The sequence below is a fragment of the Diadema antillarum genome, unplaced genomic scaffold (assembly GCF_040938485.1).
Source record: "Diadema antillarum isolate AM-2024a unplaced genomic scaffold, OU_Dant_1.0 scf00000078, whole genome shotgun sequence".
Lineage (NCBI taxonomy): Eukaryota > Metazoa > Echinodermata > Echinoidea > Diadematoida > Diadematidae > Diadema > Diadema antillarum.
In genome coordinates this window covers 1,612,546-1,681,315 of record NW_027270967.1, presented here as the reverse complement: position 1 = coordinate 1,681,315, position 68,770 = coordinate 1,612,546, and the positions used below count along the sequence as shown (strand labels likewise).

General features: G+C 38.9%; 1 protein-coding gene across 1 annotated transcript; it reads left to right on the top strand.

The window, feature by feature from the left end:
* Positions 1-14,183: 14,183 nt before the first annotated feature.
* LOC139717611 (uncharacterized) lies at positions 14,184-33,773 on the top strand. The gene is made up of 8 exons (XM_071629118.1): positions 14,184-14,324; positions 24,279-24,507; positions 26,622-26,708; positions 27,785-28,050; positions 29,456-29,518; positions 31,372-31,447; positions 32,079-32,334; positions 33,512-33,773. Exons 1-8 carry the CDS (start codon positions 14,184-14,186, stop codon positions 33,771-33,773), a joined length of 1,380 nt encoding a protein of 459 aa, XP_071485219.1.
* Positions 33,774-68,770: the final 34,997 nt, after the last annotated feature.

The window sequence follows — 68,770 nt, the reverse complement described above, 5'->3', positions numbered from 1 at the left end:
AGTAGGATTGAGAGAGGGAGGGAGAGAGAGAAGAGAGAGAAACTTGCAGAGTGCGAAGTAGGCAGTGTGCCAATATATCGCAATTTCATTTAATGGGTTGTGGTTATTCACGAGATATGTGTTTCGGCAAGGTCAGTCCACACTCTGGCTATACGGGGGTAGCAACTTCATCAGCCATGCAAGACTAATGAATAATGAACTAGGTTAAGCAATGACCTTGCTATACGGCGACATAAACTGTCAATGTTCTCACTACAGGCACAAGCGCTGCTGTATCATAGGGCTAGGGGTAATTTAAGTCACATTTTTGTGCCTGTGTAAGTTGCTGAACGAGTAATTTAGTTTACCATTATGGATCCCTCAATATTGCTTTTTCTTCAAGCAAAAACAAAACGAACAAAACAAAAGAAAACAAATATGAATCATCTGTCCTCTGAAAATTTAGAATGTAAGGAATTATACTTTATGCAATGTGTACGTGTTCATCTAGCTCATCTGATACATTTTGCCGAATCATTAAAATTCAGTTGCTATGGGAAACATTTTTGTGGTTTTTTTTTTAATGTTTGTAACTGAGAAACAATTGCAATGTTCTATACTTTAACAAATATAAAATATACATGTATAGAAATACATGAACCGCACAAAGAGTTATAGTCGTTTCCATGGCAACAGTCATGAACATTATTTGTGAACAGTTCGTTGAGTTTGCGACAAAACGATGAAATGAGAAATATGATATCTGAGCAAGCATGATGAAGCAGGTTGCAATCTTTCAATAAAATGTTACTGATATCTATCAAGCCGATAAGTCATTTAGGGTCAGATGTATCGTTTTCAGCATCAATATCCTCTTAAAGTGAGACACTCGAAGTCAGTGATGTGCAGTGGAGATAAACACCCAGACACAATGCTCTATCCAAGGCCCTTTTTGTACCTTCACGAAGATCTATTGACACTATCGATCACGTTTTGTTTGCGAATCGCCGGCGTTTTTTGTCCGCCGTGTTCAACATCACGCATTTTGTGTTACTTCGTATCGATTAAGATGTTCTCTTGGTAATACACCGCAGTGGGCGTGGAAATGAGAATGGTGTCTCTTCTCGAGAGTCAGCGCGTGTACTCTCCTGCGGTACCCGTCAGTTGAGATTGTGAGCGCAGTCTCGTATCGGACGCTTCAGTAGGTCGGGAAGCCGTTCTGCGCGAGTACCCGTCTTTTGTCATGTAAAACAGCAATCGGCTGCTGCTATGGACAACCCGAGAGCGTCTCTTATATTACCGGCATGAACACGAGGAATATCAAACAAGAGAAGATTCACCCAGAGCGCTCTCCCCGGAGGCAGATTTTGCTCTTCATTCAAGCTGATGCGCACGGGAGCCGTCCGGCTGAAAAACCCTAAAGCGGATTTGGTGGACCGAGCGAAATTTATAGCGCTCAAAATATTGTTTTCATATTCTCTTCTCCTTTCCTTTGAGAGAATTTAAAACAATATATGATTAAGGGAGCTTGAAAACGAAAATTTTCTGTTTCATCTATTTTTCGTTTGACTTGGCAAGAAATTTAATTCCACCATGTCGACGCAGACTTGGGGTGTTTTACCGGGACCTGTGTGCAGTTTCCGATCTAACAATCCTCATCCTAAGCCGGTAAGTTGCTAATTTAAAGTTTTTATCCTTGGCACTTTTTTTTAAACAAAAAAGGTATAGATGATGTCACTTTACAGGGAATTAATCATATTATTTCTTTATTAATTAGCAATTTCGACTGCGCTTTTTAAAATCGAGATGCGGCAAAGAATCTAAATGTTTTGAAACAATGACGAATCGGCAGTCATCATCATCCTGCCAAACAACATCATCGTTATCCTTATTTTTTTTCGTTTGCTACATCCTCCTCTTTCTCATGTACATAGAATTCATCATCGACTTGATTCCCATAGTTGTTGTCAATATCGTTGTCATTATATAAACGAACATCATCATCAATACCGCCACCACCACCCCACCCCCATCATCATCATCACTGTCGACATCATTTGAAGTGGTTGTGTAATGTTCCTTTGGTCTTCTGTTATTCCTTCATATTATTCTTCCACTGAAACACATCAACCCTACCAGCTTCTTATATGAAGACGCTTAATGCATGTATTATGCTTAAAAAAATAAATAAAGACGCTGTACCTACTAATCATAGTTTCATATATAAATGTATAAATCTCTTAGCAAGATTCTTAAGCTTGCTTTGTTCCGCTTTGCGCCTATATGAGAAATGCTACAATCCATTGCAACGTGCCAGTGGGATTCTTTTAAGACCAGAGATTGCGCAAAATATGCAGAAATCCAATAAGCATGTCAACATGATACAACAAATTGATGAGATTCAATTCGTTTCATTTACCGCCGAGATTTAAACAAAGATCATCAACTCCGCGTCTACTTGTTCATAATGTTGTCACAAAATGCTGATACCCAAAGGTCCAGAACTGATAATCGTTATGTTTTAGGGTGCTTTTCACTCTTATTTCCTTAAGGGAATTTGTAATACACCTTTTCTCCTCAAACCGCATAGTTTGCTAACAGACAAGTCCTTCCTCATATCATGCTTAAGAATATGTAACATTATTCAATTCCAGCGAGTAGATAAGAGCTTTATTCCGTCTGACTAAAGACAATATGTATTTTTTTAAATCCCTAAGTCAAAATAACACCTACTTTTTGTACTCCTTAATGCTCTTTTCATTAGTTTTAGAAATGTTCGCCGTGTACCTGATCTTCCGCGCAATGGGATATTAGACCTGAATAGCTGTCTGAGAAAAAAAAAAACCAAACATATGCTGTATATAACGGCATTATTGACATCTCTGCACATCATACTTGATATATTTTCACAACTGTTACATTACGCATGATCACGAATCAACGAAATCAACTCGGTTCGAAGCTTTTTCTGCACCTTATAGCTTAGGGCGTGAATTCCGGATGAACTGGGTTTGGTGCGCCAAACGTGAAATGCATAGCTTCCTTTGAAGGAGATGAGCCATCAATTCACAAATTTATACCAGTTGGACCAGGGTCATAAAAATGATATATATTTTTTGTCTCTTCAATTTGTTTTTCTAGCGTGTAAACGCATGATCGAACATCGGGGGACTAACAGCTTTCCTTAATGAGTTAATGTGTTCAGATCGATTATTGGATCTATGCCATGACTCGATTCATCAGTCGCATCTTACATCAGGCGTTGCAGATTGCCATGACAACGAGCCGACTTTTTCCCCTCACACCCTATAGCCTATTCCATCAAAGCTTCAGCTATGTATGTAACCTTTATATACAAGACTCAAAGGAATCTGACTATAATGTATACATTGTACCAAGATGCCAGCATTTCATCATTTTTCTTTGCTTCTTACTTACTACAATAGCTTATAAAACGCATGTTTAAATCCTGATGTATTCAGAAACACACAGGCTGAAACAGAATGATGTTAGTTTTCGTTTTAGATGTTGTTGTTGTTGTTTTTTGCAATTCTTCTTGCTAAGGCGGTTTTACGATTCGTTTCAAGCGGCTCATTTTCGATCTTTTCTTGTCAGCCCATCAAATACATAAGAAGCTTAAAGGCAACGACAAAAACAACAACAGCAACAACAATAATAATAATAAGAAGAATAAAATAGTAATAATAATGGTAATAATAATAATAATAATAATAATAATAATGATAATAATAATAATAATAATAATAATAATAATGATAATAATAATAATAATAATAATAATAATAATAATAATAATAATAATAATAACAGCAACAACAGCAGCAACTAACATACACCAAGCAGAAAATCTTCGAAGAAAGTCGGTCGCTAGTATCATTATGCAAACCTTTATTATATCATATTTTCAATTCGTTACTGTCTGCTCTGGTACGTCTAGCTCTTTAAGCTCACGTCAAGAAGAAAAGAAGAACAAGATTTTTGTAGATTTAGTATCCTGCATAGTATTGAGATAGAAGTGACGTCTACGCAAACACGTTTACTATTATCCTCCAAACGCACCCGTCAAACTGATCTAGTCATGTGCGCAGTTCCATGTAGCCAGAAACAATCAACATGTTCGAATCAATAGTTTCAATGACGGCTCAGGACATGTGTATCTTGATAAGCTATGTCCCGATTACAAACCAGACATTTCTTCGAGCAACAAACCACAAGCAAAGAACATTAATTTTACGATCTTGGGACCACGTCGCCCCGTTCTACTTCTCATGGCTACTACTTATGGAAAAAGATAACGTTTCCTCGCTGAGCTAAAACAAATTTTCTTTCACCTCAAGTTATGCATACAACTCACAGTATGTTGCAAAACGTATTGTTGTCGCTGTGTCAGCTACATTCATGCGTTCGATGTTCGACCTCCATTATGTTGCCCTTTTGTGATTGAGTTGAGCAGTGAAAGGAAATGTTCAATGAAATATATGTAGCATTGTTGTTGGGGACACTGTCATTGTGCCTGCCCCTCTCACTCATGTTGACTCCGTTCATGCGTTGATGAATGAATGAAGAAGCGTATCGAATAGTAACCACCATGTCAACAAAGTCTGTCCTCGCTACAACAGCATGGACTATAGACTGGACAAGATACTTTATTACACGATGTATATCTCACATTTTGTATGTCTTACGTTTTGGTAATCAACTTTTTTTTTTGACTGCTGTCAATCTGAAAGTAAACTGAACAAAGCTCTCACAGCATATCTCAGTTCGAATAGACCTCTCACCATTTCAAAATCGGTAATTTAGGTTCATTACAAATTTATACGTGAAATGTTGAAACGCGCTGACAAACTTTGTGATCTTTGAGGGAACTTTGTGATCTTTGATATGCAAAATCGAATGGAATGCTTCACATGATGACGTAGATACGGAGGGACGTCATTCCAGAGATAATTATGAGTGGGACAGGCAGTGTTAAGGGCTTTAACCCGGAAACTGGGCTCCGGTCATTTCACTTTGTTGGTCATCCCTGACAAGCACCTTCTGACAGCATGGTTGTACTTGACCGGCTTCGCGTATAGTGGTGGAGAATACCGTCAAGTGGAACTAATCCCTCGAGGGAACGACCTGGGATCAGCCCGCTCTTGAGAATCATTTTGAAGTGGCAGGGTATTATAGCTGATGTAAAGACTAATTAGCGCACGTTAATATTGAACAGAGTTCAAAGGCACGCTTGAAAAGAACGTGTCAATCTGTCTTTCAGAGCACCATGTATGACCGTCCTGTATTCATGTTGGTGGGGCCTTCAAGTTCCTAAGTAATCCATCTTTGACAATCGATACAACTCTGTCAAAGCATATCTTCACCCCTCTGCTTTAATAGTATCTTACGAATGGCTTCTTTCTTATATAGGAATACTGTAGCAGTTTAAAATAATAAGAACAAAGAAATGGCGGGAAAGGGAAGATGAAGTGAGGCCACTGGGAAGGAATGCAATCACTGAAAAGTGACGCTCAAAAGGAAACACGTCGCACATCACTTTACTTATTCATTTAGGAGGTAAAATGTTATAACAGATTGTTTCATTATACCCGACGAAACTCGAAGTGGGAGAGAATTTGGTGTCCATGAATATAGTACGCGTGCAGAGCGTGTAAGTTTTCTGCAGGTCAAGGCTTTCTTTGTCACGAAAGAATAATGGAATACACGAAACGAAAAATCGTTTTTAATCAGCTAGACATTAATGAGACCCTATCTATTTTTTTTTTTTTTGCGTTAAAGGGAGATAAGGTATGCATGTGATAATCTTGGGGGTATTGAAAGTGTCTCATTGCTCCACGTCCTGCGTTTTCACCAGGAATGAGTGGTGATTTGTCAGATTTGCATATTCGTTTGTTTGTCCGTTTGTTTGTCTGTTGCTCCTATGGATACTCTCCGTCTTTCAAGACTCTGATGCTTGAGTCACAGAAAAAGAAAGACTTTTGTTGGTTTTCGTGAGGGTAGGAAAAGACAACTTCTCTTCGGCTGACATCGGATTGAATCAGTGCGCGTTCTCTATATGCAACCCGGGATTGATATGATGTGTGCGTTCTTAAAATTGTTTGTGTAACCGTGTCACAGGCTGGTTAAAACTCACCCCCTTTTGACTGGTACTTACCACGTATCCAGCAGGGATAAAGACATTCTTATGCAGATTACAAAGTCCCAATTTGACTGTTTTTTTCTTCACTATTCCAAACGCATTTAGGCGCAATAATCAGAATTTACCTGAAGAGACGACGTGGACTATCTCAAGGCAAGGAATAGTACATACCTGCGAGTATTTACGCTTTGAAGTTTCTTCCTTCTTTTTCTTTTGCCTCATATGTAATTTTCTTTCCAGGCGCTAGATTCACTTGACTCTTTTTTTTTTAGATAAGTAAAAGTAAACTAAATGTAAGAGTAACAACAAGAAGGAAAACGGGAAGATATGACTATTGGTAGCGTGACAAAGAAAGTCCCACGCATAAAGGGGAGAAGTCTCACTGAAGCCCGACGGCAAATAAAATGGGACACTGATTAGGAACAAAGTCACTGACGTGCCTCAACTCAAGAATGACGGTAAACGAAAGACCCGGATTAGGAAACCGCAAGACTTGTCAAAGTCGACACGCTTTGGAGTCATTTTGGATGGTGGGAAACAAATTCAACACAATCTATTCGTTGACTTTTTTTTTTGTTTGCTTCGTGTTCCATCATTCAGAAAGTAAATTGTCGTTCTGACGTGTAACAGCCGGATTTCGACTTTCCAACGTCTTCATACTCGACTAGTTCCCAGTCTCTATCCATTATCCAAAAAACTCTCCGATAATAAAATCTAGCAAGTTTGAATTAAAACAGGATTCTAAAATGACGTCAGATTTATCGTCATCGCTTCTTCAATTGGCAAATGATTTCGTGGAAACGTGGAAAAAATTGGAACATCAAAGCGAGCGTCCCATAATTCAAGTGGGTTCACGCGCAACCCCTGCAAGGGTGAGCTCGGCCATGAGTAGGCCTGCGTCGTCGGCGAGTTCGGTCGCAAGTAGGCCGATGTCATCGGTGAGTTATTCGATCATATCGAGAGCGTCTTTGATATTGAACTCATACATTAAAACAGTGTTAATCGGGTTGGGAGTAAAAAGAAATATAAATGTGATTATTGCAGCAATATGGCTCATAATGAAATTTGCGACAATTCTATATAGCGGGTATTTGTTTCCTTTTTGTTAAGAGTTTTCAAACACTGATGTAAGCGTTTGGTCCTTATGTTATTATCTATCAGGAATTTTGGTCCCTGCAACGTGTGAACAGAGGCAAGAGTCATTGTGCATCTTTCAATAAATGAAGACCTTGCTTCCAAAAGGCGCTAATTCCATCATTTTCAACAGATTTAGCGCCTTTTGGAAGCAAGCTCTTCAAATGTAGTTACCACAGCAACAGAAATTCTCACGATATGACTTGTTGTTGCCTGGCTGTTACTATGGTGACTGCGGATATTGTGGGTGACTCTCACGAGGAAGAGTCCAACAAAACTGAACTCTATTTAATGTTTTAGAATACTAGTACATAGAAATTGCGCTAGAATTAATTCGCACGCTTTGGGCAAACTTCTTTAAACTTAATTTCGGGAATTTGAAAGACACAACAAAACTTGCAAGGTTAATTGATTTGGTATGTACTAGTAGTTGTAAACCCGAGTCACCAGAAAGTTCACGAATACCGAAATGAGAATCAAACGCTACTTTTATGAGGGGAAGCATAAGATAGGCGAGATCAGACAAACTTACCATCATGATAAGGGTATGTACATTAATTGGTTGATGATCGGCCAACATTCACACACTCTATAGTTTTGATTAGGTTGTCAGGGACAGAGTAACCTAGCAACGCGCGTAAGGATACGGCGCATGTGATCCGTGACGATCCACCTTGACTCGCTCGGCCCACTCTCCTGTGTGAAGGGTTTGTGGGGGCGCTTTACACGGTTGCATTAAGTTTTTCTCTTGCTTGTTCGGGCTCTTCTTTTTGTCCAGCGTATGAACAGGTGCAACGAAATGCACATAGGTTTGAGCAAACATTTACTTTCATAAAGAAGTCAAAACCCAAATAATTGGTGACGTGGCAATCGATGAATATAATGTTCGCTTCTCGTCCAGTTTGATTGACACTGTCATTGTTGTACATGATAGTGTTACAAGTCCTTACTGTTCGAAATTTGTAACTATTCCAAGTCAATACGAACCCCCCCCCCCCCTTGAAGCTCTGTATTGCTAGGAAAATGATCATTACTGTTTGTCAAAGAGTGTCTTTCTGTTCTTGCGTTTCTTTTTTTCTTTTTTTTTCTTTCGTAAGTGGAATTTCCTTTTAAGACCGATCTCCTGTGTTCAACTTCTTTTAAGTGACAGTTTCTATAGTCATCTTTTTATCTGTTCCTCTAAAGAAGATTGTCAATCCAACTCATAATCCATCCGTTTATGGCACATCTCCACAGCAGATTTGAACTTGATCGGGGTCCTACGTGTACACTTATGTATCTTCTCCCGGTATAACATTCCTCATTATGCCTGCCTCCCACTGTTTTTTTCTTACTGAAAAGCAAGTAAAGGCATTTCTCAGAAAGCATAATAAAAGCGGGTTTTTTTTATTGCGCAAAGAGAATATTGATCTTCAACATTTTTCCTGTTTTTAATTCCTTGTTTTCTTTTTAATTATATCTCTTATCAATGTTTAGTGCGGTTTCCATCAAATATAATTATACTCTTCGAGTGGTTTCAGACAAGGTTATTACCATGTTTAGCTGAATTTAAGCCCTTTTAGTTCGACGAAATGACTTCGCAATATGAATATATAAATGCAATATCGCTGGTTAGAAAGATTTGTATTCTTGTTGACCTGTTCGGGGAATATTTGCTCTGCCCAAACAATCCGCAAACAATTATGACTGTTATTGATATGACAAAACCATAACAGTAACTCGGACGGACCGTTCCTATAGATTATACAAACACACTATATGCCCGCACCCCTCTATAGGGCACTTGTTATCTCATAAAATGTAAATAGGTTTGAATGAATTTGAGAAGTTAGAGTTTGGTTGCTAGCAATATTATTCACCAGAATTATGCCAGGAAAAAAGACAGATTCCTGTTCTGCTTTTACAAGTATCGAAACCTACTACATCTGCACAATTAAAGTTGATAAGCAGGAAGAAATGAAGAAGAAGAAGAGCGAGAAAAGCAGACACAGGTACTTGAACAAGACTATTAAAACTGTAACCGGTTGAGAAATCGTTCTGCGTACTCCTATATAGAGCATTTTCCTATTCGACAGGACGAAGAATCAGCTGCAAACATTATCAAACATACCCGCAAAGTTAGATTTTCGGGGAAATATAACATCATATTTCTCATTGCGTCCATTTTTGTTTCCCATCTCTCTTCTTTTAACTTGTGAGCATAGTAGCTCTTCCACAATATCATCATTGCAAGTAAAGCGACAGTCAAGTCTATATAGCCATTCAGGCGCGTATCCGTCAATGAGAAAGGGAGAAAAATATGCGAGTTATGGGAGAGCGAAATCACTTTTTAGATATAGATTTCATTCAAGCCCAAATAATTTTATCTCTGGGCAATACAGTCGTGAATGTTGGAGTGTTGGGTGTCCTTTCCGCTGAATAATCTGTTCCTGATTATATGAAATGAAATAGCGGGCTGATGGTATATCTCATCCGTACCGCCAGTGTCTATAACACCGCTGCTCGGATAGCATTCCCCGTTGGAGAACTGGGGAAGAGGAGTGCTATGCGGAAGAGTAATGGTATCAAAGCATCCGGCTTAATGCCTTAACCTTTACAGGACCATTAACTGAAAATGTCAATCAGATACCACAGACGCAAGATACTGTGGTGCTCACTGAGTTTACTCATGTTTGCTGTGTTCCATTCTTCACGTTGTTAATCAGCGTTTGTGTGTGCGCGTGCATGATATTTGCGTGTTTGCCTGAGAGGCAATACTGACTCGAGTGGCAAAATGAATAATTCCTGTTCCGTTCGACGTCACCTGCCTAACTCTACGCCGAACTCATGAATCATTAAGAGCGGAGAAATTCACTCGTCCGTTTGTCGTAATAATTTCGCCGTAAAAAGAGAGGAAAGCGTTGCGAGAGCTCAAGTATGCCTCGACGTAAAGCAATATAAATTTCCTCGCTTTTGAGTGATAGCCTTTATTAACATAAAGACTGTGCCCTTCAGAACGATCCTAACGGTCGTTTCATCGTCTGCAAATAGACACTCATTCCCAACTCCGCTTACACAAGCAATCATCACTATTGTGGCACTAGTTCCCGGTGTTGAAGCTTTATCATTTTGTCAGTACCTTAAATTCCGATGCTAATACGGTTTGAAATTGATCAAAGCAAATTTTCTCCTATCGTATCGATCATATTATTACCAACGCCTGTAGACTGTACCACGTGTCAATAGCATTTGTGTGCCCCCGAATACACAGCAACAGCAACAGCAGCAGCAGCAACAACAACAACATCAAAGACAGGAACAGAAACAATAGTTTCTGTCGTGTGACATCGTCGATACCGGAATTGCCGGCTGGCGATAGTGGCAAGAGATCGATCGATGTACGATTTATTGCGGCTGCGTATACCTGTAATCGACATGTTCAATAATTCACTCTATATCAGATATCTACACCGCCCCACTGATCGGGAATGCCGTGGCGTTCAGCGGGCATCGCTTCCATTCTCAATCTAGACCCCTCGTCTTTAACAACACTATCCATGCATATTTCAGTCACATTTTGGAAATGCAATTCATCGCGTTGTCAATGGTCATTGGCTTCCACATATTCGTGACTTATATGGGATGAATTATTCATCGCCGGTCCTTTTAGAAATAGGCAGATTTCGTCACTCAACGTAATAGCCAATAAGACAACACAACGTAGAAAAAAATTCGATTCCAGTAATTCACATGCAATCATGCCTGTTCTGACGAATAAGTGATCTTAGGAAATATGAAACAAATAAACAAACAGCGATTCGTATTCACTGAGATAATGTGGGTTTTGACAATAAGCAGAAATTTATGTTGTAACTCTATCTGAAGAGTACCAGTGTAATACAGGCTACGCCGAGATGATATGGGGAGAAATAATTGTGATAAACAAAATAGTTTAATAAGACAGAAAATTAGGGTCTGCGTCTTTGATGTCAGAGAGAAGGAGGTAGGGAGATGGCAGGAAACGAAAATGAACAGAAAATACATCAACTCAGACACCCAACTAATAAATGAAAAAGGACTGAAGAAAGTTACATATAAACAAACAAAGAAACGAACAGATTGAGAGACAGATTTTTTTGGCAGTTTTCGCACATACTGTGCAATTCAACGATCCATCCATCACCACTATACAGATTACAGACTAAATCTCATCTTGAACGCTTATGATTGCAGGATATACTTGGATAATTGGCTATCTTGATGTGAATACAGTTACAGTGGCTTCTCAGTATGTCGTGTCATTATATCATTAGCATATTCCTGGTCCTGTTCAGTTTAGTGTTGAAAACTTTTTGTTAAATGGCCGTTGAAGAGTAGAAAGCCCCTGTACCTATTCTTTCGTCAGTTACATCGGCACGGACGTATAATGACAACTCACTGAGTATTTTGCACAGTTTACAAGAATAACTATCAAACAGACGGTCAGACAAACAAACACACAAACGCCATTCCGAGGACACCCATTATCATGGCTATCGGGAAAAGAGTATATGCAGACGAAGAGTTTTCGCTTATGTTCGCAATTTCACAATATTTCAGCGTATCAGTGTCACATCGTGTGTTAATGTCTGTATATGCGTTTATGTAATTATCATGCATATAATTATATTGTTGTTGACTTTTTTTTCCGGGTGAAGTGTCTTCTCAAAACTTATATGCTGTCATTGCACATGAGGTTTCGCGTGAAAAGACAGCTAAAATGATAGTGCTCCAGCTAAATAGACGGTCACAGCGAACTTACTGTATTAGATCTTTTTCAAGGTTGCCAAAGATGTCTCCCTGTCTCCTCTCTCTCTCTCTCTCTCTTTCTCCATTCCTCCCTCTCCACCTCTTCCTTCTCTCTCATCTATCTATCCCTTTTTACCTTTCTCTCTCTACCTCAATATAATTTATCTCTGAACACAATACAGACATATGGTGCTGGGTGACTGGATTTATTTTGATAATATTATGTATGTTATAATCCTGTATGGAGAACGTAACAAATACTGATGCTGTGCGCCAAATCGCTTGGAATTATGACGCCATTTACAATTCAATGTTGCACTCAACGAAATTAAAATTTCTGCGATGGAATTGGCCGTCAAAATGGCTTCAAGCAAAGCGGAAAACATGGTGGCCATTCCTGGAAAATAAACCATGATCAGAATGAAATCAATTTCGCAAAGTGCATGCAGTGAGTGGTCTACAAAACATCAACACATTTACGGTGTATAGTAGTAATAATAGAGTTGATGGCGGAGAAATGAAATGTCTCCTTAAAAAAAGAAAAAACTACTTTATCGCAGTTTTATCATCCGAGATGAACTTTTCTCTGGTTGAGCCGTGTCATGCATTATTGATAGCTATCACACCACTACCGTGGGATCACTATAATAGGCCCTAACAACACCGACTATGATCCACGAGGTTCATGGTTCGAATCCCCTGGTTGCAATTGCTATCCAGAAAGACAGGGCACTTCATCCTCACTGTATACTAAGTCCTCTAGAGGGAACTTACGACCGTTTGTCAAGTGGTTGCTTGCGTGTACAAGCAATCATCATCAAAAAATAGAAAGCAAAGAGTATACAATGAAAAAAGAAGAAGAACATAATAATAATTATGTCCTCGGGGTTGAATCCTTGCCGGTACTTGCACAAGTTGTTTACCTCTCCATGTCTCTCTCAACCAGGACTGATGAAGTGTTTTGGAATGCTGGAGTAATTATTGTTAATATAGGCCTCCATGAGAACGTTGCTAATGTCGATGAAGCTGTATACTCGTGATGATTGTATAAAACAACGACGTTATTATGATTTCATTCATTGCTTTAGAAAAGGGTAATGAATCCTTGCCCCTATTCCCTTATGCCTCATCTTAGATTTATTTGGACCATGATCGGGAAAAGTAATGGTATTATAGCTCGCTCATGGGAATGCATTCTGTACTCCATATTGTGACAATCTTCGGAGAGTTCTGGCAAAACAGTTCTGACTTCTTTGTTGTAAACACGACTTGAAGATTGTTTGGTCAAAGAGTCAATCCCACAAAAGCTCTGCTAACACTACAAGCCTCTCACATTTTAAGAAGGCTTACGGTTTCTTGTAATTGTTGCAAGAAAAACGAGTCCGTAGAAACGTAAAAACACGCCGGACTTAAGTTTTCTCATCTCCACCGCCCTCCCCCCCTCCATCTTTTGGGGTCAAAGTTCCACTTTCTCTCCTACTTCCAGTGTGCCAAGGAACACGTGAATATACCAACGGACGAAACATTGATTTCAGCAGTGCGTGGAGGGGTACAATAGATCCAACAGAGTGAGGGGTGGTTATTGTTAAACATTCCCCCCATTGTGAAAAAGCCTCAACAATGGGCGCTCCAAATGAGCACCTTGGCAACGGACGCGGTCTTAACGTGTGCGCGTGTTTAACACTCAGCCGCTATACACTGTCGCCGTCTCAGATTTCGCGGCGGCTCCGCACGGCGTACACCAAGCAACACCAAACAAGGGGAAGGGGAATCAGGGATCCTAATGATGATATATCCCTTCCCATGACCTTTGTCGTGATTCCAAGCTTCTCTTGGGAAACTACTGAACTTCGTGCCCTCCAAACCTAAATCCAGCTATGAAGAGAAGTGATCTTTCCATGGATATCGCGTGATATTTGCGACCAAACTCTCCCCTTTATTTAACTTGCCCGGGACGACTTCAGCTGATGACACACGGGTAAAACCCCTACCCAACTCGACGGGACCCCAGCATTGCACGCCGAACGGATAGTGAAAGTGATCATGACTGCTGCAACATAACGGAGCCAAGTGCAGTTATATTTGTTGTTGTTTGTAGTTTTTTGTTTGTTGTAGAATTATATAACTTTACGGGTTCTTCACAATGCCAATATTGGCCAAGAAGAAGATTTATACCACGCATTACTACGATGCCTTCAGTAAGTCGAAGAGACTCATGCGCCACAACGCCAACGGCATGCGGCCGACTTCGCCACATCGAAGAAACAACCCTCATCCACAATCGGTAACATTCTTCTTTCCTCTTTCATTTTTGTTTAGATTAAAAAAAAGAAGAAATTATGGTGCATTGACTCAAAAGATATAAATGCTTCTACGTATAATTCAAGATCAGTTCTCACATCTTTGTATACCATGGCCAACTATTTATCCTCTCGCACTGGTGGGGAAAAGAATCGAAATCATACAAACCGTATCCAGTCAAGTTGCTGGCAACAGCAGAGACATCCACGTCTTTAAACTGAGGAAATGAATTCCTTAAAAAAAAAGACAAATAACACTTTCCCTGCTACACGCATTGATGATATTACTGTAGAAATAAATTACATTTGAAATTGGTAGAGTTAAAGCCACTGTTTACCATTGGGAGCAGCGATTAAAAAAATCGAGATATCACATTTGATGCATATACAATATAGTTCAATTGTATCTCTGTAGCTATAGTTGAGTTGTATCACAAAAACATCCTACCATATAAAAACATGGCAATAAAGCCGCAATATTATAAAGGAGATATCACTAATTTTCTCAATGAACAATAACTGTAGATGGTTTATTCTAGAAACGAGTTTAATAAAACAGTCTTGTTTAATAGTTAACATTGATTATACTGATTTGCACTTTTACATTGTTTGTTTTTATCCCTAACTCACAGTTTAGAACTATTTCAGAGCACCAAAGCTGTTTTTTTCAATCTGCAAATGGGAGATATTGGCTTTAAAGTCAGCGCTTGATTGAAACAGGGATCGAGCGGTGAGAGACAGTTTCTCTCACACTTCCGTTTACGAAAAAGCTTGCGCTCGCTTTGGTTAATTTGTTCAATGATACCCGCCTGCGAGTCAGAAGATATCAAATGATAAGACTTCGTTTCCATCATGGGTAAAAGTTGCATGATGTTGGTTGTACACCACTAAAAATGATCTTTGAAGAAATCCCGAGTCTTAAGATGTTGGAACAGGGTAAGGGATGGAGTTGGAGTTAGGGCTTTGATAATAAATCTGGAAATAATAAAAAGTCTTAATATGTAGAGTTAGGGTTGGAGTTTGGGTATTACTCTCTTATTGGAAACATGATATGGAACTCCTTCACTTGTTTGTACATGGTTATTGTGAGTGGAAAAGTTAACCCCCTTTATATGGCGGTGAAACGTGGGAACGTCACCCCTCGTGTCCACTCATTTCTAGTAAAATTGTGCTGAAGCTAGCCTAACTGTTTTGTTTATCTCTCCACGTATCATGGCTAATGTTGCTCTTCGAGGAGTGAAAACATACAAAGTGTAGAATGAAGTCACTGAATATTTGGAGTCACATTATTATTTTGTTTATGCACGCGTCCTATACTGCTAGAATGTATAGAGATTTCCAATCGGCCTTTTTTTTTTGTCGAAAAGGATATTGACTTCAGGAGAATTCCAATTCAATTTGGTATTATTATGAATCATATTAAACTGCGTCTTTATGACAAAATGCCATTCTACATTGTTGGCTACCGTAAAAAGTGCACATGAATGGAACAATCATTATTTGTTCAAATAAGATTTGCTATATAAAAATATCAAACCAAAAGAAATGTTGAAGTTTGAATAAGATTCGGATATTGAATGAAAAAGCAATGGAATTCAAAGTGTAACATATTTTCAGGAAACGATATATGTCACAAATTGTTGCAAGTTACCGTAGAGGAGATCTCTCGGGTATGTAGAAGACAAACAAACAAACAAACCATAGACTTTGTTCTGGTTGACAATTGAATAAAAACAGCCACTTCCACTTCAAAGACATCATTGCCATCAGGTAAACATCTCTGCAACAATTGAAGCGATGGATAATCATTTATGATTTTATTAAATGTCATTAATATTTGAAAGAAAAATAGCGAAAGTAATTATGTGCGCCACGACAGAACTAGAATACCCAAAGATGTTGGAGGCGCGTCCCTCACTGATCAGAAGAATAGAGTTGATCGCACTTTAGACAATAAAACGATGGGGTTTCAATGCTCTCATCCAATGTTCACTCTTGTTAGAATCAGTGTGCAGGCCAGTTTACCTCGTACACCCCCTAAAAAAGAGGGGGGGGGGGGGAGAGAAATGTCTTTGCCCGACATAGCAACAATTCTACTGCCTGCAAACTGGGTTCCAAATATAAAGACGTAATATGTAACAGGAGCTGCTGCACTCAATAGCTTGTTACTAGGTATACTCGGGGAAAATAAATCCCATTAAGCCACGCATTGTAAAGTCGACCTATTGGTTGACAATGGTTATTGATACTGTCTACCCTTACGTGTACTCTGACATTAAAATGCGTGTCCCGATGAGACAACAGAAATAAGCTCCATTTTTAGCAAACGGAATATTGCTTTCTTTGTCTGCATTGATTGGCCTCCGAGGCTATACTCCAATGGACATAATCGGATATCTCTCACGAGACATTTGATATTACACGATTGTATGAAGTTGCTTTGTGAGCATGCAATATTATTATCGTCCTATACATACATTTTCGCTTCGCTCCCACTGCATGAGATGTGCGTTGAATCAATTTCGACTTTTGCTCTTATATCCTTATCAAGCCAGTAAAGACGATACCTTGATGACAATGCAATCAAAATGCCCGTGAATATCATTTTTTTCCTTTTTTTTTCGTCAGCCTAATTATATAAAGTATTCCTCCGCTGGGCAAAAAAAAAAAAAAAAAGAGCGACACCCATTCACGCGCATCAGAGGTCTTTCCATTATGAGTCTTTATATACGCCTGCTGGACGAAACAAAAGGATGTGAAGAGGGCATGATGTATTGCGCAGCGTGCAAACATCAATCAAAAAATGTTGTCATCGATTTCATGTTGGTACAGGAACTCTACACCGTGTATTTGCACTTAAAACATATTATACCAGTCACCACTATCAAGTGCTTATAATCCCTCTGAAAGAATATGTGTACGCATATGTAGTCTTTATACCTATATTGACAAGTAGGTGGTGTCTTTTTAATCCTCAACATTGTAAACTTAAAGAAAATTACTATTTCGCGTTAAGACTAGGAGAAGCCGTATCAATGTAACTGATGATTCCACTACAACAAGCCGTGATATTTGATGGAGGCCTATATATTATGTAACATGCACGCACACCTCGCTGGCAAATCGCCTGTACAGGTAGTGTCATCATGGTGCTCTTTGAAGCACAGGTTGCTATACAGCTCGATCGGGCGCCCCACCCCTCTCACACATCCGGACGCACTGTATGAACCTGACTTTCATTTTCAAGCCAATTCATACAGGCTGCTACAGCCTTGTATTTCACATGCCTCAGTAAAGGTACATAATTAACATCATAATCATGTTCATCCAGTGTGACGCTTCTTTGTGTACGTGTTATTTTGTTAATGAGGAAAGAAGGTCAACATCATACCACTTTCCCTTCTTGATGGAGATCAGATCTATTGGGTGAAAGGGGGGGGGGGGTGACGGTGGTGCTGAAAGTCATTTGAATAATTCTGAGGCTTAAAATAGATATAGTGTCATTCCTTCCATGATTGAAATATCATAAACCTTGAATGAGTGGGTCTGTTGCTACAGGAACAGAGTGAGAGAGATAGAGAGATGGAGAAGAGAGGGAAAGTAAAGAGGAAGGAAAAGTAGAAGACAAAGGTGTTCCCGAGGACTGTGATGATGAAGGTTTAAGAGAGATATAGGGGGGGGGGGATGAATTGAAGGGTTAAGAAGACGAAGGAGGAGAAAGATAAAAAGAGAAGCATATAGGCACAAGATGAGAAGAACAAAACGAGAAAACGGAGGAAGTATGGTCAAAATAATCATACAAGACAAGGTGAGAGGAAAGAGAGCCAGAGGCAGACCAAAGATGAGATGGGAAGACAACATACGAGACTAGACAGACCTAAGATTGAGAGAGGCACAAAAAGAATCAGAGGAGAGGGAGGGGTGGAGGAAACGGGCTGCGAAGTCTTCTGTGGCGCCCCAGTGGTCTCCTTGACAACGGGATATGTAAGATGAAAGATGTAGGATACTCCAACGGCAACGGAGATGAAGGAGCATATAAGAACAAGAGCTTGTATCATTCCCGATCTCCGTGATTGAGATTTGGTCAACGATATTGTTTGAGAATATTCTGTAGATTGCATAGAGGTTCCCTATAAACAGTATAGAATCATACACATTCAAGAAGGTATACTACATTGTACGTGCTGTAAACAATCGTTTCGGGCTCTGTATTGCCCCTGCGCTCTGTCAGTTAAATTGTGTAATCATTATGGGTGTTTTTCATATCTTTTCACATTCTTTTAATATTCGACTTCTTCAAAGAACCAGTCGTAATTGGGCTTATTTTAGACCCTTAAATCTTGACATGGCTGCGTGGTTTTTGAGTATGGAATGTTCCCTTTATGAGCAAGACGTGTCTTGAGCAAAACTGAAAATTCATGCTCGAGTAAAATGTTCTATTTTATTATGCCCATCGTAGGCGATGAAAGCAATGCACTTTAATAATGCACAATAATCAAGTGGTGTGTTTGCTTTTTCCAACCAAGTCTAAACCAGGAATTCACATCATAAACTGAATTGTTAGAATATAGCCAGTCACGATAATTGTTGTTACCATAACAACAGCTTGCGTGCTGGTAGCTGATTGGCCGTTGTCCAGATACCTATACTGCCATCGGAAACTGACGTATATTACTGCCAATTTGCAGAGCTTGTAAACTCCCCTATAAACTGGGACAAGAACATTTCAGCAATCAGGTTTCTCATACTGAATCTGGATCAAGTGAAAACACGACTTGTGTCAGTCGCATCTCTTCGTATCCATCAATCATTCTATGATCCAGTGATGAATTTGTATTCAAGCAAACGCGCACTAAAAAGAAATCAATAAATAAATGAATAAAATGAAATTCACGTATCGGAAGATTTGTTGTTTGAATCGCAAATACAGGGATTGTCAGATTTAGCATTCATGTCACGATTGATACCAAACCTTGATAGCAGAGGGGAAAAAAATGTAGTCCGATGGTTAAAGCCATCACTCCTCTATGGTGTAATATATGTGTGAATGATGATAGCAAACTTTGGCGGATACAAATCCGTTACAACCCAGCAAAGGGTGCGAACATTGGGAAATAATGCAAGTCTCGGCATTATTCACCCCCCTTTCAACCAGCAGCTGATAAAAGCTATTGGAAATGTATCCAGCAAGGCTGCCAATAACAATGGCAGTATTAATGATAGCAAAAAATAGATTAGAACGTGGGAGAGAGATGGAGGGGGAGGGGGGGGGGGATAGATGAATAGATACATTGCAGATGGAGATAATAGATGTATATATATATATATATATATATATATATATATATATATATATATATATAGAGAGAGAGAGAGAGAGAGACAGAGAGAGACAGAGAGAGAGACAGAGAGACAGAGAGACAGAGAGAGAGACAGAGAGAAGAGTAATATTGCCTCCAGACTCGCAGGCTTCGCTGCGCTAGGAAAATACAGAGAAATAGAAAAATGCGCGTGTGAGAGAAAGTATTTGCTATATAAATTCAAACAGAGAATGATTTTAATTCACGTTGGCAGCTACATTGAGTTCGTGTTCTTCATCATTCTTTTGTGAGTGTGTGTGTTTGTGCATGCTGCATTTTCATGTATGCATTCTTCAAGTTCACAATCAATATTCCCGTGGTCAGACCTCGAGCCAGACGCAGTCCCCCCCCCCCTCCAAAAAAAAAAGATATAAAAAGATATAAAAGAAATAACCACCCCATCTCAGTTCTTCCGTGCCATATATGGTTCGTGGTTTCATTTTCAGCCGATGTCAAACTGAAACGGCAAATATTGGAGGTAATTTGATTAATTACGGTGCATGATGATTGAGCAACGCAACAATTAAACGCAGAGGAGACTTGGATACTGCATACATACACACCAGGGAATGAATGTTTACTCATTAGACGCTTATAAATGAATCAGTCTGCATGTACCGCACAAAACAATGATGCCCGGATGCGAACGACATTAGACACGGGTGGAGGTCACGGCGAGGTGACTTTAATGAATATTAATGAAGGTTGTTGCAGACGTTCCCTACATGCGCGTATAATAACGATCAAAGTGATTTATGTGTGTGTGTGTGAACAACATCCACAGGAACATATGTCTGCAGGTACTGTATGTTAACACGTAATTATAAGTGTGTATTGCATATTCGCTGCACACCAAAAAACATAGATTATCTTTTATGTGTCATTATTAGAATTATCAATATGTTGATCTTTCAACCGAAGAATTTTTGTCCGTCGTATAACTAGACTACCAATGATCACTGAGATTCCCAAAATACTGTACATTATGCCTTTCAGCATACTATTACAATCACTTAAATAGTCATGCTGAAAAGTAGTCAAGTTATTTAATCAATTTGATTAATTTGATGTTAAACACGCAAATCATCCCGTATTAGGTAAACTTGCTCTTATTTTGTGACTTATTCATCTTGCAGATTCGGTGAAAACACTGCATTATTGACGATAGCGAGTTCGATGTTGCTGACATGCGAAAACACTATAAACGATGTTTTTTCCAGTGCCATTATCTTTAGTCGAATCTTTTCATTTTCCTTTGAAACAGTAGTTTACTAACAGGCATCGATATGGCTGGATATCCGTCTTGGAGTCCGTTTATTTGTTTGAGGAAAATTGACCCTTGCTCTCACTAATACAGCAAGAACCATATTAATTGTTTGTCTTTTTTGTGGGGGGGGGGGGTGGGTCTCTTTATAAAACCGATGACGTATTTTATCATCTCCGTTCAGCAGAGTCAGTTCTACAATAACTTTTGTTGTTGTTGACTCTGCCGGTAATTAGGATATCATGTATTGTGTGTTTCCATAGCAACGCGTCGGTAATAGCTTTCTCGATTGGTTGCCGACTGTTTGTCGTGCGTGCGTGTCGGATGTGACATGTCCTGCTTAATGTAAGATGACTACATGGATAAACAGATTCTTTGGACGCTGATAACTCAAAGCTATTACATACAGAATCACCATTTACTTCTTTTATGATGCTGTAAGTGGTTACATATAGAGTCTACACTCAGTTCATAAAAATGCCGTTGGTGTTTTTTGTTTTGTTCTTTCTTGTTTTTATTCTTGAGGCGGTGTCGCTCCGTAGCTAACGTTTGAGATTCTCCGTGACGAAAAGATGAGACTATTCAATTCATAATGTGACAGGTAACCACTGCATCACTTTGTCTCAGCTTTCGCGAGATATTCCATGTTCTTGTAAGGACAATAACCTTCTGTCCTGATGGTATAGTTGTCCATTGACTACATAAACCCAGGAACTAACTAATTTGAAATACTCGCCCAAGACATACGCGATAATTGGTATGTACATTAATCTTTCTTTCATCGTATATACAACTGTAGTTGGCGCTCAACATGCATATATTATGTTATACACCGCAAGCCTGTTCCTCCCAAAGTGATGACTCCAGGTCTGCTTGACCAATATTGGAGGCTGTTCAATGTCAACTTGGCAAGATTACTCCCTTTTACGCATCAAAGTAGTATTTGATATTGTTGTCCGTCACTTTTATTCGGTTTCAAGCTTTATTTGGGAATCGTACAGAGGTGATTATTGTTTCCAACAAATCGGGAAAGCTTATTGAACCACGTTCTTCTATCCCCCACCTTTAAAATTAGATTTCGTAAAAGCAAACTTCAGGCAGTCTACCATCTCCAACAGACATAATGCAACGCGAGATTATACGCAGGTGTTAAGCTAACTTGCATCCGTTCGCTCAAATTCTTCGACCTTAATTCTTAGTCTTTGTTGTTGAAGCAGGAGTGTCCAATAGATAGCATGAGTATAAAGTGTGATCTGAACAATACCAATGGTACACTAACAACCTCTCTTCTCACAGAAATACGTGATATCCGATTAGGCCAGTTTTAAACGGTTTTAAGGCTTTCAGCTTTCAGTAATCAGTATATGCAATAGCATTTCAAAAAAGAAACATTCTCGTCTTTGTGCTTCCCGTAATCTCCGCTCTGTCATGTCTGTTAGAAATCGGACTTATTATTGGCACTTAAAAAAAAGAAGAGATCCTCGAGTTTTACGAGATTAAGAGGGCCTAAGGGTCTTAAGCTCACCGTGTAAAAGGCCTCTTTTAGGCACGACATGATTTGAAGAACCTTTTTCCCCTTGCTGTGTATTACACACATTATTTACTGACTGCGCACAGAGGCCCATAGCAACAACATGACGCTTTCTTTGAACGGTAGAGAAAATCTCCCAAAGTTGTTATATGTCTTTTCTCATTCTGTCATCCTCTTCCCTCTTAAATTCTCAAGCTCTCTTTCTCCTTCTTCTCATCGAACGCGATATGGTATTACTGTAAAACAACTAATGGGAATTTGAAGAGTTATTCGGCCGGATCACACCCCCGAAGTAAGAGGCCACGTACATGACAACGTGTTGGATGATATCCGAATAATTATACATTGTGTTATGTCAAGGACAACACGCTTATGTCTTGTAATCCTACTATATACTAGTATGGCGATGTACTTTGTGCAACAGTGCATATTGCTTCAAATAACCTCAATTTGATTTAAAGACATTGTATGACTATTACTAATATCATACACTCACATACATGATTTTATATCATATGTTTATAGTGCAGACACACACACAGACAGACAGACAATGGAAATGTTTCAAGCGCACCCTATACTGTTACTGTATTGTATTGTATTGTATTGTATTTTTTTTTTTGCCAAACCGTTTCTCTTGAAGACAGGTGAGGTAAGCGTATCGTATTATGCTTAGGGTGACAAACGACACAATCAATTGGTATTAATCAAGCTAATCGAATTGCACTTTCCCCCGCTCACAGTTTCTCGCATCAATAGCTAATTAATCCCTTCAGGGTCGCATTCATACAGATCAGATCAACAAATATATATTTTACCCCCTCTCATCTGAGAGGCCCACGCGCAGTTAATCTGAATTGAGTGATCTCACAGGGAACTTGATCCGCAAGCACTTAGCTCGTGCACCATTGTCATTCATGTTTCGCAAAGGTCATCAATATTCGGTGTATTGACATGATATAGAATTTCTCGCAGTTTGAGGAGTAGAATGCATTGAAATGACGTGACGCGCGCGTATACTATAGCACGGCGTGGTACATTGCTTGCCATCAGGGTGTTCATGATAGGGGATTCGTCGTTTGGCAATTACTGCTGCCCTTGGGGACGACGCGCGTGAAGTCATGTGAATACATTTCAAGTCTAGCCTGCCTCTTTACTGACATAGATAGATACACAGTATACATATACACCAATTCTTATTGTTCCTGTATCCATTCATTGTGATAAATGGGATTACATGGGCCTCAATAACTCCTACGCCAAATGGATATTTATCCTGACGCAACCGCGCTCGTATGAGCTTGGGCGCTGTAATTGATTCCCACATATCCCTTTTTATACTGCAGGTGACAAAATGGAAATGAAGTGAATGGACGGGTAATAGAGAGAGAAGCCAGGATTTGATATGCCTTCCGTTGTTTGGATGAGGCCCGATCGAGTTGATAGATTAGTATAGCTCATAACAATGACAACACAATACATCAGGTATAACGTCAAGCAAAACAGACCTGCTATAAAAAAAAAGTACAGCGGTGTAGCGTCATGGACGTACCTACATGTCGGAGCCTGTATCGCTCCGAATGTGTTCAGAGTATTTTCGGCAATTTTTTCCCCTAACCATGCCATAGCTATCAATTAAAAAGATGGAGATTCAAACTTTATGTGTAGACCATACAGGTCCGCTTTCTCCCGTCCTCATAATAAACTGTACTGATTAATGATAAAGATGCATTCTTCAAAAGAGCAATTATCCATCATCTTTTTCCATTCTGTGTTTGACCAGGACTTCTTAGAGCCCAAGAACCTCAAGTTCCAGGATTCCCAGGTCGCCCTGCAGCACCGGGTCCAGAGGGCGGTCCAGGACTACGTACTGAAGTCTCTGGGAGAGGGCAACTACATTAACATGAAGCGGATCATGGAACACAGGGAGTACCCACAACTCACCCAGTCCCTCCCCGCCAACACTACCAGGGACCCGCCCGGCGTCAGCGTGCACCCCAACAGGGAAAGAGGTAATGAATCCGAGTTCATTCGAACTTACATCTTTTGTCATTCGACTTGACTTTGTTCAAGTACGAGAGCTTATAAGTGCCACCGAAAAGAAGAGATAATTCGTCGCCTTGTTGACCTTTTCTGGTTCGAGAAGGTGAGGACCGAGATCTCAACTTCTCGACGTCCCAGAAGACGAACATCGGTCAGATATGTCAGATCTCATCTTCTCAACTTCTCGGGTAGGAAAAGGCATGACGGTGTGATATCCAATCTCATCTTGCCCCTTTTCTGGTCCGAATTGTCGAGGAGGCAAGATCCCAGATCTCGTCGTCTAGACCTCCCGGATCAGAGAAGGCGAGATGTGACTATGAGATTTCGTCTCCTTGCCTTCTGGACTTCGAGAAGACAAGATATGACATCACGCCTCCTCGCCTCTTCGGACCCGAGAGCTCGAGGAGACGAGCTCTCACAGCTCGCCTCCTCGGTCCCGAGAAGTCGAGGAGACGAGCTCTCACAACTCGTCTCCTCGGACGCGAGAAGTCGAGGAGACGAGCTCTCACAACTCGTCTCTTCGGACCCGAGAAGTCGAGGAGATGAGTTCTCACAACTCGCCTCTTCGGACCCGAGAAGTCGAGGAGACGAGCTCTCACAACTCGCCTTCTTCGGACTCGAGAAGTTGAGGAGACGAGCTTTACAACTCACCTCCTTGGACCCGAGAGTCAAGGAGACGAACTCTTACAACTCGCCTCTTCGGACCCGAGAAGTCGAGGGGACGAGCTCTCACAACTCGTCTCCTCGGACGCGAGAAGTCGAGGAGACGAGTTCTCACAACTCGCCTCCTCAAACCTGAGAAGAAGTCGAGTTCTCACATCTCGCCTCTTCGGACCCGAGAAATCGAGATGACGAGCTCTCACAACTTGCCTCCTCGGACGCGAGAAGTCGAGGGGACGAGCTCTCACAACTCGTCTCCTCGGACGCGAGAAGTCGAGGAGACGAGTTCTCACAACTCGCCTCCTCAAACCTGAGAAGAAGTCGAGTTCTCACATCTCGCCTCTTCGGACCCGAGAAATCGAGATGACGAGCTCTCACAACTTGCCTCCTCGGACGCGAGAAGTCGAGGAGACGAGCTCTCACAACTCGCCTCCTCGGACCTGAGAAGTTAAGGAGAAGAGCTCTCACAACTCGCCTCCTTCGGACTCGAGAAGTTGAGGAGACAAGATCTCACAACTCGCCTTCTTCGGACTCGAGAAGTTGAGGAGACGAGCTTTACAACTCACCTCCTTGGACCCGAGAGTCAAGAAGACGAACTCTTACAACTCGCCTCTTCGGACTCGAGAAGTCGAGGGGACGAGCTCTCACAACTTGCCTCTTCGGACATGAGAAGTCGAGGAGACTAGCTCTCACAACTCGCCTCCGCTGACCCGAAACGGCGGAAGAGGCCAGGAACTACCTCGTCTCTTCGATGACACTTGTAGGCTTCTGTCTGAAAGGCCTGTAATATATAATTGCATGAGAAGCAAACAGAGGATCACATCATACGAGACGAAGGCAAGACAGCAGTGAGAGGCACGCCTATAGTGCTGACGGCTTCGGCAGTCTTCGCTCACTACTGTTGCCGACAACATAAGGGCTTTTGAAAAGGGATATCCCTCCACCGATAGAGCTGTTCTGGGCTCAGAATAATGTGCAAGCTTCAAAAATACTGATGAAGTAAAGTGTGTGTGCATGAAAGAGTTAGAAAATCAGGACGGGAATGATTTTGCAATTTTTCGAAACGTATTAGATTACTGTATCATCTAGTCAAACTAGAACAATCCCAGTATCATTTGCAAACCAAGTTAAGACTTTAATGTTTAATCCATGAAAACCTAAACTCGTGCCTGTATTTGCCCAGAAGATGATTGCTTAAGACTACTGAATGTGTACGTGCTGATGTTGCCATTCATTAAGACCTGTAGACATGAAGAAGTCAGTAACATTTTACCTTCACAGACAACACAGCAAAGCCATTCATCCAGAAATTTCCTGACAAATTGCCGAATAAAGATACAAAATAAAGATAGCTTCTACCACATGACGATTAGAATCATGTCGCTGACTGATCTCATGTTCAACTTCTGCATCTTTCTCTCAGGCGTGCCTGTAGACAACTTTATTTCGTCGTCCCTGCAACTTCTTGAGCGCACTCAGCAAAACGACCGCCAGGAAGGCAAGAGGGAGAGTGAGTACATTGATTCTTTTTGAAGGAAACTCGGTAGTACTTGGAGTTCACTTTGTGTGCAGGCGCTACATTCTTCATGTTTCTGCTAAGAATCTGATATGACGTCAAGTGAAATGAATACGGTGACGACATGACTCCCCTTTTACTCCTTCGTTCACACGTTTCCTCATTATACCTTCTCATCCTCCTCCTCCTCGTCCTCCTCCTTCTGCTTCTACTCCTCCTTCTCTTCCTCCTCCTCACTCGCCCCTAACTCCTCCCCTGTTTATCCTTACTTCATTATAATTGCCAATACATGTAGTAACATGTAGTAGGTATAGTAGTTTTAACAATTATAGTGGTCGTAGCAGTATGACTATGTTGGTGTCATCACTCTAAAGAGTTGTAGTAGTGTATCATGTAACAGAGTCTATACTGAAGCCTCTTACCAGTGTTAAAAGTCATCATTATCAGCAGAATTTTATTCAATCATCATCTGCAATTTACTATTGGAAAGGACTGTTTGATCCTCACTTCGTTGTAGATCTTAAAAGTGTGAATGTACAACTTGTCACTCATGATGCTATATAGGGTTATTAATGACTTTTTAGTGTCCTCCTTCGTGGATATAAGAGCGTCTAGTTTACAATAATCTAATAATGATAGTCACAATACATAGGCGTGTTGTCTTTGTCTATGCTAAGGATTCTTTTTTCCGGATTTGGTAATTTTCGTGAAAACACTTTGAAATTGTGATAATCATGAAATTCCCTTCAAAACAAAGTCTATTGCTTTTGTTGGGGCTGCCATGTTATCTTTACGATGAGCAGACAAATTACTGTGTACCTCGATTTGTGTAACAATTGATATGACTTCAGGGGCGGATCCAGGAATTCCGTAAAGGGGAGGCGCCTTTACAAAATGAAGGGGGGGGGCCCAATTTTTTCCTTTTATTTATTCTATTTTAATAAAAAATAAAGAGGGGCGCGTGCCCGATGCCCCCCCCCCCCTCCCCCTCCTTGGATCCGCGACTGTGACTGATGTAGAATTGAGACCCGTTTATTAGGCCTGGTCCATGCTTTTATACAATCATATAGGAGGGAACCACTACAAGGCAGCCGCTAAATCCTACGGTGAGGTGCCGGGAAAAAAGCCCAGCTCTCCGACAGTGCACTACCCGAGTCCCGTGCGCAAGCCCCTGGTGGACCTTAGCATGGACGCGTCGAACAAACCGAAGCGCACTCACACCCCGCCCACGCCCCCGGCCAATGCAAGGCGGTCCAAGTCGGTCGCTTATCAGGACCAGCTAGCCGGAATCGACGCGGCAAGGCCGTCTCTGAGATCCAGGACGGCCCCAGTGCGGGTAAGGCGGAGCACACGAACTCGTCAAGGACTAACATGCCATTTCATTCCCTCTTCTGCAGAACCATCTTTCGACTAACTCATTTCTATTATCTAAACGACATGTTTGTTTCCCTCCATCAGTTAGCAATAAAACAGCAGAAAGTCATAGATGAATATGTAATCAGTATTGACAGGTGCATCGTCTCAATTGAATATTAATTCGTCAGAATTCGACCCAAATCACAAATCAAACCTTATTTGGCCAATACTTGTCATCGCTCACTTCAGTTTGGATATTTTCCTGGTCACTACTATCATTTCTTTGAAAGAAAACAACTTTCCTTACTCAGTAAGCGCCGTTTGGTCGCTATGAAAAGGTGAAGGAAATTTGGAAGAAAAACACCCGCGCAATTCATTGCTCTTTGTTCAAACCACCGAAATAAGAAAGACAGAAAATAATCAACTCGAAGCTTAAAAGACCCCCGCCCTCCATCAGAAACAATCCAGTCGTTGTTTATTGAGTAGGTGTCTTTTTTCCAACCAAGACTGAAGAAAAAACCATCACGAAAAAATTTTGGTAATGAATGTCGTCCATCTTGCAACACTGACATTAATCACGTATCCGTAGATGATTATCATCATAACGTTGTTAAAAAAATCCCATCATCATGCACAGGATGCAGAACGACAAACAGGTCTCCGGTAAAAAGATAAAAAAGATTTAAACAGACAAGCAAACAACCAACCAACCAAACAAACAAACAGATAAAACTGTCTCACCTTGCCTCTCGAATTGCACAATTATTTTTCGAGAGAGACAATGGCAATTCAAATTCATTTTCACCCCTTATTGCAACACCCCGCTATAATTTTGAAGCTCCATCCCGCACAATGTTTCAATACAAGATCAGTTCATAATGCAACGCGAATTTCTGTGTACAACACTCACTCCCACCGTGATGGCTGATGAATTGCAAAGGTCAAAGTTCGATGCACACACACTGCATCCATCCATTCATTCACAGAAGAAGTCCTCCACTCTTCATCCATTGTATCAGACAGTTGTTGACTCAGTGCACATATTTTGCATTCATGCCGGTCGTGTATACTTTGTACATTCTTTCATCTTCCTTTCTGATCGCATCTTCATATCAAACCCTTTTTCTCTCCTAACTTCACCCAAACCAAGTTCCCACCCATCCTAACTAACGTAAGTAGGCTATAGAGCTAGAGAGAATGTTTTCTTGATGTGATGTATGTGTTGCGCACTAGATGTGACGGTGACTGGGATATTTTGTTGTCGTTGTTTTACTAAATGTGTTTAATTTTTTAATGTTAGTAATGGGGAAAATGGAAATGATAATGTGCACCCTCGTTGTGTGTGTTCGTGTGTTACCTTTTTCTTGTCCGGCACTTATTAACAGGATTGTTGGGGAGACGATGAGTTCCGAAAGGATGGTGGCATAGAAAGAGAAATGGTGACCAAGGTGAGTGGATCGAGGGGGGCGGGGAAGCAGGTGGGGGAGGCGGGGCTGGTATAAAGGAGGTGAATAGGGGATGCCATGTTCTGTAAAGTATGTCCTCATCAACTAGTACAGCATATCAATTCTATCTCGTTCGGGGTCCAGCCGTTCAGTTCCATGTAGTTTTGTTTTGTTGTGAAGAGTCTACGTCAATACAAATTTTTACGCGATTTTAATACTGCAGTAGTCAGAACAACGGAATCGCATCCTTTCCAAGGAACCCTCCTATGGAAAAAAAAAAATGTTTGCCCATTAATCAGGATTTGATTAGCATGAGCAGTCAACATTTACTACTTGTTGGTACACTCCAGTGTATAGTTCGATTATCCAACGACCGAGGCATTACTTCTGACAAGGGGAGCAAGAGAAACATGTTAAATGCCATTAATACATCGGATCTCAAATTCTGGCGATAGGAGATCATAATGAAGACGACACTTTACTTAACCAAATAATCAACAAACAGAAGATCTAACTCGCACTAACAAGCTGAATGAGTAAGCGTTATTTATATACAAGACATTTCCAGCATGTATCTTCCTGACAGAATACTCTTGAGTATGATAGGGAAAAAGATATTTTCTTCATCGAGTTATGGAAAAAAAAATGCATCTTGAGTTATCTTTTTTTTTTTTTTTTTTAACTGGGCGTATTCACAACGAACTAAGTAAAGGCCCGTTCTCTATTATGTTTGTGACAAGATGTGGGATTTATTATTTCGCAGATGGGTCGCAAAATATGTTTACTGTCTAAAAGAAATGTTTGTTTGGGTTTTTTCTTTTGGTTTTATTCGTTGATGTGGTAATTTATGGTTCCAGCGGGAGTTCAAATACCAGAGTATATCAACACCTGGTCATACAATATTTGTGGATTATCATTATGTCTCACAGGGTGCCAATTAAGTGTTTTGACATTTTTGAAAACAACGACAACGTGAGAAAGTCACCCCAACGTTTCTCCTGAGAGAAAGAGCGCACACACAATGAGTCTATTTTGGATACTATGCACACTCGTCTTTTTCCTGATATGTTGTCACGCAACAAATCTATTTCTGGTTACGCCGCACCTCGGTGTCTTGGTATTTTCTTGCATATTCTACCAAAATACACATCTTCGAGTGCACTCACTGGCTGCACAGGCAACACTATTTGGATGATACTTTTCTTTTCTGCAAATCTGGTTCATCAGAAGTTGATCTTGTTTGCTCCGATACTTTTGGTTAACGGGATATTGCCGAGATAATATCACGGTTTTGGAAACATTTTTTTTTTTTTTTTAAACACGGGGTCAGTTCGGTGCGATCATGTCTGCATGTTCTCTGTTTGTTATTTGCTAAGCTCAGTCGATTACATGGGATTTGTATGACTGTAGAATTACATCAAGAGAAGACTTTTTTGAAAAATTACGATTCCAAATGACACGATTTAGCTTGAGAGTAGATTATGATCGTTGCTCGTAAAGTTGCGTTGGTTTTTATGTAAAAGAATCGCACATTCTGCAGCATCCGATTGTGACAAGAAATATTTTTTTTTTTTGAAAATTGTCACTATTTCGTGCCATGTTCCCAATAGGTGTACTGTTACTAAAGAATAACAAAAGGCCTTTATGCCACGAGAACCAACGGCATGGTTGGCACTATTCAGTAACGCCGTGAGTTTCAACTATCAGCTAGAAAGGAGCGTCTGCATTTAGATATTGGCGTGTAGTATTCACCGTCTACAAGTTATTATTGAAGGCGGATCGTTTTAAGTTCATGAAGACGCCTGTTGTTCCATTTCACGAATGTCTTGTCACTATGTGCGCTTTCAAACCAACAGCTTGCGAAGCCAACCATTCCCTCCGAGCATCTGGGGACAAGAATGAAGTCGTGGATAGAGGGCGCTAATGACTTTGGTGAGATCATTTTTTTCCAAATCATTGTCCTTATTTTTCCGTAGTCAATAATCTTTTGTCCAAAACATAGGTATTTCTTCATTTACTAACTATAACAAAAGGCATAGGATGCCATTCCATCTACATTGCAAGAATGTCACGTATGTACTACTTCAATTTCTTTATTAGCTCGAATGCATATCCAAAAGTTTGTTTTAGGTAGGTGAACTGCACAATGAACATTGCAAGCGATAATCACGTAATGTTGATTTAAAACAAAGCGAACCCTAGTTATATCTGTCACAAGAAATGATTAAATATCATTGCTGCTCCTACTTCGATAGGACTGAATACTGTGTATTTCGTTGATTCGGCAGTAAAACATTCGTATACGATTGTCATAAACTCACTCGTTTTAGCCCAAAACAAAGGCAATTCGTATTTGAAGCAACATAGATCATTTATAATACGACCGCTATGTAGATTCATTCACGTGTACAAGTATATCATTGGCAATGAGCCCATTATAAAGAATCGGAGTGTGATTGGAAGCCTATACTATAGAAGTGGTGATACGCAGAGTGGAATGAGGTGTTTATGATAAAAACAGCTTCTTAACCGTTTGTCGATACGATCATCAACTTCTTTGCAGAAAAAGACGTGGCCTACAATATGCTCCAGACCCTACACGGCGGACCGAAGAAAGCGCCGCCCTTCTCTAAGGCCAAGCCATCCTCCGCAAATCTGACCAACATGCAGCTCCTCAAGGTTGGAGGGAAGGCCCCAGCGGCAACTCACATTTATGTCCCGCCGTCGCCGGCCCCGAGGCAACCCGTCCCCAACCGCGATGGCAAGAACGACGCCGAAGTGAAGGGGTGGATGAAAAATCTGCAAGAGAAGCTTGCTTTGTAAGTCTTCTTTTTGTCATTTCGAAGCCATATCTATAATTATAGTACACAAGGAAAACTAGAAAAGAACTCAGGAAGCGCAGACCTCCGCCAAGCAGCTTACTTCTACCCTTATCGTGATTCCACCTCATATGATAATCCTACATTCATATCATCTGCGTTATAAAATTAATAGTACCCTCACTTTCGACCAATCGTCGCTCTCTCTGCAGAACTTTCTGGCCACTGGCGCGATAATGTCTCGGAGGATCTCAATAGCAACTGCGCCATCTAGCGTTCATGATGACAACGATAGGGATTTATGTTAAAATTCGAACAAAGTTCTGGATGCAGACAGTCATCCTGATCACTATCAGCATTTAATCATCTGTTCCTTGAGTAGCTATCATTTTTTTTTTGAAAATTGTATTTTATCCATATTTGTTCGTAACTTGTTAAGGTATTTTGCAAACAAGCAAACAAACAAACGCCGGCAAAAACATAACCTCTTTGGCGGAGGCGTTAATGGTTACACGTCAGTGTGAATAATGAACTTGCCACTACCAGGCTTCTGTTTAATAAAGTGGGCGTACAAAAAAGAAGAGTCAGTTTAAAGATCCTTATTCAATGCAACCAGTACCACTGCACATCAATGACATCATCTAATCTAAGAGCAATTGAGGTTTGAATGGTACGGGCTCCTACATCCCAACGAAATTAAGGAGAAGCTGCTCTCTACAATTGGCTTCGACTTAAATTACTAGTATCCCATTGCAATGGTACCTTTCGAATTGATAAAGCAATATATTATACAAAAGGAGACACTACTGCTCTGACATTGTTATTGTGATTCGTTTCTCGGTGTGGAAATCACTTAGTATAACAAAATATTTACACAAAATTTCTGCAACACTCAAACTGTAGGCGATATGGAGATCAAAATGTTTTACGGTGTTGATCGAAAGGAATGACAAAGAGTAGAATCAAGTCTACTTACATAACTCACAATATTCTGCAATATTCTGTATGTATGTATGTATGTATGTATGTATGTATATGTCCCTATTTGTATGAATGCTAACAGAAAGAATTTCCTTTATAATAATTTGGTCTGGCTCTTGGTCCAAGTAGCGTACATTTTGCCAGATCAGCGCAAAGCAGTTAAAAGGGAAATTCTTGCCATCTTCTTCAAATACAGGCGTCAGCCAGGAGCCGAGGAGACCCAGCTGTACCAACTGAAGACGGTCGAAGGCCGACCGCAGCCACCACGGCGTAAGCGCCCGACGATGATCTCCGAAGAATATCGCCACGAGAACAGCCACTTCATGATGACGCAGCCAGCGTATCGCCGCCACTTCATCATCGCGCCGGACTGGGTGTCGGAGAGGCAGTCCCACCGCCGTCTGGCCAATCAAAGCTGGGCTAGGAAAAACAAGATGGCCGTCGGAGTCGGTTGCTAAGGAGGGCGATTGGGAAAATATAAAATGGCGGCTTTTCGGCAACTTGAATGATGGCTGTGGCGAACTGAAATCGCGCACAACTGGTGGATTTGTTTGTCATTGGCGTCGGTACTGGATTCTTAGAGATTTATAACTGCGCAAGCACAATTGTTGCTGTATCAAGTTTTAGCAAATACAGTGTGATGTGCTAAGCTGATGCGTTATTATCGTAAGTCACGGTGTTTTCCCGCTGAAAGAAATTCGAAGTGTACATCATTATCAAGCTATTTCACCCGTCAAGACAAGCTCTGTATTCCTAGCCATAATTGTTGAAATCCATAAACACTACCACCTTTTTTTTCCAGGGAACTTCAGAGTGAACGACACAAGCAAGTTTTTGAGCTTTTGCTAAAACATTTGCAATAATTCTGGCCACAACCAAATTCTTTTGAAAGCTTTCAACATAGTAATCACAATCATCATTATAAGGGTGTTCATTGTTAATGTTTCAATGCATGCACTTATTTGCTTTCAAGAACCATAATGCATTGCATTAATAAACAAGCATGAGTGTGAATTTTTCTTCACAATGACTTTGACTTTGCAGCATTGACGAAAATGATGTGAATTACAGTTTGCAATCGCGATATGACAGGAAAATTGTGCAAATTACCTTAGCTATAAACAGTCAGGCACAGGCGCAGAAAACTGCGCCTGTCGAAAAGAGCCGAATTCTGCTATCATGAATATTATAATGACAATACCCATCATGCAACGCGATGCTCATAGTGTAAAAGGCATGGGGAAAATTTTGGTGATGAAGACACCAAATCGATACTAATTTTGTAGCAAAATTTGAACCCTGACACTTTTCTGATTTTTCATCTGTAGTAAGCTAAATACATAATCTTGCATAGGAGTCCTTTCTAGGGGAAAAAAAACCTTGACAACTGGAGTAATTCTGGTCGGAATACATAATTAGGTAAATGTTTTTTTGAATGACCAACGGTTTGCTGTCTTATTAGCCTTGCGCAACAGGCAATTGAATAGTGTAACAGAATTATAGCTGGTAGGGGCACTCTTTCCCCTTCTCTCCCCCAGCACAGCCACCTCCCATGTCTTAACACATCATCTCTTTCCCCCTCTCTCTTCTGCCTGGTACTCTCCCCGGCAGGTTGGGTTCTTATCGGTGTTTTGTAAACATAGGGCAGCAGTTTAAAACAAAGAACGTTTTGTGAAAGTGCGAGCTTCACATCTCTGTGGGGCCTATACCTCCCTGGTGTTGAACTGACCATGGGCAAAGAACAGAGGCAGGGGCTATGCAATGGGTATGAAAGGCTGTTACACTGCAGTTTTAGATGAGATTCTAGAGAGACAGAGTTATACCAGAGATCCCATAGTTTTACCAGAGTTATCAGAGTTATTTGCAGATGATTTTGCAATTAAAGGCAGCATAACAGCTTAACAGCAAGGTAATCACAATTACTCCTACTTTTTCATTCTTACTAGCCTATTTCTTTGAATGATATGAATGAGCTAAGTATATATGGTCAATGTGGTGAGAGCTACATCTTTATTTTGGGCATGGCGTCTGTTTGTGAGAGCGTGTGGCTCTGTGATATGCCTTATGACGAATGCCGTATTTCGATAGATGGTGATACAGTGCGATATACATAGTATACTATCGTGTTTTTTATTCTAAGGAAGTTCAAGACCTGTCACTTTGACTGTCTTGCATACAGTTCAAACTGCACATCAGTGGAACAGGCTGGGAGGATGGGGTGGGGGTGGGAGGGAGAGAGATGTAGGAAACAGTAACGAGCGCCTGGCACAGAGACGGTGTCAATGGAACCGACTGTTTGCAGAAACTACGAGAATCGATTGTAGCGGGCACACTTGCTCGGCGCTCGGGCGGATAACCCCAAAGTAGCAGTTTTCTGCGCCTGGTGGGAGGCGCAGTTTTCTGCGCCTGGGCCTGACTGATAAAGAAAGAGCTCACAATACTGCAGTGTTACTGCACGTAGGGATGAATGCTATTTTCACGCCACACTGTCGACCCCCACTTGCAGCAGATACTCGCACATAGATTGTCGACGGAACAATAATAATCATAATGTGTATGCGTGCGTGGAGGACGTGTGTGAGTGTATGCGTGTGTGTATGTGTATGTGTGAGCGTGTGTATTTGAATGGTGCAACGCTCCAGGAGTCATTGTCCGTCCCATTGCCTTGTAGAAGGTATAATATTTGCTGTCTACAGATATGCTATTGATATCCTGGGGGGCGTTTCATCAACGAGTTCGTCGGAGGTTTTCACCGACAAATTTGCTATCAGCCAATCAGACGCAAGGATTTACACTGACAGCTGTTAAAAGCTAATGAAATCCTTGCGTCTGATTGGCTGATAGCAAATTTGTCGGTGAAAACTCCGACGAACTCGTTGATGAAATGCCCCCCAGATCTGGTTTTGACAAGATGTACGAAAAACAGAAATGTACGAGCCGGGTTACTTGGTTTTTAACGCAGTTTACGCAAAAGTGATCATTTCTTTTGTATACTCACTGAAGTGAAACTGAGTTTTGACGAAAATCTGTCGTATGGCATTATCAAGGAAACTAATGTTATGGTTTAAATTGTGTGTTTGTGGTGCGGTACTTACACAAGTGCGAAATGATGTGAATTGGGTTACAATGTCATGGTTCCATTAAAACACACTCCGTAATGATTTAAGTATTTTAAGATGCCACGTGAAAACCCCGCACCTGGACCGCACCTAATTCATTATGCCGGCTGCGTGTTCTGTCACAGAGTAAGCTACTCAAGTATCACGCTAGCAGTTTGATCGTGTTGAGTGCAAAACACAGTTTCCAAAGGGTGTACTTGAAAGATTGTTTCCCACAGAGAGAAAAAAACCCGGAACAAAATCACTATTGACACTACTGTTCGCTAATGACGACACTTTACGAACCGATACTTTGTCGTCCCTTTCCCACTCTTGTAACACATGCAGGAAATTTGATGTTTTGCTTTCAGTTTGGCCATGCACTCAGTGACTCAACTGAAAATCAAAATATCGTCGTACGTTCGGTGGCCTTCTAACTGATTTCGGCGGCCTTTAGACATTTGAGCAGCGCTTGGTGTTAGCCTGTGCTTACGAGCTCTAATTCCGTAGACAAGTATCATTTGGAAAGATCGACATTCTGTTTGAAAACAAGGTCTTCGAGAATAATACAATTAAATATCCTTTAATCGCACGATTTCTCTTTACCCAAGAGTGAGAAAAGATTTTATTTGTGCTAAATGAAAATGGGTGCTTTTTTGTCATCACAGCAGACTAAAATAATCAAATCCTTAGAGGAAGAATAATGTGATACATGATGCGATACCTGTTTCATATTTTCAATATCATTTAAACTTTAGAGGGAATTTCTTCAATGCGTTTTGTATGGCTAGTTAAATCCTGAAATTGTCACTTTGTTATTTTGTGGCAGGGCCCCAAGGATAACAGTGTAGGCCTATATGCAGCCATGGAGCTACCCTGGGTACTGAATTTATTTACTGAATAAATGAATGAATATAGATAGATATGTAAACCTAACAATATGCCGTTTTACAGAAAAAATGAAAAGGGAAAGAGAACCTGCCCTTTGTCCATTGACGGCAGAAAAAAAAATGATGTGTTCATCCTGTTCATCAATACATAGGCATATCATTGCAAACTTAATAATCTCGCATGATGCGCACCAAACATACAACAACCCGTCAATTACGCGTGTGCGTTGATCATGGAAATTGGGGGCCCTAGAGAGTTAAATGTTGGCAAAACTTATTTGACGTAATCTGAAAGGGGCATTGGAATAAAAGACGAGAAAGAAATGAATTTATGCAAAATAAAGCAAGCGCAAATGTAAGGTGTGACTTCTCTCTGAGATACGCGTGACACTATGCAAGATATATGCAATTATGGACAGTCCTTCCCTTTTCTGAATTTGGTATATACTAAAACCAGCTTGCGCAGTCCATTTATTCTCATCCACTACCCTGCAACATCTTTGGACTGGGATTTAGAGCCATATTACGGGACGTTTTGTCCATTTTTTTTTCCATTATATCTGGACATGCTTTCAGTGGCAAAAAAGAAGTGCAAACGCGCATGCGCAATGTAATGTTTCCTGTAACTTAAAACAACATTGCATTGCACAACTGAGATGGAACAAGGGAAAAATATTATATTTCACCATATTGTACACTTGTCTTTCATTGTATAGACATCGAAGAAATTGTGTATAAGTAATCATAAAAATGAATACGAATTCAGATTCTGTAATATGATATAGGAAATCTGACGAAGAGAGCTTTTTACGGGGTGTAAATATTTCTTTGCAAGAGCATTATATAAAAGCTATATTTTGCTACCTACAGTATATCAAAGAGAATACTAGTATTCTAAGACAGATGTGCTTTCGATAATGATAGATTACAAATAATTTTATTTTTACATGATGCAACTACGCTTATATGCCATTGATTTGTTAAATTGTTCTTATTTTATTGTACGAGCAAGTATGAGTAAACATGATAAGAACTGTCAGAGTCATTTTGCCTCGTTGCAAAATGAGAGAAAATCACTTGAGGTAGTCTATGCAATAAAACGTAGCTTTAGAAGGACATTATACCACAGCCCTTTTATCGTACACAGTGTGAAATATCTAACATATTTAAGGCACATTATATCTAGCTATCATAATGCCTTGGTGTTTCTTTTTAGTCAATGTCTAATGATAACAAGTGTTACGTATCTCCGCAAACATAGTCATAAACTGTTCCTCTATAATTCCAGTCACAGAATTGATTATCAACCTCGCTCAGGGCGAATTGTTCAAAAGGTTTGTTTACTTCTTTACAGTCGATGTAGAGACATTTTACAGTTTGAAGATGTAAGAGAATCTAAAAGTATATATAATATTCACTTATTTGATGTGCTAGTAATAATTACCTTCAGAAAAATTATCGCTGTAGTCTACAAGATTGATACAAATTAGATTGAGGTGAAAAGGAATAATAAAGTGTATCATTCCGTAGTTCTGTATCAATGTTTAAGATGTTTAATTTATATAAGCATCATACGCTTCGCTCAAATTCGACTCTCTATACAGATTTGATAAATCCCAACTGCTAACCTGAAATTGGTTCATTTTGGGGTTAGGTGCACTGTTGCATTTCTATAGCATAACGCGGTGTGTAGAATGATTAGTGGTGACTTTTTTTTTTCGAAATTGTGTTATGCTATTCCAAGTTAAGGTGAATATCATGTTTCACTGTATCTTTGATCGGAGTTTCTTGGCGATTGATTTGATAATCATTGAATTGTAAATTTGATTTACTCAAGTTCGTTGCAATATTTTATCTCCGTCTGCTGTGGAGCCGGGTCTCCGCGTGATTAGTTTAGTTGCATTGAGACTGGAGAAAATAGTTATGATCATTATATTTTCTTGAATTCACTGTATCATAATGTATATAGATAATTCTGATATTGCAAAATGAGTGACGAATTACATCCGCATCAAATTCAGCACAGAGCGCCAGTATAACGCGTCCAGCATAACCGATTTTACGTGCACGACTATGCGAGACATACAAAGTATTTAATGTGTGCTGTTCTCCTAACGACAACTGCTGTAACCAGCGGAATTCAACATGTAAAAAAGTTAATGCGTAACTTGTTGATGTCAACAAATAAGAGGACAGTAAACTTTTCATTGTTGTTGTCGTGAAATTTACATGTTGTTTCGCGCCCACGATTTTCAAATGACAATAACACTACTATAATGAATTATGCGTGTGCCTTTGATTGCAATCATGTGCCTTTATAATATACTTGTATCAGTGTTGTGCAGATAATCAATAATGCAATAAGGTGAAGCAGGGTTGATCTATATCTTCATTTGCCGGAATCTATAACGGAGCCGCGGGCGGTTTTCTACATGAGTGTCAAAAATCACTGCGGAAAGATTTTTGTTCACACAATTACTGTTATTTACACTCCGTAAACGCCCTGAGCAAATATAATCGTAATTACAGAAATCTCAAAACTGGAAAATAAAAACCCAGATAGAGAGAGCGAAAAATAGAAGTCGAGTTGATGTGAAATATTTGAAGCTGTCAAACTCAATTAACTTTAAATATCATATCTCTTCACAAGAGAAAAATCAAATGGACTATTTTGATCAATTCGATTACATTTCAAGGACATATCAATGCACTATGGATATCGTTCAAATTTAATTATCATATCATCAAAATTTAATCAAACTGCATGATTATAGTTTGGTGTCACTCACAATCCTGCTTCACAACATGATATTTTTCTTCTATTATGAACTAACTTAGTTTCCATAATTCTTTTTTTCTTCAATTTTTGATTCGTTTCATGTCGCGGAGACAACGTCTTTGTCATGAACATTGTATTCGCTTGTGTGCTTATCAACACAATAAACTGTCTGCATGTACGCATTGAAGGTGTTGCCATTGCCTGCTTGATAATGTTGGTGTTGTAAAGACTTCCTGATTATAGGTGTGCATCCAGAGACGGCCATATGAAGTTATCAATACAATCATAAACGTCGTCTTGCAGTCATGAATCAGGTCTGTAACTGGGATTTTTATGGAAGGGCTCAGAGCAAGAAAAAGTGGACCTTTTTAGTACAAGTTTTTCGCCACTTCAAGATTTAAATGCATTTTTTTTTGTTCCGTTTCTCTCTCTCTTTTTTTTAAATTTCTTTTATTCATTATTATTATTTTTCTCTTTGCTTCTGGCAAATGGAGGGTTCCGCGAGTCACTTTTCATTTTTATTTCCTTTACTTATTCATTTATTATTATTATTATCATTTTTTTTGCTGCTAACAAATTAGGGGGGGGGGGGGGTCCGCGGAACACCCTGAACACCCCCCCCCCCCCCCCCCCCCCCAACTAGCTACGGGTCTGTGAATATACACTGAAACATCACTCCAGGTTCGTGAATATTTACAAATTAACATCGAAACAAACGGGACGGTAGAAGTCCACATATCAAAGTGCTTGAAATGATGAAATGTCACATATAAGAAACGGTGATAATGGTAATAACAATAATGATAATAATAATAATAATAATAATAATAATAATACTGATGATAATAAGGTCTTATTTACCCTGGGTAGCCTCTTCAGTGTTGCCACTGCTCTTCCAGATCGAGGGCCCTGCCATTAACCTATCAGGCCATTAATATTACTGTAGCGTTGCCAGGTACCCATTTATACACCTGGGTCGAGAGGGACACTGTCGGTAAAAACATCTTGTCAAAGGACGTAAGCACTGGGCGGGATTCGAACCTGGGTCCTCTGATCGGGAATCTTAAGTCGTATATACACTGTGCACGTTTTAAATGATTCCACTGTGTTACGGAAGGTTGATTAACAACATCAAGATCTTTAAAACACGTTTATCACAAATCAAGCACAGACATATCGAACCCACATGCCAGTCAAGAAGAAAAGTACAAAATTAATGCATCCTCAGATCATTCAATCAATCCAATCAATCCAATCAATCAAGCCTCCAATCAATCAATTAATTAATTAATCAATTAATCAATCCATCAATCAATTATTCATTTAATCAATCAATCAAACAATCAGTCAGTCACAATTGTATGTATGTTTTATAAAGAGTAGCAGATCGACATAGGGAATATCACCTCCCCCCCCCCCCAGTGTCTTAAAGGCTAATCAATGTTTGAAAAACTAATTTATTTGTTGATTTATTCATTCAATCAGCCGATAAATTAATTCAATGATTGAAAAGTGATTAATTGATTATTGATTATTGAGTTGATTCACTAATTGAACGACTCAATGACTAACTGACTGATATCGGTTGATGTATTGACTTGTTGGTTGATTGATTGATTGATTGATTGATTGATTGATTGATCAATTGATTGATTACAAGGATGAATGATTTGAATGTTGATGAATTTGGTACCATTACCACATTAATGAATAACTGGCATATGGTATTGATATGTCCGTGTATTGTGAAAACTGAGCTTTAAAGATCTTGAAGTAATTACACACTCTAATTCTCACCAAATGATTTAGAAATGAAATCATTAAAATTACTATAAAACTGACAAAAAATCTCAGATTATCATAACATAATCAAAGCTTTAAGCAAAAAAACAAAAACAAAACTATTTGTTTGAATAGGAGCACTTATTTGGACCGCTGACTGAATTTTCCATCTTCTTTCAATTTGGCGCAAGTCATTGTTCACACTCTGGACAAAGCCAAGCGTGAATAAAAGTTTGTTTTGTTGATTGCACTTGATAGATGAGACTATTGGGCATTCATAAATGTTAACAAATCTTCAAAATATTTTGAAATGTAATTTAGACAATTTTTACAAAAGTGTAACGGTTTTTTATACACCCTGTATGTAATAGTGTAATATATAGTTTGTGTCCGTAAGTGTCAGACTATCATCTATCACAGAGATTTTTTTTTTCCCGATACGCATGAAAATATCATGATAAAATGAGACATAATCAGATAAACCTTTAACATTTTTGCAGTCATTTGAATACCACTTTAGCTGATCTGATATCTGATCTAACAACTTTTCTCCACTGAAATGTAAATAGAAATACAAATTATTAATTTCACACTGGACTCAATTAGCCAAATCTCTTTAGAGCACAATTTTCTTACCATAAGAAAAAGAATAGAAATGTTGTTTGTTTGTTTGTTCATTTCCATCTCAGAAGATGGTTAGATATCCCATATTCAGCTACGCAAAGCTGGTCTTCCATGGGATCCAGGTGTGGATGTGAGGCTTGACCACTTCACCAGGTTAAACACCCTGCTCTTTGCGATGAAAGAATGAAGAGGGATCTTTTACGTGCATGAGTTGTGACTCTTTCACACACTGGACATCCATTTTATGTCCTATCCGAGGGACAGAGTGTTTTGCCTCTTGCTAGAGAGGACGGTATGTTTACACACAACATTGCTCACTCCAGACTCGGGTTCGAACCCGGGCCCCTAGGTTCGTGAGGCATAAGCGCTACCGACTGAGCCAAATCACCGCCCTTAAAATTTAATGTTGGCGGTTGTTTTGGCATGTCTCAAAATCCTGAAGGATGCAAGAATTTCATCGTCCAGATTCGGATTCAGCTTTCTCAAAATAGGGTAAAATGGTGAACAAACAAACAAACAAAGAAACAAACATTGGGCGGACAGTAAAACAAGGTTCAGACACCAAGACAATAGTGAAAAAAAGACAATTTAGTATATACCGTGATTCATTGGACATCGGTCTCTATTTAGTTTACATGACAACTTCAATTTATTTACAGTTTCTGTTAACTAACATATTAATGGCTGCTTTATACGAACATTTATGGCTGTTATAGCAATCATGGGGGACATCTTTTCAGTGGATGTTAATTGTGCCATCAATGATTAAATGCTACGAGACATACGTTTGAGACAGACTATATCCTGACATTTTCAATAAAACACTAATGGTTGATGTTGGTCTCTATAGTGCATTATATTTCAAATGAAAGCGCAAGTTCCCTCTACCTGTTACTTTTTATTATTATTCATGGTTCCATATACCACGTATCATATAATTTTTCATTCCATTTGATTTCAAGAAAGCAGTTTGATACAAGACAGTTCATTTGAGAAGGAAATAAAAAGTAAGTAAATATTGTGAAGAACGTGCAATACGAAAAACCTTCTAAAAAACAGAAGCTATGTGTTCAGGTTAGTATTATTCACAATGCCTTCTGTAAAACCATTTTGAAGTCTTTGCCTGTTTCTAGAAAAAAAAAACCCGAAAGATTTCTTTTTGTAAGTTGTTAAATTCTATTTGTTTTTTAGTTTTCTTTATAAAGTAGATTTCTGATTAGAATTTTGTAATTAATCTGGATTGACACTGAAGAACATTTAAAATGAAGAATATAAATTAACGAATCATGGTAGGATCTTCACATTGGCCATGCACCTTTCATACAGATATCATAACAATACAATTTTCAATATCTTTACTAAAATGTATATATTTATTTCATTTTTTCTTCATCTGAGAGGATTGCCAGATAACCCACATTCAGCTGCACTAGCTGGTCTGTCACGGGGTCCAGTTGGATGTGAGGTGGGACCACTTCACCGGATTATGCACCCTGCTCTTTCACGTGCATGAGTTTAGACTCTCTCACACACGGGACCTCTATATTTAATGTACTAACCGAAGGACAGAGTGTTTCTCCTCTTACCAGAGGAGACAGTATGATTACACACATCATTGCTCAGTTAAACTCGGGTATCGAAGCCGGGTCCTTTGAATCGGGAGGCAGATGCGCTATACCGACTGAGCCAAATCACCGCCCTGAATAAATAAAAGCTCCTTCACCATGTCTGAAATTGCAGCTATACCTTCAAGTGGTTTGATGTTGTATCTTCCAACAAGTGTTGCAACTTTGCAGAAAAGCAAATGTTCTTCCTCATGTGAGCCCTAGCTCTGCTGTACTTTTATCTAGATAACTGCTTGTTTAGGTAGTAAACTTTTCAAAAGCTTCTTAATGAAATCTTTATAATGGTTTTGTTAGAATTTAGATTAGAATAACACCTAGATGATTACAGCTCCTGTATACCTCGAAAATCTCCAAGCTTAATGTTGCAATTGTGTAAGTGATTTTAGACAGAATTAACATCGTTAGTGTATCTGACTAGTTTCATCTGATATTTTTTCAGTGACAGATAGGCAGTGAAATGCAGAGAAGCCAAATGATGGTAAGATGAGAAATAAATGGCACAATGAATGGTGACCACGAATGCCAACCTTACATTTTATATTCAGTCCACTATACTTCTGTCGATTGACTGTGTTGAATCAGAATTTACTTAGTAAGTAAATTCTGATTCAACACATAATTTCTAAGGAACAGACAAAAACTACAAATATATACTGTAAAACGTATACATACGTATAATACGTAATAAATAATATATTCATTACCTTGAAAAAATGGACACACCTGATAATAATGCGTATGTATGTGTGTATGTGTGTGTGTGTGTGTGTGTGTGTGTACCAAAATTTCATCGTCAACATGGACCTGATATCGAATGAAATTCAAATAAAAATATCATTTAAAAAAAAATGTGTATCTTTGTGAAGTCATGTGTCTAGCTGGCTGCGGTAGTCGTGCTTGTCCCACCTTCCCGCACAATCGTTGATGACTTGTAAGTAACCGTCGTCTTGGAGGGACTGCCACACATCGAACTCCTTGTTGAAAGAGTGAGGACTTGTCGAGTAGTTCTTGGGTGTGTCGTCGTAGTAGTGATAACGAAGGGTTCGATTTGTTGGGTCGACATAGCGAGGATAGAACCCGTATAATGTTATTCTTCGGCAAAACGTTGTAGCTGTGAGATAGATCGCTGCACCTGTGGTTGCATGTCTGACATTCATCCATCTGCCAGGGAATAAAAAAAAATAAAAACCAAAACAGTGTCAACGACGAGCAAAAGTCCATAGCAAACAATATGTCGCAAAAACATTAACCACGAATAACAACACTAAATGCGTTAATTGAGACCAAAGAAAACAGTCTGACAATTACGATTTCAACAAATCGTTGCGTCAACGGTCTCCAATCTACATGTATAGATGGAACAAGCAATGAGCAGTTCATAGGTCACTCTTGAAATGGCATCCAAAGAAAATTTGATTCTCAGGTAAATGAACAGACGTAATGATCTCAAGTTGAATGATAATTATTGTACCCCAATGCTATGTAAAGCAGTTTTTAAACCTAATGAATATGGAACTGAACGTTATGAAAGGTTTGAGCAGACACTTTTTTTTGCACTTTTGTTCAGCGCATTTACATATTTTAACGACCAATTTCATGTTAACGTGAGAGGAGGCAATGGAAGCTCGATAAAACAGAACAGAAAAATATAAAAGTTAAAGCACAAATGATCGTGAGAAATAATTATACGCACTTTGATGTTCTCCCAGTTGGATTAAGCGGACTGAAGGCGAAAGAAGTTTTCAGGCCGTAATATTTCTCGTAGAACTGCAGTCCTTTCTTGATGCGTTTCATCATATTGAAACTTCTGATGTACCAAATTACACTGTTATTCAGACGCCGCATGAGTCCCAACAAACTTCGACAATCGTCTGGTAAATTGTCGACCGACGTTTTTGCGTATTCCTCTTCAGCACACGCCGCCATTACTCTACTCAATTCGCTGTTAATCGTTGTTAGATTAGTCTTCGATCCAACATCTCGAGCATATTCCCCGCCGGCGGGCGCGAGGTTCATTCGTAGAACTAGATTTGCCCTGTCGATGACGTCACCACAACTGCTATCCAATAGAACGCCGCTATTTCCCACGATTGCGCAGGAATCTATCAGCGGGAGGGACCTGGTCTGGTTGTACCGCTTTAAGCGAGTTAGAGACGAAGTTATTTTCATTTCATCCGGCCGTATTCCAGGTAGAAATATCTGGATAGTCTTCTCGCTGGTAATATTCGTCATTAACTTATCCCTTTAAAGGAACCAGAAAAAAGGGAAAAAAGAATTAAATGCGAAATCATGTACCAATGATTTTTTGTATACCTTTATAAACAGTATATACACGTCATCCAGTAATTTTGATGGATTCAAACAATTGATACTTGCTGTATTCAGTCTTTCCTTTCCTTGTATGCTATTATACCTGTAAGTGTTGCGTGGTTTATCATTTCACACTTTTATAATGGATAAGTCATGATGTATGATTTATTCCCTTGCAAAAAAATAGACATTATGATGTAGGAGCAACACGAAAGTAATTAGTTTTACCTTGACACAATATACTCATTCGGCTTTGCTGGTTTCTTTTTCGCTGTCGTTGTCTGTCGTTGCACCGACGCCACAAGGCCACGATCTGATGTTGAAATACACCGAATCCAAAATGAAAGTTTCTAGCATTCATTGCGCCTCTGCAATAGGTGCAATTCATAAAATATCTAATTCGGCAGTATATGCTGATGCTGAATCTATGTAGAAGACATTTATCTGACATCTCGTTTCTTTAGTACGTAAAACTATTTGACTCGATTCCGTAGCTATCTCAAAGGGCTTTGGTAAACTTTTCAAATTTGGTTGATTTAAATCATGTAAATATATGGACTCGTATATTTTTGGACCCTTGTTATTCACCTTAGCACGATGCAAATCGATAACGTATAGTTATACTTGCAAAACATCACTGATTGCAAGCTTACATTGTCATTCATTCTTTTTTCAATTATGCTCGTGCTATAGGCAAGATTACAAAAGTTGCTATCTTGCGCACGACTGTACGAACAACTTCAATATGGATAAAGCCAAGTGGGTTTCCTAGCCAGTGTTAATTTCAATTCCTAGAGTTGAAATTTGGAGATCTGATAATGATTATTTTTACATTCTAGTACGTTTTAGTTGAAAGTGTTTTTCTCTTTTGCCCAACTGTAAATAAAATATTGACGTACAGTCGTACATTGTTAAAACGTAAGGGAGAAAAAGAAAATGGACACATATTGGCACCTCATTATTCCAGTCGCTCGTAAAGTCATGTGTAATTTTACGAACCGCTTTATGAAACTGGGTCCTGTTTTGATACAGTTAATGTTACAAATTCCATGTCCAGTAAACTCAGAAGTACAACCGAAAACATTTAAGCTCTATAGGTGAAGGTATGACAGGAAAAAAAAGCAACAACAACAATGAAAGGTATAGAAAATAATCCAACAGTCAGGAGCTCCAAACAGAGTGGGGATGCCTTCTCTCTTTCACAAACACACATACACACACAAAATGATATAAAAGTGTTTGAAATAGTACCCTCGTGGAAACCGACTTTTCTCACTTTTCCAACTGATTCCGACAAATGAAACTGACAGGGTGTAAACCTCATGTGTATAGTGCTCTATAAAATGACATGTCAGATTAGTGTCCAGAAAGCATTTAACATGGGATCAAGGCTAATAAAACACAGAATATAAAATAGAATTTGGATTCATGATTCGATGTACTGCCAATAATTATATTATATTGGATGGCTATGAATGAGATACCAGGGAATATTTCACGAGTTATAGGATCAATATTGCACGAATCGAAGATGAGTGCAACATTGACCCTAACAAGTGCAATATTCCCTGGTATTCCATGAATTAATGTCATCCAATATAATAATCATAATCTATAGTCATGTAGAGAAAACATAAACTGCATAAAAATACCGTTAGCCTACTTCTAGTCGTCTTTAAAATTGGCTCAGCAGTCCCATCCCAGCACTGAGAAAGGAAAAGCCCCTACGCAACTATTTGCGTATGAAGCAAGCAACTATAACAAGATGTTTGCGCGCTTGTGAATTGTAACAGTTTGAAAGTGTGAAAGTTTACTGACTCAATCACCCCAATTGGGGTAGCGAGATTAAAAGCAACATGTACAAGATATGATAACATACATAGACATAATATGTACAGAAACGTTACAAGCACCGCCTACGAGCACTAAAACACGAACTCATAGATATGCATACAAAATGTTCTAATACCATAAGTCTAATAACTAAGTCATCTTTGATAAATCATATTTACACACAAAAAATGAAGGCATTAGACTGTATTTATGATAGTGATTTGATGGACTCTATTTGTCACTTATCAAAATATTGAACAATTTCTTCACAGAATTTCGTCATCTTCATCAATGTCTCCTCAGTAGTGTCATTAAAAGGAGAATCCATTTTAAGTACGTTTGGGTGTTTCCAGAAATATTTCTTAAGCGCTTGTCTGAATTATGAAAAAGCAGACATTGAAATAAATATTGAAATTCATCACCAATCTGGCCGAGAGAGTAAAAAGATTTCGGGCACTAATAGCAAGCGTTCGCGCTCTTAGCTAGCCCTGCTCGCGCAACAGACGAGACAAAATACGGTGTATTATTGAACGTCCAGTAACAATAATAAAGAAAGAAAATGAATGCAAAATATATAACAGTCAAACCTGCCTTAGCGGCCACCTGTCTATAGCAGCCACCTGTCTATAGCGGCCACTGAAAAATCCCCCTACAGAAAAGCCCTGTTAAAGACCCTGTGTATAGCGACCACCTTTCTAACGCGGCCAGCGGCCACAAATTTTGTTTCCCGCGGAAGATTTTAACCTGTCTATAGTGGCCACAGACCCGATGGAGCCGTAGCCGAGCCGGTAATTCAGCGTGTTTTTCTGCTTTGTAGCCGTGTCAGTCATTCATGAGCATCGTTCAGTGATCGCCACCGCTGCATTCATCACTCATTCAGTCATAGAGTTAAGCTTTCCTCACGACTGTACACAACTTCATAAACACCGGCATTGTTCAATGCATTAAACACACGTGTGCATACGTACACACATACATGTATACATGCGCGTACTTACAGATGTACACAACGATGATACATGTACATGTTGGCAATGCACACAAAATTGAATAACCTGCTGTCTATAGCGGCCACTTTTTTCGTCTCCCTTGGACGGCCGCTATAGACAGGTTTGACTGTATTACAATTTCAATGGAAGGAATGCATTGTGGATTGCATGTTGTAAAAATTACATCTCGGAACATTGGCACATAACCAGTTTAAGAATCCCCCATACATACTTTACTTACCCTATATGACAGTCTTTCATAATACCGTATTTACACAGACAGTAATTGGTATTCTTTGGGATATACTCATCAATAATTGAGAAATAAATTGAATGCATCGTAAAAGAAGTTCTGAGAATTACATTTTATTCATAGCCATGGGGTCATCCATACTGATTTACCTTTTCTTGAAAACACAATTCTTGAGGCTACAGACTTATATTTTGCTCAGCTAAGACAATCTATGTTAATATGCAGGAATAGTGAGTTGCTTAAAAGTATTTGATAATATAACTATTTTAAATAGTAGAAATATCAGAGTTCATAATCATGCAAATGTCTGACTAGATGATCTAACAAATTTCACTTACCTTTACTCGACACGATTCTCACACAGTATACAATAATATTGTTTATACTGGATTAAGTTTTTGGAATTGGTTAAGATATCAGTAACTGAACTGCCCTAAACCGCCAGTGTGCTTTGCTTTTTTTTTTTGAAATTTATAGTTTTATGATTTATCATGTTTATTGTTTTCATATAGAATATGAAATTACGTTATCTGAAAGAGGGCAAAGGTCAACAAAAGCATGTCAGAATTACTTCTGTGGCACACAAGTCTCTTGGTAAAGTCTTAGTAGACTTCAAATGAACATAACTTATTACAGACAAAATTAAGCATTTTGTGAGCTGTTTTGCATAATTTAGAAAGTTGTCAAACTGAGGGTAATGCTGCTTTACCTTTTAGGGAACAACAGGCCATTATTTAAGGAATATTCAGTTACTAGAGAATTAAGTGATGACCTAAAAAAATTACATCAAGATTGATCAACTTACCAGGATTGGACTTATATCTTGCAACTTTTATGAAGTCCCTCTGAACTATATTCTTCGTTGTCAAAGCGCCAAGGTAAGAGAAGATAACGCATAGGCACAAAACAAAACATACTTTCGTTTACTGGACGGTAGCCATCTTTGCACGATGCTATCCCTACACTCAAAGCTATGAACTTTACGTGCGCACTGTCACACTACAGGCATTTTATCATGAATACACTCATTCATTCAAGCGTATGGCACAGTGTGCCAGGGGTCGCCATCATTCGCCCGTTTTCTTGTGTGGGTTGGTAAGGGGACCACTACACTGGCTTGGCACCCTGCTCTTTGCGATGAATGAATGAAGTGGGTTATTTTACGTGCGTGTGTCGTGGCTAACACACACACACGGGACCTCTATTCAATAATCGCGGTATCTTTTGATAATTCTCTCTTTTGCTTGAACAGAAAGTAGAAAAATGACAATAATTTGATTTGATTTTGACTGATTCACAAAATGCATATATATACATACATTATTCACAAGTATGCTATACTTTGTACACGAAATATGATATGATACATTTGTGTGGATCGTCATAAGCTTTTTCTGAAGGAGAAGCAATGAGTTGAGTTTAGTCTTCTGACAAGCCCAAACGATATTGCAGTAAGAAATATAGGGTAGAATAGTAAAATTATAAATGGTGAACGACGAAGAGCTCGATATATGGTCTAAGTTTGAACAATATTCCAATTCCGCTTGCTACAGAAGTCACAACATTGGCAATATGCAGATTCCAGTTCAACTTGTCATCTATAGCAACGCCTAAAAACTTTTTCCTTTCTTTCAGTTCAATTTTCATGTCATCAACGGCTCTTTCTATTTGGGATAGAAGGTAGAAAGAGTAATTTTGGTCAATTTTCTGTTTTTATTCGATTAAAAAGTGTTTTTGCCTCTTACTAGAGGGGACGGAATGCTCACACACAGCATTGCTCAGTGAGACTCGCGAATCGAGGAAATGAGCCATATCCCTCGCCCTTAAAGGCATACTTTACCATTTACAAATGAAACAAAAACCAAGCATTAGTGTTTCAAAATAGTTCTAAAATGTGAGTTAGGGATAGAAACAACCACCGTAAAAATTTGAATCAGTAAAAATGATGTTAAGTTTTGTTAGATATACAAAATGTGAACAATAGCTATAATAAAAAATGTTTCCAGACTAAACCGTCTACAGTTACGGTTTGTTGAGAAAAATACAGATATTTCCTTATATTTAGGCTTTATAGTGAAAGTTTTATATAGTAAGATATTTTGTGGTACAACAGACCTACACATATGCATGAAATGTCAATATCTTGATCTTTTTAAAAATCACTGTTCCCAAAGGTAAACAGAACCTTTCTTGCCTCCAAAGTACTCCAGTAGCTGGTTTACTGGCGAACGCCACAACGCATGGCCATGAGTACACTCACAAGTTAGCAAGGCTGCCCAATTTCTGTCCCAAAATTAGCATAATTATGATGGTCATACGAATATGGAATTTTCAATTCACCCACAGTTGGCCCCGAAAAACTTGTTAAAAGCTGATTTATAGCCAAAGCAAATAATACGCTCATTTGTCAGCAGCCTGAGAAACTCCACCGATTTATACAATGGCTTTAAGATGCCCGAACAAACAACCCGAAGTTCATACGATCAGAGCCGAATTGGAACATTCCTATATTGTGCACCCATCTTTGCTAAATTTCGGGACAATTGTTTTCACGAGGAAGGCGAACGTTATGAGCAGGATTCGATTTTCGAAAAAAAAAGAGGCAAAGTTCAAAATTCAATTTTAGGTTTCAAAAGATCGCCAAATCAGTGAGGGTCGGAGTCGGAAGTATTGTCTTCAATATTGTTCTAGGGCATTGTATTTCGTTTTTTTTTTAAAGAATTAAAACCTTTGTCATATGCGTAGAACCTAATCAAGATGTATTCCCGATGAGGTGTTCGCAGAATCTTCATGAATCCCACCCCCAAACAACAACAACAACAACAACAACAACAACAGTTTGGAGAGAGAATGATCATACCCGTAAACTGTTGTACTTTGTGAGACATTCTCACGAATGTTTGGCAAACGTTTGGAAGCAAATCTGCCCCAGTACGTCTGACCTATAATATGCAGGCGTCAGACTGTCCCGAAATTTAGCAAAGATGGATGCACGATAAGGAAATGTTCAAAATCTCTTCTGATCGTATGAACATCATATAATTTGAGAGGGCATCCTAAGCTATCGCGTGACCTCCTGATGTGGACTTTCTCAGGCCACAGCAGCAACTTCAAGAGCGTTGACAAAATATCTTTGTGCAGAAATTGTGTTTCCTTCGTGTGTCCCCCGGGCAAATTCCTTGATACATACACCCATTTCTTCGTGTGGGCTTCGTGTATGGTTCGGGTAGAATATATTATGTGACCGTGCATCACAAAATGAACAAAAAGTCGCACACACTGATTTTGTGTGAGGACTGAAAATAGGTGAAATGGGTCAACCTGTATATCCGATCTTGAATTTTTCATATTTTCTGAAAGAGCAAGTCTTCTTCTACATTGTTTTAGAATTTGGGATCATAAAACGGGCAGGAAAGTGTGCTTTTTAGCAGTTTATTTCGAACATTTTTTTTTGGTAGAATAGTGTGATTAGGCGTGTCTTTAGAGTCCCCTTTTCATTTCTTTACAACCTTGTACACACTCCTCACTTTCAACTCTAATAACTTTTGAAAGAATGATGGTACTGCTTTGAAAGTTGGCATTAATTATGGACGGAATGTGTTAATAGAACATGCACAATTTCATTTAAATTTGATAATCTCTTCATTGTTATCACTCCGGTGGTTTACATCCTGTCAATTACTGAACAGTGTGAGGCCACCCTGAGTGACTCATTAGTACATATTTTCTTTGTTGATTTCTATGCGCCGTCTCATGTGCTGTAGAGAGCCGGATCATATCTAAAAGCAAACTCTAATCCAAGGAGGACTAAGGATACCTCAATGATCGGAAGTGTAAGCCAGTTTACCCTATCAAGCCACTTGCACCCCAAAAAAGTCATGCCTATTGTAAAAGTCACTTCAATACATTGGAAACGTCATCGGTCTCCAAACTAGATTAAACAGAAGACGAGAAATTATATTATAGGTTACTCTTGCCTCGGGCGTCCTAGGAAAATTCTAATTATTAGGCAAATAAACAAAATCAATGGTCTAAACTAATGTTACTATACATCCGAGTCAGAACTGACCCGGAACTGGGTCCGTTGGGGTCACACACCGTTCTGGGTCAAAAATGATTTGGAATTTGGTCATGAAGACTCCGAATGGGGTCGCCCTGACCCAATTTATGACTCTGAATGGGTCATATCTGACCCCATTCCTTGTCATTTCTGACCCGGAAGCGTATTTTTTATTTACACGCAAGCCTGTGGTTTTTCGGAATTTAATTCAATGAAACCGCTCGTGATGCGTCTATGCTTACTCCGCTCGGGTTGCGAAGAGTTCTGTAGGTTACTTGTGTTTGTACAGTGCCTCCGCTCGCGCCGATTCGATTCGTACACGTGAATCAGTGAGTGTTTGTACGCGCTGTGAAAGTTTTGATTGCCGTGGTAGACCTGCATCCAATACGTACTACGTAAACGAGTGAGAGTGCGAAAAATAAAACAATACAAAACGACAAATCTGAAACTTATGGAATAGGCTGGTACATATGTGCATGTACATGTATCAGAGAGTTGTGAAATAACATGATCGCTTTAATCTAATGACGCCTGAATGGAATGAAATACATTGAAAAATGTTTGACAGTTTTCTCATTTTAGAATTAATAACATTGTATCAAAAGTACTGTATTCGTCTTTCAGACCCCCTCACTCTCTTATTTCTAAAACGTCTCTTTCTCTTCTCCCGTCTCTCCATACATCATAAGTATTTGTTCCAAATACAAGCTCTCTCTATCTCTCTTGACTCCCTCTCATATCACATGATTTCTGTTTCTAAGACCCCCTCTATATATACATTGTATGTACATGTATTAATTTCATTTCTCAGACCCCAACCCCCCTCTGTTATATATCTGTTGCTAATAAAAAGGCCCTAAATCTATCTTCATACTGATGGTATATTATTTTGTTTCTCAAACCTGCCCCTCTTTTCTTCATACTATAAAGTTTTAAAGACTCACTCTGCATATCCGACCTCTCTCGACCCCCTCCTTTTTTCAAATGCATGATTCGGGTATTTTTCCCTTCCTCGATCATTGCTTGAATTATCATACAATTCATTTATTTCTCATACTCTCTCTGTCTCTCCCCTTTCTCTCTTTATGATTCTTAAACTTTACAATGTTTGTTTACAAGACCATTTTCTACTCTCTACATTGATCAGTTTGTCTAGAAACATGTACAGTCACAACATGTATGAAGGAAAATTACACCACTATTGCATGAAGTCATTATGCACTTTATTCACTTCTTTATATTCAAGCACTTTTTTTTCCATCGGAAGGTACAGATGTAATCTGATCCTCCAATATCCAAGAAGTACTGTAATACAAACTAGAAGTATCACCTAATGTGATTAATACCCCAACTAAACACTGAGGCAGTTAGCTCAACTAGCAATGATTACTTTGTTATATGCTTTTCTTGGGAAAAAATACCATGACAATGTATTGTTCAACATTGAATAAAATTAACAGTACAGTATATGTGATATTTTGCTCACTCACAATAGTGTGCCATATCTCAAGTCGAGTGCTCAAAACCTGAGTGAATTCACAATATCATCGTATGATTTTCTTTCAAAATATGCTGTCCCCATGTTAGAATCCACTAATGTCAACAATAGACCACTAATGTCATAACAACCACTAATGTGGCTGTCGCATCTTCAAGCTATATGCTTATTTGACGACAGTCTTCTGAATTTATACACTCCCAATTCATGTGCCATATAAATACAGTCAGATCATTTGATTTTCTTTATTCCGAATGGGTCAATCGACGTGTTCTCTTACTCTTTTCTTTAATCTGTACACGTATATCTCAGTTTTATATTCGGATGTACACACTGCATGTTCCATTGTCTCGTAAACAAAAAGAAATGAATTTACTGCAAATGTCATAACACGTCGACGACAAATGTAAAAATCGAATTAACCACAAATGTCATAACACGTCGACCACATATATCAAAATTTTCAAATTTACTGCAAATGTCATAACACGTCACAGGGGATGATCCAGGAATTCTGTTAAGGGATGCGCCTTTACAAAATCAAAGGCTGGCGCAACTCCCTCCCTTTTTTTTCATTTCATTTCTTTTGTTTTAAGAAAATAGAAACGGGGATGGGCGCCACGCCCCACTCTATAGATCTGCGACTGCGTCAACCACAAGTTAATGGCAAAACCCATATATTGCTTGCACTACAGGGATTGATCCAGGAATTATTCCGTAGAAGGGAGGCGCCTTAACAAAATTATTAAAGGCTGCCACCCCCCCCGTTTTTTCTTTTTATTTCTGTTGTTTAAACAAACAAAAAAATAACAGAGGAGAAAACAGAGGGGGATGCACGCCCCCCCCCCCCCCTCGATCCGCGATTTCGTCAACCACAAAATTATGTCAAAACGGATTAACCACCAATGTCATAACACGTCGACCAGAATGTCAAAATTTCCGAATTTACCGCAAAGTGTCATAACGCGTCACAGGAGAGTATCCAGGAATTCCGTAAAGGGAGGCGCCTTTACAAAAGTAACCCCTCCTCCATTTTCTTTCTCTTTCTTTTTTTTTCGTTTAAACAAAAGAAATAAAACGAAAAAAAAAATACGGGGTTGCGCCAGCCTTTCATTTTGAAAGGTGTCTCCCCTTTACGGAATTCCTGGATCCGCCCCTGAAATGCAAGCAATGAGTTTTGACATTTGTGAATGACGCAATCGTGAATCGAGAGGGAGCGCATCCCCCTCTGGTGCCCCCTTTATATTTTTGTTGAAACAACAGAAGTAAAAAGAAGAAAATGGGGGCGTGAGGTTGCGCCAGCTTGTAGTTTTGAAAAGTCGCCTCCCTGTAATGCAAGGGCTGGGTTTTGCCATTAACTTGTGGTTGACGCAGTCGCGGTTCTAGAGGGGCGGCGCAACGCCCCTCTCCGTCTCTTATATTTTTGTTATAACAACAAGAAATAAAAGGAAACAACAGGAAGCTGGTTGCGCCAGCTTTTGATTTTGAAAAGGCGCCTTCCCTTTACGGAATTTCTGGATCTTCCCCTGTGACACGTTATGATATTTGCAGTAAATTTGGAAGTTTTGACATTTCTGGTCGAGGTGTTATGACATTTGTAGTTAATCCGATTTTGACATTTATGGTTGACGCAATCGCGGATCGAGAGGGGGCGCTTCCCTCTCGTGTGCCCCCTGTCTATATTTTGTTAAAACAAAAGAATTAAAAAGAAGAAAATGGGGGGGGGGGGGGGGGGGTCGCGCCAGTCTTTGATTTTGTAAAGGCGCCGCCTTTACGGAATTCCTGGATCCTCCCCTGTGACGCGTTGACATTTGCAGTAAATTTGAAAAATTTGACATTTGTGGTCGACGTTGTATGACATTTTGTGATTAATTCGATTTTAACATTTGTCGTCGACGTGTTATGACATTTGTGGTTAATCCGATTTTGACAGTTGTCGTCGACGTGTTATGACATTAGTGTTATGGTCATTGTCGTCGACGTGTTATGATGATATTACTGGTTGTTATGACATTACACGATCCAAATTCAAATGAATTTATTAAGAATTGTCTGCATCGATCATGATATTACAAAAATGAAATACAGTCATTTCTTTTTGTTTACAAGACAATGAATCATGCAGTGTGTACATCCGAATATAAAATTGAGATATACGTGTATCAACGTATTAAAGAAAAGAGTAAGAGAACGCGTCGATTGGGAACCACTCGGAATAAAGAAAATCAAATGATCTGACTGAATTAAGGATGTGTAAATGCAGAAGACTGTCGTCAAGTAAGCATACAGCTTGAAGATACGACAGTCACATTAATGGTTGTTATGACTCTACTGGTCGATTATTGTTGGCATAGTGGGCTCTACACATGGTGACAGCATATTTTGGATGAAAATCATACAATGATATTGTGAACTCACCTAACTCCCTCAGATTATGAGCATTTGACTTGAAATTTGGCACATGTGACAGCTATGACATGTTGTGCAAACTTCATTTATTCTTAATGTCAAACATTGTGTTGACATGGTAACAGTATTTTTTAATGAAAATCATAGAAATTGCTGATTTACTTACTTTACTCACTCAAGTTTTGAGCACTTGACTTGAAATATGGCACATGTGACTATCAGTGAGCAAAATAACACATTACTGTTAATTTTATTCAATGTTGAACAATACATTGTCATTGTATTTTTTTTTCAAAGAAAAGCATACAAAGTATAATCATTGCCTGTTGAGCTTACTGCCTCAGTGTTTAGTTTTGGGGATATTCACATGGAGTGATAGTTCTAGTTTGTATTACAGTACTTCTAATTGGATATTGGAGGATCAGATTACATCTGTACCTTCATGAAAAAAAAAAGTGCTTGAACACAAAGAAGTGACTAAAGTGCATAATGACTTCATGCAACAGTGTAATTTTCCTTCATATAACATGTGACTGTACATGTTTCTATGTAGAGAGTAATAAGTGGTCTTGTAAACAAACATTGTAAAGTTTAAGAATCAGAAAGAGAGAAGGGGAGAGACAGAGAGTGTATGAGAAACAAATAAAGTGTATGATATAGGCTAATTCAAGCAGTGATCGAGAAAGGAATAGACAAGTAATGCATTTGAAAAAGGAGGGGGTCGAGAGAGGTCGGAAAATGAATATGCAGAGTGAGTCTTTGAAACAAGTATGAAGGAAAGAGGGACAGGCTTGAGAAATAAAATAATATACCATCAGTATGAAGATATATTTAGGGGCCTTTAATAGCAACAGATATAACAGAGGGGGTTGGGGTCTGAGAAATAAAATTAATACATGTACATACAATGTATATATAGAGGGGGTCTTAGAAACAGAAATCATGTGATATGAGAGGGAGTCAAGAGAGACAGAGAGAGCTTGTATTTGGAACAATAGTATAATGTATGGAGAGACGGGAGAAGAGAAAGAGACGTTTTAGAAATAAGAGAGTGAGGGGGGTCTGAAAGACAAATAAGGGCTTTTTACACTTGTAAATTTTTGCTTAGTCCCCCCCCCCCCCTTAGCCCCACCGTTGGTACGGGACTATCCTTAGCCCACTTTCTGTTTACACTCGTTTTTGCCATCAAAGTGGGCTAGCCCCTCCGATAGTCCGGTACGGTACTATCTGGCCCTGCAAAAAAGCAGGGTTAGCACCGCAATTGCGGTGCCAAGCAAGGGAGTGTAAACAGAACGAAAAAATAATCCTGGGCTAAGCGACGGAGACGAAGTCCGACCCTCACTGACCAATCAGAAACGAGGTAATCAAGTGCTGCCGGTGCGTGCGTGTACGTGTACAGTACACAGCGTAATCATGAATATTCATGTAGTTTGGAAAGTCCGGGGCTAAGAAATACGAGTGTAAAAAGGTCAGTTTTCTCCTTAGCCCCGGACAAGAGATAGTACGGGACTGATTTGCCAGTGTAAAAAGCTGAAAAAATTGGTACGGGACTAACGATAGTCCTGGGTCACAGAAAGTCCGGGGATAAGAAACACAAGTGTAAAAAGGGCTTCAGTACTTTTGATACAATGTACTAATTTTAAAATGAGAAAAAAGGCAAACATTTTCCAATGTATATAATGATGTTTATTCCATTCAGGTGTCATTAGATTTAAGCGATCATGTTATTTCACAACTCTCTGATACATGTACATGCATACTTGTACCAGCTATAGCCTATTCCATAACTTTAGTCTCCCTTCAAGCTTTCCATCCATGCTCTTCTTCTCCACTCCTTTTGCGTTCAATCTTTCCTGTCAATATTTATATTATCAATCAACGGAGATGGAAAAAGTGTTACATTGTATACTTACATTCTGTTAGATTACTCGTCATGTGTAGGCCTATTGTGTCGATATGCGTTTCAATATGGGGGGGGGGGGGGGGCAGGATTGGCTTCACCTTCAGTCCCCCCCCCCCCACACACACATATCAGTAAACGCAAACGTGTAGGCCTACAAAGGTACGAAAAATGACCATCATGGGAGTATGCTCAGCGCCCCTACCATCCCTTTAAAAAACACTCCAACCTGTATAATAAATAGATATGTATATATATATATATATATTACATATATATATGTATTATATAAATATATATGTATATATATATTATATATATATATTATATATATATATATATATATATATGTATATATATATATATATATATATATATATATATACATCAAAATAAGAAAGTTCTGCGTCGGTGTGTAATGAATAGATATCAAGAGTATAGAAACAGTCGTATGAACACCGCAGGAGCCAGAAAATAATGTTGGCTCCTGCGGTGTTTATACGACTGTTTCTACTCTTTATATATATAATATATATATATATATATATATAAAGAGTAAAAATATAATATTTGGTCAGCGTAGCCCATTATATACACCCCCATCATACACCAATAAAGTATAGTGGTCTTCCATGGAACGTACCCGCAATAATATTGATCACTTTTGTGCAGGTTTGATGAGATATCACAGAATATTCATTGCTTTTTTAAAATCTCTTTCCATATGATTCTCCCTCTCCCCCTTTCCACCTGGTCATATTTTGTTTTTTTTTTATATTGTTTTCTTTTTCGCACTCTCACTCGTTTACATACGTATACCGCGGCGAGCAAAACTTTCACAGCGCGTACACACACTCAATGATGAACGTGTACGAATCGAATCGTCGCGAGCGGAGGGTTCAGTACTCACAGAACTCTTCGCAACAAACAACCCTAGTGGAGTAAGCATAGACGCATCACGAGCGGTTTCATTGAATTAGATTGCGAAAAGCCACAGGCTTGCGTGTAAATAAAAAATACGCGACCCGGAATGGTGTGTGACCCCAACGGACCTATTTCCGGGTCAGTTCTGACTCGGATGTTTTAAGAGTGTAGGATTACACCCTAAATGCTCTTTATGATTTTTTTTTAGATGAAAAGAATGACTGTAAGGAACAGAACAGTACGTGTTTAGTTAACACTTCTGTTATTGCACTTTTTCGATACATGAACATGTTTTAATGCGACCAATGAATGTCCAAATTAAACCAACAACAAAAAAGAGAAAAAAAAAGAAAGTCATTACAAGTATACCACGAGTAACAGCAAATAACTGCGAAAAACAATCATACGCACTTTCCTCTTGTACCAACTGGACTAACCAGACTGTCAGTTGGCAAAATAATTATTTCAGGCCGTGATATTTCTCGTAGAACTGATGTCTTTAATCAGCCCAGGACCTTTGAAGTACTAAGTATTATAAAAATCATTTTCCCACTTTTGATCCTTGATAGTTCAAAACTGTATATCAGATAAGACTGACATTTATATGAGCAATAGCTGAATAGTCTACAATTTTGTTGGAGGTAATTCAAAATTTATAGCATAAATCAGTTTCATTAAATTCAAGATTTATTTTTAAGTTAGGTTTAAGATTTTGCTCTGTTTTCAACCCGCTGTACAAAATGTTAGTTCTGCACAGGGGTCGATTGGTGTGTATGGGAGAGTGTGGTTAAAACCCTGAACAATGGCCAGGGTTTGAATGCTCCATTACATATTCATGAGAAATTCCAGTATCACATCTATTCTTAATTCATCCTGAAATGTAGTGTAAGCAAGCACATAAAAACATGTTTTTTTTTTCATGTGCATGGATTTTACCTTTACCATGAATTTAGATTAGCGTAAATGCGGACTCTGGTATTCCCCAAGGTTCAATATTTGGAACAGTGTTGTTCACCGTAGCACAGTGTATTTCGATAACATAATTAAACTTGGACTGCAGTGCTCTGCATATCGATCGGATGATTAGACTGTTTTCCATTTTCATTTGAATGTACTGACGATCGTGCTACAGAATCTGCTTTTAAATGTCCGCATGCCTGCATATTGTCTATTCCATCAAAAAAAAATTTATATATGGTGTTGTAAAACGATCAGAAAGTGTCGAATAAACAACTGCAAAAGATGGTAACTGTTGTAAATACTTAATCTGTTAATTTTACCAATATATCTAGTCACAACAGTTCAAACCTTGAAATAAAAATCACTTGTTTAATGTACCATATATACATCACTCTAATCAGCAAAACATTCAATAGGCTTATCATTCTAGTTACTTAATGTATCTAATCAAACCCGAACCTTGCTGTTATCCTCAAGTTCTCAATTTTTGTCATCTCATATCTAAAAGCCAGTGCTTCATGAATTTGGTCTGTACCAAAAGTCCCAAAACAGTATTGCAAGATACCCTTCTTCCTACAGGTAGTCATTGATTGCAAAGAATGTAATCACTGTTGTGGATGCACCGCATCACTTATTGTTCTTTTGTTTTTTTAATTTGCCAGTGGCAGGTGTGAGTGTATCATGTCGATTTTTTTTTTGTAGGTCCTCATGTGTCTCGTTCTGAAATAGAGGTAGGACTACAGACATTAACAATCACTGACGCCAGAGGACAATTGTGAAACTGCTGTTTGGGTTTTGGTTTTATTCCTGACATATTAAAGTGGTTGTTACTGTATCCACTACCTTACTTATGTAAAATCAGGTTTGTTCTCTGAATTTGCTTCTCTCATTACTCGAACGGCCATTTTGTAAGACTAATAGATATGATGATGTTGATAATGACCTAACTCTTTTCGAAAGAAAATGAAAAGTTGATGTGGGAATGACAATTCTTGCAATGAACACTTGAATCATGACAAACTTTTGATGTTCAATTCAATTCAATTCATTTATCTTCATAGTCTTCTTTTTCCAACAAAACATAACAGATGATAAATCTGGAATTACATCATAAACATAAACATTCGACTTTGCAAAAGATAAATGATACAGATAAACAAAAGAATGCATACTGGCAAAAAAGTACAAAGTTATGCTTCAGTTGAGAAAAAAAGGAATTGAGAGGTCCACTATTCAAAAGCAAGCTTGTATGTTGTGAACCACTCAAAAAAGAGAGCAAAACTTATATGAATTACTTTAATACTTACAAACACTGATCATTACGACAGAACAGAACAAAACAGGAGAAACACAAAAAAACATGACACAACTTGACAAAACAGATGGAAAGAATGGAAGGAGAGAAAGGGAAAACAAGAAAGAGAATGCCTACACGCTGAAATCGGGAAAGGGACAGGGGCTTCAGAGAGCTGGTACTGCACGCAGCTGTGCAAAGATTGTGATGGCTAGCCATGTTTACTCTCATTGTCAGACACAATTTTGAAATCACACACATTTTTCTGTCGGCTATTCTTTGTAGAAGTGCTGTAGCGAAATGTGAACTTTGAACGTCGTGAATTTTTAATCTAGCAAACAGCAAACAGCAATTTGTACAGCATGTCCCCCCCCCCCAAAAAAAAATAATACAATCAGATTTTCACATTGATAACACCCAATATGACTAAATTTTCTAAATGCAACTTCAGGGTCTTAAAAAATGACATTTTAGCTCTATTTTGCAGAAAACCCAATTTGATTTGGTTGAGCGGTCACAGAGAAATGTGGATTGTTGTAAAGCATGTCATGAGTCTGATTCTTCCAAGTGTAGCATTTCGATAATCTCGTGTGTGAATACGATTGAAAGAATTTGGAGGGAGGAGATTCCTGACATCCTCTACAAAATTCCTCATTTCTCTTTGACCCACTGAAGCAAGTCGAATGGGGTTTTCTGTAAGATGTGGGCAATAGCTTATAGTTTCATGCTCTGAATTTGTATTAAGATTGATTCAATATTTTTAAAGATATAATTGGGGAAGGTCCCATTGTATTTTTTTTGGGGGGCATATGGTCTATATATATATATATATATATATATATATATATATATATATATATATATATATAATATAAGTAACAAAACTGCAACAAAGTTCATGCTGAACACAGATATTCTACATACAGTAGCCTGACTAGTAACCGCTCACTTTGATACTTTATTGTGAATAACTTTACCAAATTATATCCTTCCCGATCCAATCCTGTGGAATGTGGTTGGCGATATTGCTCTTTCTTATGTGTATTACGATCATCTGCTCACGAAGTCCTGTAACGGAATAAACGCGCGATACCTTCGTCGTTACATCCTGTACTAGTAGCCGCTCACCCCTGACTAGTAGCCGCTCACTATAATACATGGCGCGCGCGCCGCACATTACAAGGCTCTGAATGATGCTAAGTCCCTTTCTGAATGATGCTAACACTAGCAAAGGGCAAGTCTGCCAACACGTGTGCCGAGGCTGAGATAAACATAAATTTTTGGCAGCATATACGGTGTGGTGGATATTCTATATAATTGTATTCAATTTCCATGTCCGAATTCGAACAATCTAATATCACATTAATGTTCGGTTTGTTGTTGTTCACTTTCTTTATTGTGTAAGTATGCTGCATTGGACATTGTGTCGTTATTATCATTATGTGGAAGACGGGTCTGCTTATTTATAGTTGCGAAAATAGAATTTTATAGATGGGAATCCCGTTATAACGAGATCGTCGGTTCCGGGTGATTTTGCTCGTCATAATAATCCGGATTCTCGTTGTATCCTAACGCTTGTGGAATTTATACTTTATATATAAATGCTCTATTAAAATTGGGCTATCTGCATTTTATTATGACGACGTCATATTGATGAACAGAAAAACAAGAAATGCGACAGGAAAATGAGAGCATTCTCGCGATGATTACTATTTTTGTTCTAGACACATGTTATCAAATATTTCAGATTTGACAAATCATATAATCATATCGTATATGGGGCCTTCCTTTTGTTAGCCCTATGCTGATCAAGCTGCACATCTGAGAAGAGAGAGAGAGAGGTGAAGCAAAATTTATGCAACTACAGGTAAATAGTATCGCGCTATCAACGCTGCGTTTAGCGCAACTCGCGTGGATGAAAGCTGTGAGTAAAATCCGAATGTATCCTTCATTCTATGACAAATTACTGATATATCCCACGTGTACTATGGTGAAAGTTTACACCACAATTTACACTCTCATCTTTTATTTCTTCCAGGGAAACAGCTTCTCGGTTGTGATGCATGAGGTTGAATGCGTGCTTTGCGTGAATGTTTTACCCGATGACTTTGATGGGTCAATGCCGTTTTATAAGAAAACGAAAACCACGTATAGATACCGGCTAACTGTGGATTGCCAAATCGAGTGAAATATTAGTACTTGTATTTCGATAGGCTATATATAGTTGACTTAATTAAAATTTTATCATACGATCCCATCGTATTTTAATTTTGACATTTAATTCAATTCATCTTATCAAAGTTACGTAAATGGGTAATATAACTGAGCGGCCAATGTTTGCGAAAGCATGCAGCGAATAATGGCAGATTCTATACTTTCGTCATAGGGCTCGGTAAGGTTGCGATCAAACTCAAGAACAGTTTTAATTTTAACAAGCAGTTCTTTCTATCGCAAAGGATTTTTGAACATGTTCAAAGCTCCCAAAACATACAATTCGCTTTGTTCGCCGCTCACAGATATTCCCGTTACGTACTAGTATATCTTTGGAAACATTTAGGATAGTTCATACGTAAACATTATACTGTATATATACACCATATTTTTTCTTGTTTAAGCCATTAGATAACGTTAATTCGAATTGTAGAGTTTGTGATGACATTTCGGCATAAATAGCGAAGGCTATAGCTTCTACATATTCCGATGCTGTTCCATCACGGCCCTCGGAAAGAGACTTTATGAACTTGTAGCGCCGTTATCACCTTGATTGCTTCTGTTTGGCACTGGCATAAGTATGTTAGTCTGTTTGCACGAAACGATAGTTCAAATAATTACGGAGAATTAACCTTTTCTGGTTTTGAAATAAAGCGTGATTTTGCCCATTGTTAAGTTCGGCTTAAAAGAGAATAAGTTGTCGTTGTATAAAAATCCGCACAAATTCTCTTTGCTTTTCTCCGTTTTTAGGCCCGAAAATTATCTCGCAATAGCCGGAACTCCAAATCTCCATATAGGCTAACATGCAAATTTGTTTGGGACCGGACGATTTATCTCGTTATAAACGGATTCTCGTTGTATCCGATCTCGTTAGAACAGGATTCCCCTGTATACAAGTTATGAAATAGCCATTATTCATAATGTACTGAAATGAATGATTCGTGAGGTCTTTGATGTATAGCGATCAATTATTAAAACATCTAAATAAAACGCAGAATAGATCCAATGCAAATAAATTTACGTGCATTATACCAGTGCCCTCCGCTGTTTTATTCTAATATTCCTTTTCTTTTTTCTTTTTCTTTTCTTGCTTTCTGTTTCTTCCATTTTTTTTCTAGGATCATTTCAAGTTGTACAAACGTGGCAAACAAGGAACTTTCCAAAAGAAATCCATTCAATTATATGTAATGTCAATGTCTCACAACTTTTTCAACAAAGCTTTCGTTATAAACATCATTATATCACCCATCCATTAAAAGCCTAGACGGCGTGCTCTGTCATTATTACCTATACGAGGGAATTTTGCGAGGCAATTCCAGTTGTTATTTTGCAGGGTTAAAGGTCAGGAGTTGTTATTTTGCAGGGTTAGAGGTCAGCAGTCAATATGTTTTTCGCCACGTCGCTGCGTGTCGGTTACACACACCGCACCGTACACAAAACAATGTGTGCAAACAGTGCAGTCTTCCGGTTTGGGGAGGTTGGAAGAGAGAGAGAGAGAGAGAGTGGAATCTCTCTCCCCACCTCCCTGCTTTAACCGTAAACATTCCGATCGACCACGAAAAGAAAACTTTCCACGACGTCCAGGGTGTCAGTTACACGCACCGCAGAAGAACGCTGATAAATCAACTCATACAAGGTCGACCACTTACAGCAGCACTAGGCAATGACTAGTCCATTTGTGCTCAGTAATTGCACAGTGACCATCAGTTTTACAACTCTCCAACTTTAAACAGAGAAGTAAAAATAAAGTGTAACTGTACTGTAAGAGCGCTCAGAAGTTTGAAGTTTGCCTGTTACAACTTCATATGTATCTTTGACATTGGAGTTGAATGATATACATTGATGAACAATTTTGCAATTATTCAACATGTTGATGGTCTACAGGTAGTCAAATGTGGCTTGATCTGTATCAGTGTATAGCCGTATTCACATATTTTCTTAATTTACCTATTAAGGGATAGGTAATAATTATGATATTGACTGGCCTTTCTTTCGGGAGGTACCAGATAAATATTGCCCGCACTGGAAACATATTGCCCTCGTCTTCGACTCGGGCAATATGCTTTCAGTTTGGGCAATATTTTCCGGTACCTCCCTCAGGGCCAGTCAATATTATATAAATGTCTGTCGGCCTACAGTATAGATTTCAGAACTGGCATAAATTGGTATTGGGCTCAAAACTTTCCATAAAACAAAAGGCTTATCGGTATACATCATTCTACGAAATACAGAAACATATAGCTTGAAAACAATAAATTTAACATTTATACCAAAGTGTGGACTTAGATACCACCCGTTTCAAGGTCACATAACTTATAAACTGGCAAAATCAGGGTGTTAAAATTCTTACACCAACATGGTGTAAACATAATTATCTTAACACCGTTGATAACGCAAGGATTCACTAAAATCGGCCACCATAGATAAAACGTAATGTTTAAATTAACCTCTAAATACCAAAGTGTGATTGCCTGGATGTCATGGAGTCAAACCACGCCCGTAACCAGGCTTTTTTTCCCTATGGAGGTGGGGGGGGGGGATGCGTAATTAAGAAAAGAAAACTGACTTTTCATGCATGCAAAAATTATTGTTTCGTTAGCGCCGACAATCTCGCTCAGCAGGAGGAGGAGGAGGAGGAGGAGGTGGGGGGGGGGGTTGCCTCATACCTTTGTGATCACACATTGATATAGTCTCTTGTTGATCATTGCATCCCAATTTCCATGGAATTAATTATAAGTATATGAAAAAGGACTATAGAAGTATACATATTTATACAGTTCACCACACAAGCTTTTAATTCTATATATATATTGAATGGAAAGTCCCCCTGACATTCTGGTCATATAGGGAATGCTGAAAAAGAATAAAAACATACCAGTTATGAGCACTTCGAAAAATGTTATCATAAAAAAAAAGTATCTGCAAACATTTCATAAACAGGCAAATCTACAGCAAGGCTGGTGATCTTTTCAAACATTGTATACCTTCAAACATGTAATACTTATGATAATAAATCTTACGAATGCAAGAGTATGTTTGTGCTTAAAATTTCGGTCCTATTAGTAATTTTCGTTAAATATGTCTGAAATAAAGATGCATAAAAACAAACTTCAGTGGTATAACTATATATATATATATATATATATATATATGTTTTTTGTATATATTTTTCACAGCAAAAATATTATATGGGATATAGTCATAACAGCAATATCACTTTTGAGTCCTGTAAATACCTATATTTCTCAGCCGCTCGCTCATACGTATTATTTGTTTTATAATGTCGACGCACATATTTCTTCTGAGAAAAGAAAAAGTCAATATAATCTACACACACCTCAACACTATTTTGAATATACAGTTATTCAAAATATCATTTTGAAAATTCCATTTAAATACAATATGAACAAGATCATTTTTTTCCACTGGTACGCAAGGTTATCCAAAAGGAAGAAGGGAAGAGAGAGAGACTGCGATCATGCTCCCCTTTCAGTTCAGCAGAAAGGACACCGATACATGTATTTTGATATGTCTTCTTCAACCTTATTGTAAGTTCACTGCATTCCAAGTGCAACCATGTGTCGCAAAAATCACAAGAAACCCATTGATCTTCACGGCTTCTTCTTTCCTGCATGCTGACATACATATCTAACATCATCTGATTCAATTCCTTCCTTTTTGTTCCTCTTCTTTTTTTTCCTTTTCTTCTACGCTATTCTTCTTCGTAGAGTCATCTTCTTTGTTTTCTTCTCTCTAGTTTTACATTTCTTCTTTCAAGCTCACTTCTCTCTCTTTTTTTTGCACTCAGATTCTTCAAAGTTCATTTCTTCCTTCTGTTTTATTTCTTCTAATATATGGTTCATTTCTTCTATCCTCATCACAATCCCATCTCTGTGATCTTTCTTTTTCCTGTACCCAACTTCATCTCTTCTATCTTCTTCTTTAGATCTTCCCTCTTCTTTCTCAATGTCTTTGTGCCTTCTTCTTTTTTTCTTTGTTTCTCTCTCTTTCTCTTC

Excerpts from the sequence above, each read along its gene's own strand:
- LOC139717611 (XM_071629118.1), top strand. The coding sequence starts at position 14,184 with ATGCCAATATTGGCCAAGAAGAAGATTTATACCACGCATTACTACGAT. Across the intron at positions 31,448-32,078 it reads AGAGGGCGCTAATGACTTTG|AAAAAGACGTGGCCTACAAT; the intron begins GTGAGATCATTT and ends ACTTCTTTGCAG. Across the intron at positions 32,335-33,511 it reads CTGCAAGAGAAGCTTGCTTT|GCGTCAGCCAGGAGCCGAGG; the intron begins GTAAGTCTTCTT and ends CTTCAAATACAG.